This window comes from Aegilops tauschii, chromosome 6 (genome assembly GCF_002575655.3).
Source record: "Aegilops tauschii subsp. strangulata cultivar AL8/78 chromosome 6, Aet v6.0, whole genome shotgun sequence".
Taxonomy (NCBI): Eukaryota; Viridiplantae; Streptophyta; class Magnoliopsida; order Poales; family Poaceae; genus Aegilops; species Aegilops tauschii.
Window position 1 is genome coordinate 236,630,048 of NC_053040.3, and position 72,089 is coordinate 236,702,136.

At 48.2% G+C, this 72,089-nt stretch overlaps 1 protein-coding gene across 1 annotated transcript; it reads left to right on the forward strand.

Moving 5' to 3' along the window:
- The first annotated feature begins 12,652 nt into the window (after positions 1-12,652).
- On the forward strand, positions 12,653-55,714 carry LOC141025987 (uncharacterized). Its single transcript, XM_073501927.1, has 13 exons — positions 12,653-13,003; positions 32,688-32,748; positions 32,842-34,079; positions 34,134-34,197; positions 34,510-34,787; positions 35,014-35,030; positions 35,080-35,318; positions 35,397-35,453; positions 35,649-35,728; positions 35,858-35,932; positions 36,041-36,253; positions 36,440-36,601; positions 55,613-55,714. The coding sequence occupies exons 1-13, from the start codon at positions 12,653-12,655 to the stop codon at positions 55,712-55,714; spliced, it is 2,937 nt and encodes a 978-aa protein (XP_073358028.1).
- Positions 55,715-72,089: the final 16,375 nt, after the last annotated feature.

Consider the following 72,089-nt stretch of genomic DNA (forward strand, 5'->3'; position numbering starts at 1 on the left):
GGCTACTTAGGGACCGTGTTTCGAACTCCGACACCGTGTATAGTCCATCCACCTTACCCTCGACTTCCGCATTGCGTCTCAAAACCCATCATTGCATTTCCGCAATCCCTTTGAGCTTCCGCAAAACCACCACCGCTTACACTACCACCGTTTGACTTTTGTCCTTGAGATTTTGAGTTGTGGTTTTTCCGTTTCCTAAGGTGTTTCGGCTACTTAGGGACGAGTCTCCTTCATCTTGGTATCTACATCAAGAACACCGCCACTCATCATCGCCAAGGACGGTAACCTCGACGACACCATTGTATATTCCCCTTGCAATTGCATTGTTAACCCCTAGCCCATTTTGCGTCACTTGCCTATCAAGACTAGCCATTTGAGTATTGCCGGCAACATTACTTGTGCACATTAGTGATCCACACCATATACATTGCATACATACAATATCATCTTGGTATCATATCATCCCGTGTGCCTCAAGTTTGTTCCCGCATATACACAATTGTTATCTTGATTTGTGCATTTTGCAAAGTGGCCATACATACAAAAAAAGAATAAGCTTTTAAGCAAAAGAGAAAGAGCAAAGAAGTTTGTAAGCAAGTGCCATAGCATCATACCACATTGCATATAAGATTGTCATATCCGATCATCTTGAGAAAAACATCGGGAACCATACATACATAGCATACTTGGGATAGAAGTTTATCCATTTTGCATATCATAGGTTGTGCACAAGTGTCGTATCCGCCTATTGATCAATCGTGCTAGCGTCTCTCTTGAGTTGTGCAACACGAGCGTTTTCCGTGGACTCCACATTTTGTGCTCATTCCTTGGTCGCACGACCCCATTTATCTATCTGTGTGTGTGTGTTTCCGTGTGCCATTCTTCGCTATTGGTCTACTTGTTTCACTTGCGAATTTGTGAATCTTTTTCAACATTATTGACTCTTGCTAACATTTTGCATCAAATTTTTTGTGCCACTATCCTCACCGAGCTCCACTATAAGCCTTACTTGTGTAGGTGTGAGAAACCGACAAGAATTGGTACCAATTGTGCTATTTCCTTGTTACACATTGAGTGATCATTGATCCATCTTCAACATCGGTCAAGGTACATTTAGTATCGTTCTTCTCTTTCTCCCACTAATATTTGCTCGAGTCTTGTGATGGATAGGCAAGGTATTTCACCTTCGGTCTACAACAACAACGACAAGTTCGATGCCACGAACAACAACTTCGACGCCAAGATGCAAGCTCAAATGGAGGAGATCCAATCCCTCATCAAGTCCTACAAGCGATCTTCCTCATCTTCGAGAAGACGCTCAAGAGCACATGCCTCCGAGCTACCATCTCCGGCAAGGTCACATCGGCATCGACACCATCACCACCAAGAACGTGAAGGTCAAGAGCTCTACAACAACAACCGCTCAACGACTTCACCATCTCCCTTGGCATCTTCGCCAAGCGACTTCAAGGCATCTTCGCCTATGGACATACATCATCTGCGCCAACAAGCACCCCAAGACTATGCTCAAGAGAAGCTCCCCAAACTCAAGTCCGTGACTTCCACGAGCTACTACGACCTCGTCACCGACCATAAGATTTCTTTCTATGGAACTCAAGAAATCGAGGAGTATCTCGAGTGGGAGCGCCTAATGGACGACTACCTCAATCTACATCAAGTTCCTCCCGAAGATCAAGTGAAGTGCGCCACAAGAAACTTCCACGACTACGCGTCGACATGGTGGCTTCACACACCTTCGGAGAGCCATGACATGAGTTGGCCCAAGACGAAGAGAGCTATGCGGCGAGAGTTTGTGCCTCCAACCTACACGGAACAACTTCTACGTCAATTGGAGAACACCAACCAAGGATCCAAGTCCATCGACGCGTACTTCAAGGAGATGACGATTGCCTTGCGACGAGCCAGCGTGGACGACCCCATGTTAATGAAGTTCCACTTCACGATGGGATTGAACAATGCCATCTCCAAGACTATCTTCCTCGAGAACTACAAGTCCCTCGAGGACAACTACATTGGTGCTCTCAAGGCGGAACAAGAACTCATGAAGGCCAAGGCTTCTCCACCCCAAGCACACTTCTCGAAGACCAAGCTCAAAGACGACGAGCATGAGGCTAGTACCACCAAGATGTCCAAGCCCGACGAGCTCCAAGACGATGCTCCCAAGTTCGACTTCACCGCCATCCCTCTTTGTGGCATTGATGATGCCGAGTCCTCCACGACTCTTTTTCAAGATGGTGCGGAGACGAGTACGACTACGGAGACCTTCAAGGACCAAGCTTTTGAGGCAAGCGACATGGTGATGAGCAAGGATGATGCTTCCATCTTAGGAGGCGAGAGTGATGATGTGCCATCTTCGGCATTCATCCACGGCGACGGCGATGAGATGGTTGAGTATTTCACTTCGACCACGGCGACGTATGATGACTTGAGTGACTTGTGCCACCATATTGAGAGTGAGAGTGACTTCACCACTAGCCCCATATCCGATGTGTTGCCCCAATTCCCATGTGAGGAGAGCCACAACCCCCACCACTTGAGTGAGATGAGTGACTCCACCATACGTGCGATTGAGTGCGCCTACTTTGAGGGAGTGAGTGAACCACCACATAGAGAGAGTGAGGCCACTTCGATTTCTAACGACATAACCTCTACCTCTATTGTGTCTTCTCATTTGGTGCTAGGTCTCATTTATGATGACGCGCCGATTCACGACGAGTTCGTCCTTCCTATGGACATGACGATGGCCATGGTGGAATATGATGCACCCCCCACATGGTTCCATCAAGATGAAGATGACCACCATTTGGTCTTTCCCACCTCACCTACACCACTTGAGTGGAATGAACAAGGTAACATAGGTGACGGTGATGCTCTAGTCCCACTAGTGGACATTCTTGACATTGATTGCTTGCATGATGTTGATCCACCTATTACCTTGCTTAATGCTAGTGAGATTTCCCCATGGGATGATTTACCCATTTATGATGAGTATGATGATTGCCATGTGGAGTCTATTAGTTGTGATGCCATGTTACATAGGATTTCTTGTGACAATTCTTTAGGTCACATCATGTTTGACAATCCGCTTGACTTGTCATATGCTATGCATGAGATCAATCATATGTCATATTTGCAATCTCTTCGTAGTGACTATGCATATGCCATTCAAATTAACCCAATTTGCACATATGGCATAGATGACAAGCCCATGGTTATTGGCATTTGTTTTTCTTGTGATGATATTGACATGCTCCCTTTGCATCATTTATCTCATATGCCATGCCATGACCACCTAGCTTCGGATATGCATTGTTGTGGATGTTGTCCATTTTCTCCATATGATTACAATATTGCTCATGAGGAGACCCCCATAGTTTCCTCATACATTTTAGGAGATTTTGATCCATCCTATCCATTGCATGATCCCAATAATTATGTGCACAATATGCTCCCCATGAATCATAATGATATTGCTGTGCCATATACTAGTATGCTCAATTTGCATCCCCATCGTGTCATACATAACAACTATTCTTTCATGATGGATGACATGTTCTTATACCATGCATCAAATTTCTTTGAGCGATGCTTATCTTGTGCTAACACTCACTTGCACATACACATCATGATGGATGATGTTTTACCACGCGCACAATTTCTTTGGTTTGTGTCTCTTTTGTGTAGGTACCCATGAATATTTGTCAACCTCGCAATCCCACGAGTTGACAAAACGAGCTCTAGAGAGCAATGATGACTTGGGACCCCATGGATTGCCTTTCCCACCGCTCACTTCGCGCAAACACTTCGCGCATTTCTTTTACATGGCCCTCACATGGTTATGGGTTGTTGTCCATTATATATCATTTGCCCATCTTGCCATGTTCACTTTGCATGATATGCCCATTACTATGCCTTTGCCATGCATTTGTGACCCATGCTTTGCATTACACATGATGATTGATTCTAGTACTTGTATGTGTATTTGCAAGCGTGGTGGAGATATTGTTTGTTATTGCCATGATTGCTTTGTGGCCCATGCCTATGATGATACTATGATCTTGATTTGTGTTCGTGCTTGCGATATGTCACGTACATTGCCTATGCCTATTCTTTGCTCACATGACATGATTGCCATCATTTCCTCTATTGTGTTGCATCTTCGCTCCACTAGTTTGCACGACTTGATTATTATTGCTTGCCTTGTTGCATCACCAATGATTTATACTTGCTCACTTCATGCGGTTGATGACAACTATCTACATGCTTTGCACATGATTGTTATTGCTTCTTGTCATATCTCTCCATATGTTGCCTCTATCATGATAGATGATTTGACATGTATTGAGTGCAACAATGCTATTAGTCTTGCTTATGAGTTTGCCCCCATAGCATTCTCACACATATTTGGAGATTTCGACATATTTCTTGTGAAGCCTGCTTGTCTTACCTCTTTGCACCATATACCTAGTGCCATGAATATTGCCATTGTTGCATCATATTATTCGTGCACTTGTGCTTCTAATGGTTATGTGTAAGAGAAGAGAACCATCATGATGGATGATGTGTTTATCTACCATGCGCATACGTTCTTTGTTTTGTTGTGTGCATGTGTAGGATACTTGGACTTTGTGTCGACTTCCGCTTCACGTGAGTTGACCATTCGAGCTCTTGAGAGCGAGCCTCATACATTCGACCACGACTCGTTTCTACGCCACCTTTCCTACCAGTTCGGCATTGTGAAGAATGCACAAGGACACGCCATCAAGGTGATATCTTTCTTGAGCATGGATATTGCAGATCATACTACTTGTGTTGCTTGCACCATGATACTTATTGTTCATCTTGGACCACTTGATTGCACACTTGATAGAGATCTTGCTTCGACTTGTCATTTTCACCGTCCCATGCATCATGATATATATGCCTTGTGTGTTGCATCCAATTCTTGGATTACTTGCTCCTCTCATATGTTTGGTTGCAACAATGGTATCCCTTCACATATGCCATGTCCCATTGGTTGTCACATGATTGACTTGATTGCCTCACACATGATGAACACTTGCTCTTTCTATTGTGTTGAGTGCCACACTATGTTCACTACACCCTATGCACATTATGCTTGGATTGTCTTGCACTTAACCCATGTGTTTAGACATCTCATCTTCTTAGGTGTCGTGAATGATTCCTATGCCTACCATAGACCTTTCATTCAACGCTTTGCCCATGCTTGCTATGAAACTGAGGTAGATGCTTATTCTCTTAACACACATATTTGCATCTCTACCTCCAATTTACATGCTTGTCCCCATGATATCTTTGCTTGTGCTCGATTGATATACTTACATGCCATGTCTCAATCCTTTGTCACACCATATTCTTTGCATGATGACGACACTTGTTTGGTGAATCACCTCTTGATTGCTTGGTTTTGCACTAACGTTAACCACATTTGTTTTTCCAAGTGTTTGTTGTCCTTACTCCTTTTGAAGGAATGACAAGACGGTGCGACATTGGAGAGTGCCCATTTCGAGCTTCAAGATGACAAGTACTTGGTGAACGTCCACTTCTACATGGCGAAGCCATCTCTTTCCCATGGTGATTTGGTTTTCGATCCGAGGTCGGATCTTTCCCAAGGGAGGCGAGATGATGCGGAGCATCCTATGGACATCACCATGTCAAGAGTCCATTCGGCGAGTGACACGTGCGACATCTACTTCACATACACAAAGGTGAATCATCTCCTTTACACGTGCTCACTTGACACCTTCGAGGATGGTATACTACTTGACACTCCACTCGTGTGCATGCATAGGTATTGTCGGAACACTACGGACGACGAGGAGGAGTGCAAGCGCCAAGGAACAACTACACCATCCGCGAGAGAAGCATGGAAGCGACGATGGAAGAAGAAGACGGAGCCAGCTCCCAGGACCCGGACATCCGGCCAGGACCCCGGACATCCGGCCCCTGGAACCTCACCCACAGTAGCCGCCCAGCCGCCAAGTACCATCAGCGGCCGGACATCCGGCGCCAGCCCCGGACATCCGGCGCCTCGCCAAAGCCCGGACATCCGGCCCTTCCCCCGGAAATCCGGCATCGACGACAGAACGCACCCGAAGTTTGGCCACTTCAGCCCAGACATCCGGCGACTCGCGAAGCCCCGGACATCCGGCCCCCAGCCCGGACATCCGGCCCCCAGCCCGGACATCCGGCGCCTGCCTGCGTGCAGAGACGGGCCAGAGGCCCATGTATCCCCTCCTCACTTACCCCTTCGTGGCTTAGACTATATATACTCCTCCCCCTCCTCCTAGTGAGGGTTAGCATTGGTTTAGCTCATTTAGAGATAGAGCTTTGCTCATCCATATCGGATCTACTCCACGAGAGAGACCGCGGCCCCTCTACGGAGACGATCCACCTTGGATTCAAGACCTCCTCACGGAGAAGAACCGGTTACCCTTTGTATCGTCCTTTGTTGGACTTGGATCTTGTATCTTACCTTTGTGTTCATCGATCTAGCGCATGTGTGATATATTCTTGTTGGTTGAGTGATTTCTCTCGTGTTCCCCTCGTGTTCCCCTCGTGTTTCCTCCTCGTGTTCATCACGTTCTTCGTAGGGATCCGCTCCTTTCGTGAAAGATCGACCATCTAGGGTTCCACCCTACATCAGAAGACCATCATGACTACTACTCATCCATTTGAATTTCTTCACATGGATCTCTTTGGTCCTAACCATTATTCTGCATTCACCAATGAAGCATCTCTATATGGCTTTGTTATTGTTGATGATTACTCTCGTTACACATGGGTACATATCATCATTTACAAACGTGAAGTGCAGGAAGTCTTCAAACGATTTTCCTCGAGGGCTTCAACCAACTTTGGTGTGAAGATCAAGCACATTAGAAGTGACAACGGAACTGAGTTCAAGAATACTGGTCTTGATGACTATCTTGATGAACTTGGTATTACTCATGAGTTATCTGCTCCTTATACTCCACAGCAGAATGGCGTCGTGGAGCGCAAGAGCAGGACTCTTGTTGAGATGGCTTGCACTATGCTTGATGAATACAAGACACCTTGTCATTTCTGGACTAAGGCAATTGATACTACGTGCCACATCATCAACAGGGTATATCTTCACAAATTCTTCAAGAAGACTGCATTTGAACTCCTCACGGACAAGAAACCCAATGTGAGTTATTTCAAAGTCTTCGGTGCTAAATGTTGGATTAGAGATCCTAATCACAATTCTAAATTTGCACCGAAAGCACATGAAGGTTTTATGCTTGGTTACGGAAAGGACTCGCACACCTACAGAGTCTTCAACACCGTTCACCACAAGGTTGTTGAAACTGTAGATGTGCGGTTCGATGAAACTAATGGCTTGCAAAGAGAGCACCTACCTCCTGTGTTAGATGAACAGTCACATGACGAAACCATCAAGTTCAAGGCTACTGAAGATGTTATTCCCACCGAAGAATCTGCTGAAGAAATCATTCCACATCATGAAGAACATCATGCTGGTGCACCTGAAGAAAATGGTTCTGAAGAAAATGCTGATCCAATTCCTCGTCGCCAACCAGCTCATCCTCGTGTTGCAAATGAAGTGCAGATTGAGAAAATCATCAGCGACATCAACACACCAGGTCCTCTCAGACGCTCAAAAGCTTCACATTTGTCTAACTTTTGTGGGCACTTTGCTTTCGTCTCTATCACAGAGCCCACTAAGGTAGATGAAGCATTTCTGGAGCCTGAGTGGATTCAAGCTATGCAAGAGGAATTACATCAGTTCGAGCTCAACAACGTCTGGGAACTTGTCAAGCGACCAGATCCTCGGAAGCACAATATCATCGGCACAAAGTGGATCTACCGCAACAAGCAAGATGAAAATGGCCTTGTGGTGAGGAATAAGGCACGGCTTGTAGCTCAAGGCTACACACAGGTTGAAGGAATTGATTTCGATGAAACTTTTGCACCTGTTGCTAGACTTGAGGCTATTCGCATATTACTTGCTTATGCTACCATCATAATATCATCTTATATCAAATGGATGTGAAAAGTGCATTCCTCAATGGTAAGCTTGAGGAAGAAGTATATGTTGCTCAACCCCCAGGTTTTGAAGATCCAAAGCATCCTGACAAAGTCTTCAGACTCAATAAGGCCCTCTATGGCCTCAAGCAGGCCCCTCGGGCATGGTATGATACTTTGAAGGAATTCCTCATGAAGAAAGGCTTCAAACCCGGTTCACTTGACCCAACTCTTTTCACCAAAACTTATGATGATCAACTATTTGTGTGTCAAATATATGTTGATGATATCATCTTTTGCTATACTGACCAACGTTACAGTGATGAATTTGCCTATATGATGAGTGAAGAATATCAAATGTCTATGATGGGAGAATTGAAATTCTTTTTAGGTCTTTAGATTCGTCAACAGCGCAATGGCATATTCATATCTCAGGAGAAATACCTCAAGGATGTATTAAGGAAATTCGGCATGCAAGATTGCAAAGGCGTCAAAATCCCTATGCCCACAAATGGCCATCTATGCACTGATGAAAATGGTATTGACTTCGATCAAAAGGTATACCGCTCCATGATTGGTTCATTATTGTATTTATGTGCATCTAGGCCGGATATTATGCTTAGTGTTTGCATGTGTGCCCGCTTTCAAGCTACACCGAAGGAATCACACCATAAGGCTGTGAAGCATATTCTTCGATATCTAGCTCACACTCCAACACTTGGATTATGGTATCCCAAGGGCTCGGTTTTTGATCTCATTGGATATTCAGACTCTGACTATGCTGGTGATCGTGTGGACCGCAAGTCAACATCAGGCACATGCCATTTCCTCAGACGATCCTTAGTCTGTTGGTCCTGAAAGAAACAGAACTGCATATCACTCTCTACTGCTGAAGCTGAGTACATTGCTGCTGGTTCGTGCTGTGCTCAATTGCTATGGATGAAGCAAACCCTCGAGGACTACGGCATCAATGTGAAGAATGTGCCACTCTATTGTGACAATGAGAGCGCCATCAAGATTGCTCATAACCCAGTTTAGCACTCGAAGACAAAGCACATTCAGATTCGTCATCATTTTCTTCGTGATCATGTGTTGAAGGGCGACATCTCTATCGAGCACGTGAAGACGGAAGAACAGCTAGCCGATATCTTCACAAAGCCCTTGGATGAGAAGAGATTTAGCAAGTTGCGGTGTGAGCTATATATCTTAGAATCTTCGAATGTCCTTTGAAAAGGACACACATCCTAACACTCATGCTAAATTGATGACTTAGATGTGCAACACATGAAGTAACGTTTCTCTTCAATCAATGAAGACTAACAATCTAAGTGTGAAGAAATCAACGAAAAATTTGATTCTCAGAGCCCTACGACAATTGTACGCGGCGTCTGAAATCAGCATTCTTATACGGTGGGTCAAGCCACCAACAAAATTTGAAAATCGTCAATTTGAGTTTTTCTTCATTTTTGAAATTCCTCAATTGTTCAATTTCTTCAACTTTGCAATGTCTTCACTGTTTCCGCGTTTTTCTTCATTGGCTATATATATATGAGTTTAAGTCCTCTACAGCATTCACTTATTGCTAATTCATCAAGTTGCCTTTTTCTGCTAAGTGAATGTGATCGGACCCTTCCCCCTCTATGCTAAACTCAACCCAGTCTGTTCACAAATTCTTCATGTGCGTTCTATTTGAAACCCGTTCAAAATCTTCACTGTGTCCTTGTCAGCTGAAGAAATTGTGAATGAAACATTAAAATTGTCATATTCAAATTTTTGGCTGTTGCCACTCAAACCGTTTCACATTCCACGATATGATTATCCTATTCACCCACGATCTCACACGATCTCCACCTCTCTATACGTGGGCGACACATGTCGCACGAATGAGAAGGGTCAGGGGCACGTTCGTCCATTTTCCTCGGGCGAGCGATTTGTCACCTCGGCTATAAATACCCCTCACCCTCCTCAGACTGTTTTTTACTCCGCTCGACCTCACTCCCTCGCTCGAGCTCTCAAAACCTAGCGCCGCTACTTCCATCGTCGCCGGTGAGGAAGAGCATGGCTGCCTCGACCTCGTCGCCATCGTACTCGCACCGGCCATGGATTTCTTAACTCCACCGCCGCCGTAGCTGTCTTCCTCTGCCAAGTTAGGGCGTGGAAGATCTGAACTGACGAGCTTCAAATCTACTATTCATAGTTCATCGTGTTCTTTGTCAAGGCTAATTAAAAGTCATTTTTACTGCCCTTGTTGATTCCTTTGATTTCTACAAATCTTCAAAAGGTGTTTATTCTTCAATCTTCACACTCTAAACACCTCACACAAACATATGTTCTTGATCTGTTTCCCTAAGCAACATTTTTCTACAAGATTCCTCAATTGTGTGGATTTCCAATCTATACAACTCTGGAACCTAAGTCAAAGAACGCTTAGTGAAATTCCTCCAGACACATCTGGTCAAATTCCTCAAACTTGTTATTTTTGCAAAAACTTCTGAGAACGCATATGACCTCTCCAAATTCTTCGCACATATACTCTGTTCACAGGTACACATGTCCGCTGCCGAATCACTAGGTTCTCATCAACTTAACTCATTTGCAGCGTTCCTCGAAGAAAAGTTACATACCTCATCAGAGAACTCGATTGTTCAGAATCCTCAGCTGAAGAAAATGGCTGATGGCAGGAAACCTCAGAAGGGAGGGAAGAAGTTGGAAGTCAACAATGCTTTTGAGATACCTGAAGACATCTATGCAGGGTACTGCACTCCTCCTCATAAGACAAAGAATGAGCGTAAAGTGCGCATTCAGAGGATAGAGAGGAGATGGGCCAGAGAATGGAGGGAATATCGCTATGTCACTCCCAAGTACATGAAGAAATTCGATGTACACCCTCCATGCCCAAGACCTCCATTTGCACCAGGCCAAGAAGCTGATCCCTCTAGCATCAGAAGAGGTGAGGATTTCCCTAAGGAGTGGGCCAAGCGTCAAGCTAAGCTGGCCAAAATGGCAAAAGAGGCAGTGAAGAAATTCAATGAAGATCCTGTTGCTACCACTGCTGAGGCCTCTGCTAGCAAGCCTAAGAAGGCTATGCCCAAGAAGCATGCACACAAGCCCAGTGCTTCTGCTTCAATGCCCTCACGGCCATGCACCTCGGAAATGCCCTCATGGCCCAGCTCTGCAAAGCCCTCATGGAAAATTCCTCAAGCTGCTCATGCTCCTCCAAAGTCCTCAGCTCCTCCTGCTCCTCCAAAGTCCTCAGCTCCTCCTCCAAAGTCCTCAGCACCTGTGCATCTCGCCTCGTGCCAAAGGACAACTGGCATCTCAATTGCCTCAGGAGCCTCTGCAAGTTCTTCAGTTCCTCTGAATTCCTCAACATGCCCTACCTTGCTGAAGACCAAGGCCGCTGCTGGACGAGGCTCTAGACCAAGTCCTCACAAGAAGCAGGTCGCCTTTCAAGGGCCGTCTAATGAAGACGAAGCTGATGGTGAGAAACTTGCCGAAATCATCAAAGATAGACAGCAGAGGGCCGCTAGAGCCAAAGGAAGTGAAGTTCCTCTCTTACTGGATCCAAAGTTGATCCTTGAGTACATTGATCACTGGCAGAAGGACCCCAACACACGTGCCTGACTTCAAGCTGACTCCTGGACAAAGTCACATGCTGACCGCCTTCATTGGCGAAGAAAAATGGAAGTTTGAGAAGGCCAGGCAGCTAAAGAAAGCTCAATACAGAAATGAGCGCTTTCTGAAGAAAAATGCTGTCAACATGACAACTGATGAACTCATTGCTATACAAATTGAGATCAAAGGACTCAGTGATGAATTCAACGTCTACCACACTGATTGGCTAGGAGCCAAGGTCAGATTTGTCAAGTTTGCTGAAGGATTCACCACCAATGTTGCAGCCCCAACGCAACATGAATCTCCTCAGGCTGAAGCATCTGCTCAGCCGACTGAAGAACATGCCAGCACTGCTGATGAAAATCAGGCTGCTAATGAAACTGCTAGTACCAGGGCTGATGACTTTATTCCAGCCGCTGATGAAACTGTCAGGGCAACCACTAGTGTTGCGCCTGAAGAACAATCCAGGCCAGCTGAGCCATCAACCGTTGAGCCTGAAGAAACTGAACCAACCAGGCCAGCTGAGCCATCAACCGTTGAGGTAAATGTACCAATTTCCTCTGCTCCTCCTGCACCCACACCAAGTCCAGTTCTTCCTTCTGCATTAGACGTGAAGAAAACAAAGGTTGCGGAGCGAGCAGCAGTGATGAAAAGGAAAGCATCAGCTTCATCAGATTCTTCAGCCCCGAAGAAGATGAAGACATTGACAAGCTCTTTTGAGAATCCCATTGATGTTGTTCCTGTCTGTAGTATGCCATCAAAGGAACTCGTTCCTTTTGGTGAAGATTATGAGATCCCAAGCAGATCGGATGAAGTCGTTCCTTCTGCTGCTTCTTCAGAGCAGTTGGACGAAGAAATTGAAGCAAATAATATCCCTTCAACTCCAGTCATCTCATCGCCTATGCCTCAGTTCACAGCTGAAGAGGCAGGCGTTGAAGAATTAAGTGAAGAAGATGAAGATGTGGACATTGGGAGCACCATGCCTGCGATGAATGATGACTTTTGGGAAAGTCAGCACCCCAACTCTCCTTTGTTCACGCCACTGCAACAAATCCCTCAGTCCCCAGTGCACACTAAAGTTCAAATGGGCTCTGAAGAACCTCGCACCACTCCGTCCATTCCTGAAGAAATTCCAGCCACTAGTGCTGATGAAAATGCTTCTGAAGAAATGAAGACCCAAGCTGCAACTGATGCTGAAAGCAAAATTCCTCAGCCTGTGGTTCCTGAGAATGTGATTCCTGAGGCTGTGATGCTATTGACTGATACTCCTCAGCCCGAGCCGAAGAATCCCTTCTCTAAGAAGCAAACCTTCAAGGCTGATAACTTCTTCCACGAGCATGTGTTCTTCACAGATTACAACCCATATGACTCTGCTCGTCTTAGAAGGAAGCGTTTCTGGACTGCCAGCCAAGCAAACTTCTATCTTTGATAAGGACAAAGTCTTCGACCATGAGCATATTCCTCACGTGGACATGGAATCACTGCCTTGCTTCACGCTAGTCCTTAGTGTTCTTCACGATGCTGGACTGCTCAACTTCTGCACAGATATATGTGATTGGAATGAAGAACCAATTCTCCAGTTCTATGCAACACTGCACATCACAGGAAATGCTGCAGATGTGAACTCTTGGTGTTGGATTGGATGACAGAGAACACTCACTTCAAAGCACCGGCCTCTGAATTGCTTCATGCCCTGCCTGTCAGTCCTCCCCTTGAAGGTGCACGTTGTATATATCATGAACCTGAACTTACTGACCACTATATGCAAGTGTTGATGAAGGCGCTGAAGCCCGGTCAAGCCCCAAGGACCAAATTCCTCGTGAAGGAATTGTTGTATGTGCCACGGACTGTCTATCGCATCTTGACCAAGACTTTGAGTCCAATCAAGGGCCATGACTCTAATGAAGAAGTGGTCGTTGGCATCATGAAGAATATGCTTTTCAACATCATGCATGGCGTTCCTATCAACTACCATGATTTCTTCATGAGGACTCTGGCAAATGTTGCATTGTCAACTTTTGAGTTGAAGCCTTAGGCTCCCTGGATTATGAGATTCCTCGGATCAAGGTCTTCAATCAATTACAAGGCTGATACACTCAACCATGGCAGCTACTTGCCCCCCATTGAAGTCCTCAAGCGGCCATTTTCCTCAGCTGATGAAAAGGGCAAGGCCACTGCTGTAATTGATGAAGGCATTCGTCCATTGGATGGTCAGTTCCGCAAAGCTGCATCTTACTCCACCAATGATGAGTCTGCCACTCATGAATCTGCCGCCAATGCCTCAAAGCAAAATCCTCAAGGCATAGCTCCCAGAGTGATGACTGATCGTGAGCTTCTCCTTAGTCTTCACCAGAAGGTCGATCGCAACCACAAATGGGTTAAGTGTCAGTTTGGTTCTATTCTTCACAACATGACTGCTACACACAATGCAGTGAAGAAGAACCACTTCTACCTCCATGAAGTATTCAATCGCACCTGGGTTGTTCTGTCTCATCTTTATGGTGAAGAAGATCTGAAGCAAATGGGTTTCAAGCAGGACTTTGACTGGTCTCAACCACCAGCGAAGAAATTCAAGAAAGTCAAAGTTCCTTCCTAGGTGGCCAGCTCATATTCTGCATCGCGCCACACTGATGAGCATGAAGATTTGGACGACACTGACGAGCATGAAGATTTGGACGACACTGCGGCAGGCCCTACTACAACAACCGACCCCAACAACGCTGGCGCTCCTCCATCAACATGATATTCTTCAGAGGCGTTAGTCCTCATTTTTTGTCCCTTTTGGTCATTCAATGACAAAGGGGGAGAAATTTGAGTTAGTCTTCAAGCGGGTCTATATATGGGCATTTTTTTGCTAAGTTACAACTCTCATTCTTTTGAAGACTTTGTTGGGTCGAGTTGTAAACTTAAACCTGATGGTGGTCTGATACTTTTGCTATGTTCTTCTGCATGCTATTTCCTCATATATGTTAATGCATGCATGCTGAATCACATCAGTCACCATATTTCATCATGCATTTCAAATTCTTCATATCATATGTTAAATGCGTGTATGAATTACAAGTTATAGGGGGAGATCTCCATGATTCTACTCTTCAAATGTGCATTGCTTCAAAAGCAAATTCCTCACTATGCACATCTTCAAGGGGAGTTCTTCTATATCTTGCAATCAAATTCCTCAATTTGTGTATTTACACTTCATATGTTTATCCCCGTTGAAAACTTAACCTATATTGTCATCAATCACCAAAAAGGGGGGATTGTAAGTGCATCTAGTGCCCCTTAGAGATTTTGGTGCATTGAAGACCTATAGGTTAAGGGACTGATGCGTTTGTGACTGTACACAGGTCTATAAGTCTATGAGGAGTTTGATGTTTACAGAGAAAGTCGACCCCTAAAAATTAATGTCTTCGACTGAAGACTTTGTCGGAGTAAATGGCCACGGGTAGCCTAACCGACTGCCCCTGGTTCTTCTGAAAAAATTATCAGGCCTTCGGGCCTCCAAGCACTCCAAGCATTGGGCCGCCTTCCCTGGCCGGCTACCTCTGAAGCCGACTCCCGGAAGGCGACCCAGCCTCAGCAACCCCTCCCCGGGACGACTACGGGGTAGCCGACTCCAAGAAGCCGGCCAAGAAGAACGCCGACTCCAAGAAGCCGGCCGAGACCACAACCACCAAAGCTACACCCACATAACGGTGACAAGACGGGGTGTGGCCACAGTGCGGCCCACTACCCCCGAGGCCCGAGGCAGGCATGGCCACAGGAGGTCGTACGGGATGACCGTCTCCTGTGCGGCTCGGCACTGTAGCCATGCCAGCCTCGACGTCATCCACGACCGACTCCTGTACGGCCCGCAGGCGTCGGGCCCCTTCCGCCAGAGAGAGGCGCGGAGGCGGCCCGGCCTCCCCCAGTCGACCGAGGGTGTAGCCGGCCCCCAGAAGCCGGCTACCCCCTTCCTCGAAGCAGGAGCCCCATTAAGGAGACAAGACGAAGTAAGGCTACAGTGAGAGCCCCCGAGGCGGCCCACTGTAGCCATGCTTACCTCGACAAAGCCCTCGTCATCAGAGGCGAGGCTACAGTAAGCAGCCGCCGACAAGACCCTAGGCGGTGGGGCCGGCCTGTCGACCAAGAAGCCGGCAGCCGGCGGGACCCACCAGTCGGCGGGACCCAACAGCCGGCGGAGAAGCCGGCGAGCGTAGACACTGACGGCTGGGACCAGTGCCCAGCCGGATTACCATTGTACCCCGGGGGGTAGGCCTATATAAACCCCTCGGAGCACCCATGCAAAGGGTTAGCTTCTGAACACAACACACACACACACCATAGAGATAGAGAGAAGTAAGAGCTAGCCTTGTTCTTCTTCTCTCTTGAACCCAACAGCTCTAGGAGCAATTGTAGCTACCTTTCCTTGATCTAGTGATCATGCGGAGACCCCGCAGAGCAGGACTAGGGGTGTTATCTCCTCGGAGAGCCCCGAACCTGGGTAAGATCCGCCGGCGTGCATGTCTTCGCCTCATCCCGTTTCCAGGCACCGGCGATGTCTTATTGGCACCCACAATGATAAGCCATCCGTTGGCATATGTCGCACCAACCACCCGACATTTGGCGCCCACCGTGGGGCCAGGTGCACCGTCGTCCGGAGACCTGTTCTGGACGGGTACCCTCTTCCTCCCCCGCGAGCGCAGCCAGCCTGCTGCGCCCGATGGCGTTTGCCTCGACGCGCTGCAAGGCGTCGACGACGCCTGCGCAGCGAGCTGCCTCGCCGATCTGCTCGGCGAGACTCGCATCTCCGACGAGCCTGCGTCCGACGCAGGCACCGACTACACCGAGAACCGCCTCGTCAGCCTCCTCGACCAGCTTCACATCTCCAGCGAGCCTGCTGCAGACATGGAGTCGGTCGGCTCCACCGACCCGATGCTCATCGACTCCGACACAGCATCGCTTGACGCCTACCCCTCCGACGTGGTGGTCTTCGACGACCCCCTCCCTCGAGCTGACAGCGGCAGCAGCGCTGTCACCGAAGTGTTGGTCATCAGCCACGTCGCCAACTCGGGCGAGAATGCCCACGACGCCCTGCAAGCGGCAATGCACGACCTCTCCGTCCCCATCCCGGCCGACGCCGACGCCGAGACCCTGGAGGCACGCCGCCTTGCCCTCATCGCGGAGGGCCAGAAGATAGCCTCCATGAGACGCCTCACCGAGGCCCACCAGCGCGAAGTCGACCGCGCCGCCTTCGGTACGCCGATGCCTAGCAGCCCGAGCCGAGCCGGCTTCGTCCAGAAGCGCGGCGCGGCCGTCGCCAGCATGCTGGGGGCAGATCGCCCTGTCTACGCCACCCCGCTCAAGAATCTGCGAGCCGCTCAGGCGGCTGCAGAAGAGCTCAATGGGCTGGGAGCCGATGAGCTCCCCTACATGGCGAGACGGATCCAGCAGCTGATCGACGCGGCTGCAGAACGGCATGAAGCCGGCGCCCGTGCTGATAGTCATCCCCCGCGCCGGGAGCACGCCGGGACGTCCCGCTCGCCGACTGCGAGCGGCGCGCGCCAGAAGAAAGACAAGGAGCCGGCTGCCAGCCGCAGCCGGACTCGCATTACCATCGAGTGCGACGCGGAAGGCCGCCCTCGAGCGGTTGAACACCAAGGAAATCTGCCTCCTCCCCCGCTTCGAAGAGAAAGACGCCTCACTCCGCCGCCTATCACACACCCGACTCTTGGCGAGCGACTCGGCCGCCGAGAAGGAGTCGGCGAGAACGACGCCCGCCACAGGATCGACCGCCTTGCTCGATCCTTGGCGTTAGAAGAAGAAGACGATGTCGGCCTGCCATGCTTTGGCCCCCGCATCCGCGACGAGCCTTTCCCCAAAGGGTTCTCGCTCCCCAGAGACACGCCCAAGTACAACGGCTCGGTGAAGCCGGAAGATTGGCTCATCGACTACTCCACGGCCGTCAGCATAGCCAACGGCAATCGGCGCGTCGCCGTGAAGTACGTCCCCCTCATGCTGCAAGGCACGGCGCGCACATGGCTCAACAGCCTCGAGCCCTACAGCATCAACAGTTGGCTGGACTTCACCGAAGTCTTCGTCCGCAACTTCACCAGCACCTACAAACGGCCTCCCAAGCCTCGCCAACTCTCCCTCTGCGTCCAAGGGCCCAACGAGTCGACCCGCGACTACCTCACGCGATGGGCCGAGCTCCGCAACTCCTGCGAGGGGGTGCACGAGGTCCAGGCCATCGAGTACTTCACCGCCGGGTGCCGAGAGGGCACCCTCCTCAAGCACCGACTCCTCTGCGACGAGCCGGCTACCCTCGATGAGTTGCTGGTCATCGCGGACAAGTACGCCACAGCTGACTCCTCAATGAAAACGGAGCTCCGAGTGGACGCCTCGGGGAAAGTGATTGCTCCGGCTCCTAAGACGCCGGCTGGCGACCCTAATCGGCGCCCCTACCAGAACGACCACAAGCGCAAGGCCCCCCTGCCGACTTCCTCCAGTCGGCAGGTGGCCACAGTTGAAGACGAGCAGCCCGAAGAACGGCCCGCTCCCAAGAAGAAGGGTGGAAGGCCGGCTTGGCAGCCGTCTTTCTCCTACGAACAAGCTCTCGACGCCCCCTGCAAGTTCCACAACGGCGCGAAGCCGTCCAACCACACAACCCGGAAATGCCACTGGCTCACCCGCATCACCAAGGGCGAGGGGATGTTGCCGCCTCCGCCTCCCGGCCCGCCGCCTCCAGCCCCCCAGCAGCCGGCGGCTCGGCCGGCAGTCGGCGCCATCCAAGACGAATTTCCCGAAGAGCACGCCGCCTACGTCGTCTTCACCAGTCAAGCCGAGGACAAGCGCAGCCGACGCCGACAGCATCAAGAAGTGAATGCAGTCGCCACTAGCACTCCCGAGTTCATGCACTGGTCAGAAAAACCAATCAGCTGGAGCCAGGCCGACCACCCAGAGGTAATGCCTTCGCCTGGCTCCTATGCAATGGTCTTGGATGTCACCCTCGCGACGGAGAGGCGAGCTGCCAGATTTTCCCGCGTCCTGATAGACGGCGGAAGCAGTATCAACATACTGTACCGCGATACCATGGAGAAGCTGAACGTCAAAGCGAAGCAGCTCATGCCGAGCCGCACCGTCTTCCATGGTATCGTCCCTGGCCTGTCTTGCTCCCCAATCGGCAAGATCAAAATGGATGTTCTCTTCGGAGACAAAGATCATTTTCGCCGAGAAGCAATATGGTTCGAGGTAGTGGATTTGGAGAGCCCCTATCATACACTGCTCGGCCGACCTGCCCTGGCCAAGTTCATGGCTGTGCCCCACTACGCCTACCTGAAGATGAAGATGCCGAGCTCGAAGGGGATCATCACGGTAGCCGGCGACTACAAGAAGTCCATCGAGTGCGCCATGGCCAGTAGCCGGCTGGCCGAGTCCCTCGTGGTGGCAGAAGAGAATAAGATGTTGGAACGGGTTGTGGCCATGGCCGGCAAGCAGCCGGCCTTGTCCCCCAACCCCAAGGATTGTGATGCGCAGGGCTCCTTCCAGCCTGCCAAAGAGACGAAGAAGATACCCCTGGACCCGGAGAACCCGGAGAGGTTTGCTGTCATTGGGGCGAACTTGGACAGTAAATAGGAAGGCGAGCTCATCGACTTCCTCCATGAGAATCGAGACATCTTTGCATGGTCCCCAAAGGACATGCCGGGTGTCCCGAAGGATTTCGCCAAGCACAAATTACATGTCCGAGCTGATGCGAAGCCGGTCAAGCAGCCCCTCCGCCGACTGTCAGAAGAGAAGCAAAGAATTGTGGGAGAAGAGATAGCCCGGCTCCTTGCCGCTGGCTTTATCATGGAAGTGTTCTTTCCAGAGTGGCTTGCCAACCCAGTTCTGGTTCTGAAGAAGAATAACAAGTGGCGTATGTGTATAGACTACACCAGTCTGAACAAGGCCTGCCCAAAGGATCCGTTTGCTCTGCCACGGATTGACCAAGTGATAGACTCCACAGCCGGATGCGAGCTGTTAAGTTTTTTGGATGCGTACTCAGGGTACCATCAGATCAAGTTGGACCCAGCTGACCGCCTGAAGACTGCCTTCATCACACCCTTTGGAGCTTTCTGCTACCTGACTATGACATTCGGCTTGAGAAATGCCGGTGCCACTTTTCAGCGTTGCATGCAGAAATGCCTCTTGAAACAACTCGGCAGGAATGCCCACGTCTATGTAGACGACATTGTGGTGAAGACAGAGAAGCGCGGTACCTTGCTGGAAGACCTGAAAGAAACATTCGCCAACTTGCGCCGATTCCAAATCAAGCTCAACCCCGAGAAGTGCGTGTTCGGAGTGCCAGCCGGCCAGCTGCTGGGCTTCCTGGTCTCCGAACGCGGCATCGAATGCAACCCTGTCAAGATCAAGGCCATCGAGAGGATGGAGATTCCCACCAAACTGCGAGATGTGCAGAAATTCACTGGCTGCTTAGCCTCCCTGAATCGTTTTATCAGCCGACTAGGAGAGAAGGCTCTCCCCCTGTACCGACTCATGAAGAAGTCCACTCACTTCGAGTGGAACGACCAAGCCGACCAAGCCTTCCATGAGTTGAAGAAAATGCTGACCACTCCGCCTGTCCTGGCGGCGCCGACTGAGAAGGAGCCCATGCTCCTCTACATCGCCGCGACTAGCCGAGTCGCCAGCACTGTTGTTGTGGTCCAGCGCCCGGAGGAAGGCCGAGCCCAGCTAGTCCAGAGGCCGGTGTACTATCTCAGCGAAGTGCTATCCAGTTCAAAGCAAAACTACCCGCACTACCAGAAGATGTGCTATGAGGTGTACTTCGCTGCCAAGAAACTGAAGCCCTACTTCCAAGAGCACCCCATCACGGTCGTATGCACTGCCCCGCTCGCCGAGATCATAGGCAGCCGGGATGCATCCGGCCGGGTGGCAAAATGGGCCATTGCATTGGCGCCCTACACAATCTTCTACCAACCCCGCACCGCCATCAAGTCACAAGCATTGGCCGACTTCCTCGTCGACTGGGCCGAGACCCAGTACCTACCGCCGGCTCCCGACTCTACCCATTGGCGGATGCACTTTGACGGGTCCAAGATGCGCACCGGCTTGGGAGCCGGCATCGTCCTCACCTCTCCCAAAGGCGACAAGCTCAAGTACACGCTGCAGATCCACTTCGCCGCCTCCAACAACGTGGCCGAGTACGAGGCGCTCGTACACGGGCTCCGGCTAGCCAAAGAGCTTGGCATACACCGGATCCTGTGCTACGGCGACTCAGACTTGGTGGTCCAGCAATCGTCTGGCGACTGGGACGCCAAGGACGCGAACATGGCGAGTTATCGATTCCTCGTCCAGCAGATCAGCGGATATTTCGAGGGATGCGAGTTCCTCCACGTGCCAAGGGCCGACAACGACCAAGCAGATGCCCTAGCACGGATCGGCTCCACCCGACAAGCCATACCGACTGGCGTCTCCCTCCAGCGCCTCCTCAAGCCGTCCATCAAGCCGTCTCCAGAGTCGGATTCCATCTTCGTACCACCTACGCCAGATACAGCCGGATCTGACTGGAGAAACCCCGCAGGCGGCACGGGGACTTCGACAACTGGCCCGGGGACTGCCGTAGTCGCACCCGGCCCGGGGACTTCAGAACCCGGCCCGGGGACTGCAGCAGTCGGCCCGGGGACTACAAGGACACAAGAAGCAGTGGCCGACTCACCCAACCCACCCACCCGAGTCATGGTGACTACATTAACAGAAGAAGAAGTCACAGCTCCCTCATGGGCCCAGCCCATCCTCAAGTTCCTAGTCAGCAGAGAGCTGCCGGCTGATGAGATCTCAGCAAGACTAGTGCAATGACGAGCCGCAGCATATACAATAATCAACAGAGAGCTTGTGAAGCGCAGCGTCACTGGAGTCTTCCAGCGTTGTGTCGAGCCAGAAAAAGGAGTGGCAATCCTCAAAGACATCCACCAAGGCGAATGCGGCCACCACGCAGCCTCAAGATCACTTGTGGCCAAGGCTTTCCGCCATGGTTTCTTCTGGCCGACTGCCTTGGAGAATGCTAAAGAAATAGTCAAGAGCTGCAGAGGATGCCAAGTTTTTAGTTCCAAGCAACACCTGCCGGCTTCTGCACTCAAGACCATTCCCCTCGCCTGGCCTTTTGCCGTCTGGGGACTAGACATGGTGGGCCCTTTCAAGACAGCCCGCGGCGGCTTGACGCATCTACTTGTCGCTGTGGACAGGTTCACAAAGTGGATCGAAGCAAAGCCGATCAAAAAGCTGAATGGGCCGACTGCCGTGAGATTCACCACCGACATCACTACTCGGTACGGCGTGCCGCACAGCATCATCACCGACAACGGCACGAACTTCGCCAAAGGAGCACTGGCACATTTCTGCGCGACGCAGGGCATCCGACTGGACTTAGCGTCCGTTGCCCACCCGCAGTCAAACGGCCAGGTCGAGCGAGCAAATGGACTCATCCTCTCCGGCATCAAACCCCGACTGGTTGTACCACTGGAGCGATCCGCCGGCTGCTGGCTCGAAGAGCTGCTGGCTGTCCTCTGGAGCCTGCGCACTACACCCAACAAGTCAACCGGCTTCACTTCATTTTTCCTCGTGTACGGTGCCGAGGCTGTCATCCCAACAGACATCGAGTTCGACTCGCCTCGGATCACCATGTACACGGAGGAGGAGGCCAAAGAAGCAAGAGAAGACGGCGTGGACCTACTGGAAGAAGGCCGGCTGCTAGCACTCAGCCGGTCCGCCATCTACCAGCAAGGGCTGCGCCGCTACTACAACCGCAAGGTCAAGCCAAGATCCTTCCAAGAGGGCGACCTTGTGCTCCGGCTGATCCAGCGAACAGCCGGCCAGCACAAGCTCTCGGCCCCTTGGGAAGGCCCCTTCATCGTCAGCAAGGCACTCGGCAACGACTCCTACTACTTGATCGACGCGCAAAAACCAAGAGCACGCAAGAGAGACGACTCCGGCAAGGAGTCGGAGCGACCATGGAACGCAAACCTCCTGAGACGATTTTACAGTTGAAAGCAGTATGTATCATGCTACCCCTTTTTTTGTATTAAGTACAAACCAACAGGCCCCCCGAGCAGTACTCGGGGACTGCCCTTGTTTATCTATGAATGACAAGTGTCATATCCATGAATGTATTATTACATTTTGAATTCTTGTCTGGCACCGGGTTCGACTAGTCGGCCCGGGGACTGGCCGCCTTGAACTATATTGAAAGTTCTACCTGAAGTCAGAAAAGTAGTGTGCCGGCTCCCGAGTCCCCTCTTGTTGAAAGTCGCAGCTCGAAGAACCGACTGTCCGACTAGCAAGAGGCAAGGCAGAAAGGACGCCCACACGAAAAATGGCTAAGGAACAACGAACCTATATAGCAAAGAGACGGCCTCCAAACATGCCTGCCGACTGCCAGAACAGCCGGCTGGCCGGCTTCCTAAACACTTAGCTTTAATCCGGCAAAGCTAAAGTACTCCTCCCCCCCCCCCAATTGGCCAAGCACTCCTCCAGCTACAGATTGCAGAGCAACTGTTGGACTGGGGAGGCGGCAACCAAGGGAGGGCGGCAAAGGAAACAGCAGAAGGACAAAAAGCAAAAGTACAAGGAAAGGCCAAATGCATAAGTTATATATACACACAAAGCCCCCAACAGGCTGGCAACAGACATAAGTTCGAATACACCCAGTGGGTGGAATTGTGCAGACTTAACCAAACATTGTTCCTAAAGTAACAAGACAGGAAAACAAAAGATGGCAGACTAAGGGCGCGGCGCGGAGGCCGAGCTGGTCGGTGGAGACGGCCCCGCCGGCTGAAGAGTGGCCGCCTAGCGGGTCTCGGCTTGACCACCACCAGCGGCAGGCGACGCACTCACTCACGACGTAGTGCTGGAGGCACGGTCAGGCTGAGGCTGGCCGTCTGTCCTACCAGCCGGCTCGGCGTCTTCACCCTCCTCCTCCTCCTCTTCGCCCTCGTCGCTGGAGTCGATCTCCTCCGCTGAGTCCTCACCGTCCGCCGGGTTCAGCCCGAACCACTCCTCCCGCTGGGCGACACCGTTGTCATCTACCTCGGGGGCGAAGATGCTGGTGTCGGTGTAATCGGCGATCGCCGAAGCCCGCCGGATGATAGCCGGCCGCGCCGGCTCCAGCTCTGTGTCGGCTTGCTGCCGCCAGGTAGCCAGCTGATCCAGGCTCAGGCCGGGATACCAGGCCTTGACGAACTCCAGCGCCCGCCTGGCGCCGGAGTGAGCCGCCGAGGCCTTCCAAGCCTCGAAGCGGCCGACTGCCACCTCCAGCCAGTCGGCAGTCCGACTGGGGGTGCGAGGAACCACTTGGCCGGGCCAGAGGGCGGCCAAGACTTGCGCCCCGGCACGCTGAAGCCGACGAAGCAGTCGGTGAGCCGGCTGGATGCGGGCCTGGATCGCCAGGAGCTCCTCCTCCAGCGAGCGGCCGGCGGTTGGCGAGATCTCAAAGCCAGCCTGCCTTCGCGCTTGGCGACGGGCCTCGATGGTCTGGTTGGCGACAGTAGAATAGCCAGGGAAATATTCTGCGCCAGAAAGAAGAAGAAAAGGAGAAAAGAGCACCAAATCAGAAAAAGAGCCAAAGTGGCAGATGGCAAGAAAGGACGAAGAGGTAGGCGGCTTACCGTCAACCAGATCTTCGATCTGGCCATAGCCAAAGACCAGAGTCTGCCTGGCTTCAGCCCAGCCAGCCACCTCCGTCTCGTACTCGGCCTGGAGGGCGGCTTCGCGGTCCTGCACCACCTTCAGGGCCGCCTTGTGGCCTTCCTCCTGGTCGGCCAGCTTCTTGACCAGGCGGTCGCGCTCCTGCACCAAGGCGGCGAGCTCGGCATCCTTGGCACGAAGGGCAGTCTGAGACTCTCCCAGCTGTGCCCTCAGACTGGCGTTGGCCGTTACAGGGACGGCAGAAAAAGCAAGAACAGTAAGAAGAAGTCGTCAAGGAAGATCTGACCCGACTGCTCAGCAGTCGGCCCGAATCTCGGGGACTACACCCAGTGGGTGCGCTGACGCGCCCCCACATGAGATAAAGAACAAAGCATGTACCTCGGCTCTCAGTAATGTCGGCGGTCTTCTGAGTCAGCTCCCGAGCCTGGGAGTTGAAGGCGGCCGCTCGAAGGTTGTGGTAGTCCTGCAAGATAGACAGAAGACCGAAGTAAGAACAAAAATAGCAAAGGCAAATCCACCAAGAAGTTCCAAGCCGCCTGCTCAGCAGCCGACTCGGAACTCGGGGACTACACCCAATGGGTGCGCTGACGCGCCCCCACGGAAGAAATCAAGATCAAGAAGAAATCAAGATCAAGAAGAAGCAAGATGGGAATACTAACCCGGATGGCCGCCCGTGTCGCGAGGAACTCGTCGGTGAACTGCCTCAGCGCCGCAGCTTGGCCCTGGAGCCGGGTCCGGACGTCCTGTGCAGCCACGTTCACCACGGCCGTCCCTCCGCCTGGCGTCCACCCCGAGGTAGCGCTGGCCGCCTCCGCATCCCGGGCCGACGAGCTGGAGCCCACGGCCGGCTGCGGCTCCGACGCGGCCTTCTGTGGCTCCGACGCGGCCTTCCCCGCGCGCCGGCTCGACGGAATCAGGACCGCCATCTCAGCCCTCGCGGCCGGCTCGCCCCCCGCCGACTGTGCAGGCGGCGGATCAGGCCGGCCGCCTTGAGCCGCCCCTGTTGGCGGGGTCGGCACCGGCGCCCTCTCCATGATGATGACGTCGTCGCTTCCCCCCAGCCCTAGCTGGTCGCCGCTGGCTCCCTCTGGCGAGCGCTCCGTGTCCCTAGGCGCCATGACGCGCAGCGGGGTGACCATCAAAACCTCCCCCGCCTCGGCCGCGGCCGCAGCCTCTGCTTGGGCCCTGGCTGCGGCATCGGCGAGTGCCTTCGCCGCCTCCTCCTCCCGTGCCGCCTGGGCGGCGGCCGCCTCCCGCGCCTCTCGGTCCGCCCGCGCCTCCCGCGCGTTCCTTTCTGTCGCCTCCTGAAGGTCGGCACGGGGGTCCACGCGGCGGGTGGTGCTCCCAGAGCCCCTCGGCGACTCAACGACGGAGGCGGCAGCCGCCCGCTCAAGCGACAACGGAGCTCTGATCGTTGAAGAAAAAGACAAGGGTTCAGGAACCACCAGAAAAAAGAAAGAAAAAAGAGTATACGCAAGAAAGTGAACTTACGCCGACACGGTCTGCGGTTGCTTCACCGTCTTGCGGAAGCGAGCCGCCTTTGCGGCCGCCTCCTCCCGCCTGGTGGCTGCCGCCCCGCCTCTGGGCTTCTTCGTTCGGCTGCCGAACAAACCCTGGGCGGCGCGACGCTTTTGACCTCCACCCCGAGCAAGCAGCGCGGCGGTGGAACCCGCGCCGCGTCCAGATGCCGGCTGGCGGCGCGGGACGACTTCGGCCTCATCGTCGTCCGGCCAGTCGTCAAAGGTAACTCCGAGCCCGGAGCCGCCTGCTTCGCCGCCGGCTTGGCCACCACCCGGCTCGACGTCGTCGTCCATACCGGCCGCCCCCAGGTCGGGGTCCTCCAGATCGTGTTCGGTCCGGTCGGGGACGAATCGGCGCTCCGAGTCTGACCCGCCGGCCGGCCGAAGCAGAGGGCTTTGTCGAAAAGCAAACCGACTAAGTTAGAATCGGCTAAGAGGAACTCGGCAACAAAGCGAAGAGAGAGAGAGAGAGACAAGGAGAACATACCGTGGCGGCGGATTGGCTCGGCTATATGGTTCCTTGCCGAACTGCCACTCTTCGGTGAGTTTGCAGTTCGCAAGGTAGTTCACCATATAGGCAACCTCCTCGCGCGGCATCTCCTTGGTACACATTCGGCTCGGATCGAGCTGGCCGCTCATCTGACAGATCAGATGAGGCCGGCTCTGGAGCGGAAGAACCCGGCGCGTGACGAACGCGGCCAGAAGGTCGGGCCTCGTCAAGCCCTCTGCCTGGGTCAGCTCCCGCACTCGGGCGACGGCGGCGGACCCGGCCGGCGTCAGAGTCACGGCCCGGAAGGACCACTGGGGCCGCCTGCCCTCCGGTGGGCCGGCTACGTAAGCCGGCAGGTTGATGTAGTCGCCCCGCGGGGCGATGTTCCGCACATAGAAGTACGATTTTTGCCACTTCTTCACCGATTGGATCAGCGTGATGACGGAGAAGGGGTTGTCGGCGACCGATCTCCGCGACGCGATGAAGGCGCCAGTCTGAGCCGGCACGCCCCGCATGCGCGTGCCCAGCTTCGACTGGAAGAACTCCCCCCAGAGCTCAAGGGTGGGGAGGACGCCGAGGTAGCCCTCGCACAGGGTCACGAAGGCGGACAACAGCACCACCGCGTTTGGGGTGAGATGGTGCGGCTGGAGCTGATAGAAGTCGAGCCAGGAGCGGAAGAAGGCGCTCGCTGGCAGGCCGATGCCACGCAAGAAGTGCGAGCGGAAGACCACCCGCTCGCCCTCCCGCGGCTCCGGCGTAATTTCCCTCGCCGGCGCAAGGCGGACCTCCACCTTGTCCGCGGTCGGCAGCCGCCGAGTATTGCGGAGGAACTCGACGTGGTCTTCGTGCACGCTGGAGCCGTCCCAATCCCCGCCGTACTGCTCCGTGGCGGGAGGCATGGCAAAAACTAGCGCGGCGGCGGAGGAACGTGCGGTGGAAGAGCGCGGCGGCGAGGCGCTGTTGCAAGAAACGGCGAGCAAAGAAGATGGTGGAAGTAGGAGGAGCGTGCGAGGGCCTGCCGCCCTCCACCTCCCCCTACTTATAGCTTCGCGAGGCGAGGCCGAAGAGGCCGGACGTGGGGGGGAGACGTGGGATTAACTGCACCCATTCCCCCCACGCCCCACGATTATTGCGCCCTAAAGGCGAGCCGAAACTGCCGCAAGGAGACGTGCGGGCGGTTTCGGGATACAGAGAATCCGCGCCTGGGCCCGGGCGCGGACGTGGCGGGCCCCCGCCCTGCGGCGACGTCCCGTCGCGCGCGTGGGCTGGCAGGCTTTCTGGCCGAGGGAGGCCACGTGGTTCGCAGACGGCAAGTGGCCAGCCCGCGGCCCGGAGCACACGCTAGCGAGCTCCCGCCCTCCGACTCCGGAGTTTTCGACCAAGGCGGCACGCCTAACTAAAGCCGGCTCCCAGCTGCCGACTTGTCAAGATAGGAAGCTGATCGAGCTTCTCAACCCCTACTCCACCTCGAAGCCCAATCAGCTTTGGGGACTACTGTCGGAGTAAATGGCCACGGGTAGCCTAACCGACTGCCCCTGGTTCTTCTGAAAAAATTATCAGGCCTTCGGGCCTCCAAGCACTCCAAGCATTGGGCCGCCTTCCCTAGCCGGCTACCTCTGAAGCCGACTCCCGGAAGGCGACCCAGCCTCAGCAACCCCTCCCCGGGACGACTACGGGGTAGCCGACTCCAAGAAGCCAGCCAAGAAGAACGCCGACTCCAAGAAGCCGGCCGAGACCACAACCACCAAAGCTACACCCACATAATGGTGACAAGACGGGGTGTGGCCACAGTGCGGCCCACTACCCCCGAGGCCCGAGGCAGGCATGGCCACAGGAGGTCGTACGGGATGACCGTCTCCTGTGCGGCTCGGCACTGTAGCCATGCCAGCCTCGACGTCATCCATGACCGACTCCTATACGGCCCGCAGGCGCCGGGCCCCTTCCGCCAGAGAGAGGCGCGGAGGCGGCCCGGCCTCCCCCAGTCGACCGAGGGTGTAGCCGGCCCCTAGAAGCCGGCTACCCCCTTCCTCGAAGCAGGAGCCCCATTAAGGAGACAAGACGAGGTAAGGCTACAGTGAGAGCCCCCGAGGCGGCCCACTGTAGCCACGCTTACCTCGACAAAGCCCTCGTCATCAGAGGCGAGGCTACAGTAAGCAGCCGCCGACAAGACCCTAGGCGGTGGGGCCGGCCTGTCGACCAAGAAGCCGGCAGCCGGCGGGACCCACCAGTCGGCGGGACCCAACAGCCGGCGGAGAAGCCGGCGAGCGTAGACACTGACGGCTGGGACCAGTGCCCAGCCGGATTACCATTGTACCCCCGGGGGGTAGGCCTATATAAACCCCCCGGAGCACCCATGCAAAGGGTTAGCTTCTGAGCACACACACCATAGAGATAGAGAGAAGCAAGAGCTAGCCTTGTTCTTCTTCTCCCTTGAACCCAACAGCTCTAGGAGCGATTGTAGCTACCTTTCCTTGATCTAGTGATCATGCGGAGACCCCGCAGAGCAGGACTTGGGGTGTTATCTCCTCGGAGAGCCCCGAACCTGGGTAAGATCCGCCGGCGTGCATGTCTTCGCCTCATCCCGTTTCCAGGCACCGGCAATGTCTTATTGGCACCCACAATGATAAGCCATCCGTTGGCATATGTCGCACCAACCACCCGACAGACTTTCTGAAGACTTTGAAAGTGAAGAAATTGGTGTGACCATGAAGACTTGATATTCATACGTGGAACATGAAGCGTGAAGACTTTTGTTTTTGTAGTTTCATTTTCTCTTTCTTGAGTCATAGGAAACACCGTACTGCTAAAGGGGGTCGAGGATAAACTAAGGAAAAGTTTCCAAGTGATGCTCATCAAAAAATCCTACACCTACCAATCCCTTCGAGTGAAGCCATTGGAAATCTCATACAGTTCTGTCAATTTCTTCAGTGACAGAGACGAAGTTCTTCTGGTCTATGAGGAATTTGTCCTGACTGAGGAGTTAGGAATTCGCCAGTGCAGATTGCCTACAAATGAGGAACATGATAGCCGTGAGGAATTTGATAGTCAAATTTCCGACAGTTGTTGTGCTATGCGCGAGCTGTCCCAAAATATCATATCCACCTAAGGGTCATATCAATGAAGGGCATTTATGTCTTATCATGTCGGGCTGCTCCCTATGCTATAAATAGACGCCCCCTAGAACCACTAGCTGGTTGGCTGCTCCGAGAGAAACTGACACTTGTCATTGAGAGCATCCCATCCTCCGAGGACTTTGAGCGAAAATCATCAAGTGAGGAAAACCCAAACCAAACACCTACAAACCCAAAGTGATTGAGCATCACTGAAGAGATTGATCCTGTGTGGATCCGACGCTTGTTACCTTTGAAGACTGTGCATCTTCCAGACGGTTAGGCGTCATGGTCTAGAGCATCCAAGAGGAAATTGTGGATCGCCGAGTGACCGAGTTTGTGAAGGTTTGGAAGTCACCTGAAGACTTACCACGAGTGATTGGGCGAGGTCTGTGTGACCTTAGCTCAAGGAGAATACGGTGAGGACTGTGTGTCCTCAGGTTTAAATACGTAGCCGCTCCAACCAGACGTACAACTGTCACAGCAGTTGGAACTGGTCTACCAAATCATTTTCTTCTCTGAGCTAACTGGTTCTATTTCCTCAACCCTTCCATCTCCTCATTACTGTGTTGTGTGCTTGTTCATATCTGCTTCAAGACTTTGACTGAAGACTTTCTCAATTTCCTCAGTTCAATTTCTTCAGTCTGTTTGTCTTCATCCTGTTTTATCCTGTGCTTACGCTTTATGTACTCTGTGTCTGTTTTCATTTCATCATGATGTCCATGTTTATGTTATGTCATGTGTGCATCTGAGTACTTATTCCGCTGCAAGTAGTTCTTCGCTTAGGAATTTTCTCACCCTGAAATTCCCCAATGAAGAATTCATAAAAATCGCCTATTCACCCCCCCTCTAGTCGACTTAACGCACTTTCAATATCATACAAGACGCTCCAAGCAGAACACATATCATGTGACGAATAAAAATATAGTTTCGAGTAAAATACCGATGGTTGTTAGAAGATATCGGGGATGCCACTCGGCATCCCCAAGCATAGTTGGTTGCTCTTTTGGATAATAGCTTGGGATGCCGGGGCATCCCCAAGCTTAGGCTCTTCTATCCTTCCTTCATCCATCGTAAGATAACCCAAAACTTGAAAACTTCAATCACACAAAACTAAACAAAACCTCCGTGAGATTCGTTAGTGTAAGGAAGCAAACCACTACTATAAGTACTGTATCAAACCAATTCATATTTTGTTTTTGTATTATATCTACTGTATTCCAACTTTTCTATGGCAAAAACTCATCAAAGAAAACCATAGAGCCATCAAAATAAGCACACAACACAAAGAAAACAGAATCTGTCAAAACAGAACAGTCTGTAGCAATCTGACTTAGACGAAAACTTCTGGAACTCCAAAAATTCTGAAACAATAGGACGACCTGAGAAATTTGTATATTAATTTTCTGCAAAACGAATCAGGGAAAAATCACTTTCTTATAAACAATGAGAATTATTTTCGAGAGCATAAAGTTTCTGTGTTTTTCAGCAAGATCAAACAACTATCACCCAAGAAGATCCTATCGGTTCTACTTGGCACAAACACTAATTAAAACACAAAAACACAATCATAACAGTAGCATAATTGTGTAAACACTCAAGAACAAAAAGCAAAAAGCAAAAATAAATTGTATCCATTGGGTTGCCTCCCAACAAGCGCTATAGTTTTACGCCCTTAGCTAGGCATAATGAAAGGATGTAAGTTTTGTCATCTTTCTTCTTAACTTTCTTAGAAGTATTTCTATCATGGGGTTTTGTGAACACAACATAAAACATATTATCCATGGAAACCTTAGGGTTCCTAAGTTGGTGTTCATCATAAAGTTTTTGATTCCCCGCAACAATCCAAGAATAATGTTGATTAACATTATTGAAAACCTGTTGGATTATATCTAAAACGGGGACTTCCTTCTTAAGATTCTCTTCAAAGATTTTATTATCCCCAAGCAAATGTCTCAAAGCATAGTCATTATTGTAAAGAATTTCATCTATCACAGGTTTTTCACGATTCATACTATAAAAGTCAAAGATTTCTCTAGCTTCCCGTATTATGTAGTGAAACTCATTCATAAGAACGAGAGTGGCCAACTTTTTAGCCCTAGGATTCCTTATATCGGGAAGCTCAAAAAAAATCTTTGCAAAGTAGGATGGGTATGAATAAATTTACTTTCAAGTTTTAGAACTAGTGCTGAAATAGCATCCGCACAAGATCTAGTAGGTTTAAGTATAGGAGCATCATCAAGACTCAAATTTCCCACACAATTGAAGAATTCTTGGATATGTCCTTTTCCCGTAACGTTCCCTTGCCCAAGATAAAAGTTTGTAACGACCAAACCTCGAAGGATTTGAGTCTCTGTGCTTACCGTCCTAGTCCCTGGATCGAACTCGCTAGCACACACAGTATAGATGAATACCAGAATACCAAGTGCATCATTTATTACAACGTATGATCCAGAGTATATAAAATAAAACAATCTGCATAGCACTTGGCTAGCTTTATTCAATCAAACAGCGGAAAGTAGCAGAAAATAACGATGAGTCCCATCATAGCCCACTGGCAATGCTGAGTGCAGACTCGCGACCCTAACGGTACCTTACTCTTCGTCTAAATATCCTACAACATGAGACGTTGCAGCCATATAGGTCAATACTTTGAATGTATTGGCAAGTTACATAGGAGTAATAATATAGCAGACCTACATGTATATGCATAGTATAACAAAAGGAAGGCTTGAGGGTTTATTTTTGCAGAAAGCTGATTTTTTCCTCATAACTACCTAATAGTCAAATTTTTATTTAGTTCTTTTATTACTACAATTATATACACAAGGTTGAGTTGGCAAAATCAACTCCAACCTACCCTTTATTAAGTTGCCCACAAATATTATTAAGTGTCACATCTGTCAAGATCATCCAACAACTGTAATGGCATAGTCGCTCAAAGTTGCCCATAACCGGGGACACGGCTAATCATGATTAGTTTTAATACTCTACAGAGTTTGTACGCTTTTACCCACTGGACCCAATTCGAAGATTGAGACGAAGTCTTTCAGAAGAGGTTCCCTTAACCACCGTGCAGTCAATAGGAACCTGGAGACGGTTGGATGCACTGATGCAGAGAGGGTGAGGTTTGCCTCACATTTGTTGGAGGGTCCTGCTGCAGCTTGGTGGGACAACTACTTGGTCACTTATCCCATTGCTACTATCACATGGCCTCAGTTTCAGGATGCTTTCCGTGCTGCACATGTGTCTGCTGGTGCTATGAGTCTGAAAAAGGAGTTCCGCAGTTTGCGCTAGGGAGGTCGCACGGTTAATGCTTATGTGGAGGAATTTAATAATCTTGCACGTTATGCTCCTAATGATGTTAACACTGATGCAGCTAGGCAGGAGAAATTCTTGGAGGGCCTTAATGATGAGTTGAGCCTTCAGTTGACAGTGGCCACTTTTAGGATTTGCCAGGATTTGATTGATAAGGCTATTGTGCTGGAAGGAAAGCAACAGGCCATAGAGAATCGCAAGAGGAAGTACAACAACAATAACAGGTATAATTCAGGATCACAACAGAAGCCACGCACTTCATATCATGGTAATGGAGGTAATGATCATAATCATCATGGAGGGAATGGCCACAACCATAATGGCCACCATCATCATAATGGACACAAGAGTAACAATGGCAATGGCAGAGGTAATGGTAATGGCAATGGATGGAACAATAACCAGAACCACCAGGTTACACGTGCGCCAAGGGATTTGAGTCAAGTGCAGTGCTTCAGGTGTAAGGCTATGGGGCACTATGCCACAGATTGCCCAGGGGCGAAGAACTCAGGATCCAGCAAGCCAAACCCCTTCCAAAAGGGTCATGTAAATCATGTTAATGTGGAGGAGGTTTACAATGAACCTGATGCAGTGATTGGTAAGTTCTTGATTAATTCAGTACCTGCAGTTGTTCTTTTTGATACTGGTGCATCGCATTCATTTATTTCGAGGGTATTTGTTGATAAACATGGATTGCCAACCAAAACACTTAGCATGCCTATTAGAGTGAGTTCCCTAGGAGATGAGATGATAGCAGGTGTTGGTTGTCATCAGTTGACTTTGTCTATTGGGAAGCATGAGTTTCCTACATATTTGATTATATTAAAGTCACAAGGTCTTGATATTATTTTGGGTATGGATTGGTTGCAGTTATATAAAGGTCGTATTGATTGTGCCAGTCGATCTATTACTCTCAGTGCACCAGGAGGGAAGAGGATCAAATATGTGTGTAAGTATAAGCGTAATCAGGTGCAGGTGAACTCTCTTAAGGGGGGTAGCCTGGAAGAGGTGCCAGTTGTGAGAGATTATCCAGATGTGTTTCCAGAGGAGTTGCCAGGTATGCCACCAGATAGAGATATTGAGTTTCTTATTGATTTAATACCAGGCACTGGACCTATTGCAAAGAGACCGTATAGAATGCCTCCTCAAGAGTTGGAGGAATTGAAGAAGCAGATAAGAGAATTGCAGGCACAAGGATTTATTCGCCCAAGTTCATCACCTCGGGGAGCTCCAGTTCTGTCTGTGGAGAAGAAGGATGGGACCTTGAGGATGTGTGTTGATTATCGTTCTCTGAATGAGGTAACCATTAAGAATAAGTATCCTTTTCCTATGATAAATGATCTATTTGACCAGTTGGAGGGAGCTACTATGTTATCTAAGATTGATCTCAGTTCTGGTTATCATCAATTGAAGATTCGTGAGCAAGATATTCCAAAGACTGCTTTTACTACGAGGTATGGGTTGTATGAATATACTGTTATGTCATTTGGATTGACTAACGCTCCTGCATACTTCATGAATATGATGAACAAGGTGTTTATGGAGTTCTTGGATAAATTTGTGGTTGTTTTCATTGATGATATATTGGTGTTCTCCAAGAATAAGCAAGAGCATGAGGTGCATCTGCGTTTGGTATTGGAGAAATTGAGGGAACATCAGTTGTACGCCAAGTTTAGCAAATGTGAGTTTTGGCTGGATGAGGTAGCATTCCTTGGACATGTTGTGTCAGGTAATGGAGTTGCAGTTGATCCATCTAAGGTTGCTGCAGTTACAGAGTGGGAGACACCCACGACAGTTGGAGAGATTCGCAGCTTTTTGGGCCTTGCAGGTTATTACAGGAGGTTTATTGAGAACTTTTCTAAGATTGCAAAGCCTATGACTGAATTGTTGAAGAAGGAGAAGAAGTTTGTTTGGACTCATGAATGTGAAGCCAGCTTTCAGGAATTGAAGCGGCGGTTGGTTACAGCACCAGTCTTAACTCTGCCGGATATACATAAGGACTTCCAGGTATATTGTGATGCTTCTCGTCAAGGACTTGGGAGTGTTTTGATGCAGGAAGGTAAAGTTGTTTCATATGCTTCACGTCAACTTAAGAATCATGAGCTTAACTATCCTACACATGATTTGGAGTTAGCCTTAGTTGTGCATGCATTGAAAAATTGAGCCATATCTTATTGGTAATCATTGTGATATATTTACTGATCATAAGATCTTGAAGTATATTTTTACTCAGAAGGATTTGAACCTCAGGTAGAGGAGATGGTTGGAGCTTATTAAGGATTATGATTTGAATGTGCAGTACTCCTGGTAAGGCTAATGTTGTTGCTGCTGCGTTGAGTCGTAGGAGCCATGCTAATGCAATTAATATTGATGATATGCCACCAGAGTTATGTGAGCAGTTCAGGAATCTTAGGTTGGAGATGGTTCCTAAGGGATATTTAGCAACACTTGAGGTAAAGCCTACTTTGCTTGACAGGATCAGAGAAGCTCAAAAGGGTGATAAGGAGATTGCTAAGATAAAAGAGAATATGGCTAAAGGTAAGGCAGAAGGTTTCTATGAGGATGAACATGGAGCCATGTGATTTGAGAAGCGTATTTGTGTACCTCAAGATGCAGATATCAGGAAGTTGATTCCTCAGGAGGCACATGATTCGCCTTATTCTATTCACCCAGGTAATACTAAGATGTATTTGGATTTGAGGGAAAGATTTTGGTGGCCTAGCCTGAAGAGAGAAATTGCTGGGTATATTGCAACATGTGATGTGTGCCAGAGAGTTAAAGCAGAATATCAGCGACCAGCAGGTTTGTTACAGCCATTGCCTATACCTGATTGGAAGTGGGATGAGATTGGTATAGACTTCATTACAGGTTTACCCAGGACTCGGTCAGGTTATGATTCTATTTGGGTAGTTGTTGATCGTTTGACTAAAGTTGCTCACTTCATCCTGGTAAAGACTACTTATACCAGTGCTCAGCTAGCAAAGATTTATATGTCTAAGATTGTTTGTCTGCATGGAGTTCCAAGGAAGGTAGTGTCTGATCGAGGTACTCAGTTCACATCTAAATTCTGGCGTTAGTTGCATGAATCCTTGGGCACCAGGCTGGAGTTCAGTACAGCTTTCCATCCACAGACAGATGGGCAGACAGAGAGGGTAAATCAGATTTTGGAGGATATGTTGAGAGCTTGTGCTTTGGACTATGGGTCCAGTTGGGATGATAATTTATCTTATGTAGAGTTCTCATATAATAACAGTTATCAGGCTAGTCTGAAGATGGCACTGTTTGAGGTATTGTATGGTAGAAAGTGCAGGACACCATTGATGTGGGATGAGGTTGGAGAGCGTCAGTTCTATGGACCAGACTTGATCAGAGATGCTGAGGAGAAGGTCAAATTGATTCGTGACAGGCTGAAGATAGCACAGTCCAGGCAGAAGAGTTATGCTGATGCAAAACGTAAGGAGGTGACATATGAGGTAGGAGACCGTGCATACCTTCGAGTTTCACCACTTCGCGGAATTAAGAGGTTTGGAACCAAAGGTAAGTTAGCACCATGTTTTGTGGGGCCTTACAAGATCTTGGAGCGTAGAGGAGAGGTAGCTTATCAGCTGGAGTTGCCAAAATCTTTGTCTGGAGTTCATAATGTGTTTCATGTATCTCAGTTGAAGAGGTGCCATGCAGAGATGATGGATGTTCCATTGAGGGACACAGTGCCACTTGAGGCAATTCAGTTGGAGAGTGATTTTACATATGAGGAGAAGCCTATTAAGATTCTGGAGACAGCAGAGAGAGTTACTCGCACCAAGACAATCAAGTTATGCAAGGTTCAGTGGGATCATCATACAGAGGAGGAAGCTACCTGGGAACGAGAGGAAGATCTCAGGCAGGATCACCCACACCTATTTGCTAGCCAGCCCGAATCTCGAGGGCGAGATTCATCTTAAGGGGGTAGGTTTGTAACATCCCAATTTTCCTAAATTTGGATGTTAATAGATCATACATATGCATATCATAATTTTCCATGCATTATTTGCTCTTCTGCAGTATTCTTTTCATTATGCAACTCAAGGCAATTTATTGGAGCGGAGATAACATGACTTCTCCCCTGTTTTAAAAATGTTCATAATGTCCAGAATATTATTTCCAGTTCGTTTGATACGTTCTGGTAATATTTTCAATCTCCAAAATATTTTAATTGTGTGTTATTTTACTGTTTGTGTGGCCTTTTGCATCAAAATGAATTTCCAAAATTGCATTAGTATTGGAACTAGTGTTCCTATAGTTTATAGCTATAGGGATATTTTTACTGTGTGTCTAGGTATTTTTATTTAGATTTTTATATTGTGTATGTTCTTTTATTTATTTTGTTTTCTGCTGCTATGTTTAAAAAAACAGCGCAGTGCTGCAGCCAGCCGGCCCAGTCAGGCAACCGCGGCCCAATGCGCAACAGCCACCGCCCGCAGCCCAGCACCCCACTCCGCCGAAGCGGTACGCAGCACCGCACCCATCGCTTCGCCGCTCAGCCACTGACCAGCGGGCCCCGCACCGCACCTACTTCTCCTTCCCCGAGCCGGACCGCATGCTGCACGCACGCCGATGCCGAACCCGAGTCGAGCTCGCGCCCTGGACCACCTCGAGCGCGCCGAGTTGCCGTGCTCAAGCAGAAGACCCAGGGCAACCCCACATCCCCTCCTCGATCTTCCCCGCTGCCGCACGCCTCGGTTAGGGCAAAGCGCATCTCGCGAGGAGCTCCGCCGTCCGCCACCGTCCGCCGGGCGATTTCGCCGCCGTAAGTGCACTTGGAGCCGCTCCGCCTGCTTCCTTCGTTTTCCCCGCTCGGTTGCCCGCGTTTTGACTCGCTTCTGTGGACCAGAGCACACCGGAGCGACCACCCGCCGCCGAGCCGACGCACCGGAGCAGCCGCCGTTCACATCCTCGCCGCCGTCAGTCGAGGACGCCCCGCCGCCGTTGAACACCACCATGTCATGACCGGTTTTTCAATAAAAGATTTATTGAGAGACCAATCCCTTTTACGGACCAGTAAAGAAGAATTCCTTCTCACTGGTAGACAATATCTTGGTCACAGAAGAAAAAAAATACCAGGAGTACTGAATATAATACAAGGTTGAGCGGAGACTGCTCAACAATTTATTACATGCACGCCGATAAAACATAACGGCGGATAGGGTGGCATAACTACTAACTCACGATAACAACGGTGGTGGATATATCACAACGAAGCGGGTGATAAGACTCCTGAAAACTAACAACTCTTCGAGCGTCGGAGTGAGGCTCGAGGAGACTTATTGCGGGTGGCGGAAGCGTATATAATACAAGTGACCAATATCTAGGATCGCACGGCACTGACTGGGATTCCTCTAGGCGTCGGACGCACTATCAAACTCTTCATCCATGAGATCGCCTTCGTCAACATCTGGCCAAATCAACAAGCCAGGTGAGTACTATGAAAGTACTCGCAAGACAGTTCGAACATAATATATAACAAATGTAAACATGATGCATGCGAACAGATTAACAAGTGCACTCAGACGAAGGGACAATAATGCATGGGGAAATAACAGAGAAGTCGGGCGGAAGTCCTCCCGAAATCCCAAATTTAAAATACTGGGTGCCAAACGAGGGTCTGAATGACTCCTCGAGAGGAAACTGCAAGAATAATAATACCGGTGCCAAACGAGGGTCTGAATGACTCCTCGAGAGGAAACTGCAAGAATGATAATGCCGCAGTCGGGCGTCGGGGTGACACCACATAAAGGGCTTATATTGAAAGTAAGAGACAAACATGCCACAGTCGGACGTCTGAGCGACATCACATAAAGGGCTTATATTGAAAGTAAGAGACAAACATGCCACAGTCGGACGTCTGAGCGACATCACATAAAGGGCTTATATTGATAACTTTGTAGCTCATGAATTTTAAAACATATCAAGAGAATAATCAGACATGAGATAAACAACAGGGTTAGTCCCTCCACAGGAATAACGTTCAGCTAAGTTCACTACTCGTGCTCGCTTACCGGAAAGAAGAATATACCACGAGGCTACGACATAGACATGGATACGCTGATCACGTTACTTGACCATGGATACGATGACTCGGAAGAATTTGACTCTGCAGAGTTTGTACTTTAACCACAGCCAACGGATTTCCGTAGTCACGGGGACTAGTTCGGTTTACGGTGTTTTGGAAGAAACACATCTAACCAGTACACACCCATTCAACAATCCGAAGCCAGGAATCACCCTCGGCAACGTTCAAGAAAAACCTTGAGACGGGGAGGCTACAACCTCGCGTAGCATGGGATCAAATTTCTATACGCGCGCTCTAAGGGGTGCCCCCCTCTCGGTCCTAACCGGAAACACCCATGCCCCCTGACCGGATGACTGGCTTTAATCCAGGGCCATGGAACCATCATCCCGGCCCCTCTGTTTGGTGTGTACACGGAAAGAGGTTACCAACTTACTAAACCGCATTCTGGCAGAAAACCAGTGGTAGCACGGAAGGGGAAAGAACGATAACGTGACTCCGTCCATGTTAACGTCGGAATGTGTCGGATGACGCAAGGCTGGTATGCTACAACAGTACCACCTTGCTGCCCTTCATGTCACCACATGATTAGGCCATCTCTCACCAGAGATCATCGCAACTTTGGAACACACGGGTAGTTGCCTCACAAGCAACGAGGTACTCACCGATACTCATGTGCCACGCACAATCTTTCACGCAAACATGCAAAACACCTATCATATCAAAGGTTCGGACATGCTTGCCTGGTTCGGAGAAGTCGGAGTCTAGCTCGGCGAAGTTCGCAGCCCCGTCACCTCTTCCGGAACCTATGGTATAGCGAAAAAGCGTACTAACGTGAAAACCAACGCGTGCATAAAAGTTGTTCCAAAAAATTTCCAAATAAATCCCATAAAAAACTAGACAAAATTATAAGACTGTCAGAAAAAGAATCACTCAAAAATCACTTTTTATTAAAAAGTTATAAGGGTTTCTGTCCAGGGACTCATCTGTAATGAAACAGAAAAGTTCCAGGGGCTTAACTGAGAAAACAGAAAACGCTTTGGAAAGAAACACGCCAGCTCAAAGGGAAAACGTATTTTCCCGAAGGCGCCAACAGAAAACGCTTCGGGGGAGAGAAAGAAGAGAGGCTGACATGGGGGTCCCACATGTCAGGTTTAAAAAGTTCGCCGGCGCCCGAAGACTGCGGTGGTCGCCGGCTTCGAACCACGGCGAGACAGGGAGATCAGAGTGTACCAAGAGCTTCAGCGTGTCCTTCCGCGTCGGTGGGTGGTGGACTCGACCAACGGAGAGCACCACGTCGACGGCGACACTTTCTCCGGCGGACGGCGGCTCGGGTGATGGTGGAGAACTCCGGTGGGTGCTGCAAACTCCGAATTGACGCGCGGGTCAGGAGAGTGGATGCACTAGAGGGCTATTGGCAAGAGATGGGAGGCAGAGGTGCACGCACAGGAGCGAATCGAGCTGGATCCCATGGCGGGTCGCGGCGGCCGGAGTTGAGGAAGGAGACTCCCTCGGGGCTCTTCCGGTGGCTAGGCAGGGTCTTGGTGGAGTGCAGAGGTGGTGTGGGTACTAGCTGGAGCTCGGGGCCTCTATTTATAGGAGGATCGAGGGGGTGGCCGTGAACGGAGAATCTCCGGCGAGCAATTACGGCGAGGCGGTGGATTGGCAGGAGGTTTAGGTGGCCAGGCAGCATCAGTGAGGTGTACTGGTGCCGTTCCCTTGCTAATCCCGGTCGGTCTTGGCGTAATGGCGCCGGTCCACGGTGGGGTGGCCGCACGGGCACGACGGCGGCAGAGAGCGCGCTCCGCGCCCAGCGGTTCACGACGAGGGTGGCAGCGCGCACTGGGGAGTGGGTGGCCACGCGGCGGCCTCCGGTGGCTTGGGCGGCGCTGGGTGGCGCCGTTTGCGCTGCGCCTCTCTCTGGCGGCCGCAAAGCCGCCGCTGGCGTCGGTCACGGGGCGGCGCACCTCCTCCAGCACGTCGCCGACGCCCGCAAGCATCCAGGCGCTCGTGCGGTGCAGGAACAAGGGGGAGGGGACGGGGAGCAAGGCGCCAACGCGGCACTGTCGAGATCGAGAACATGTTCTGAAGAAAACGACAGTAGATCACTGAACTGTATTTCTGAATCTCTGAACTTGACATTGACAATGCTCTGCAGGTGGTCGACAGAATGATTTGGCATGAAGAAAATTTTTCCTGGAGCTAGGACTTGGTGAGGTGACCTCTCAATGCACCCAGGGGCTGCCTGATTTTTCTCAGAATTTTTTGGAGAAAGATTTGAATGAATTTCATCAAATTTGGCAAATCTGGTCCAAACTTGCAGCAAGTATAGTTTGAAAAATTTGAACTGAAGACCAGTGGATCTTCATGGATCTTGGTTGAGGGTTCAAAGGACTAGGAAGGGAAGTTGGTTTGGGGGCAAAAATCAAAACAAAAATGGTAGCTCCTTTGTAAATCTCCAAGGGCTAGAATAGAAGACAGAAATTGTTTTGATAAGATTTAAATGGAAAATAATCATATGGGAAGGTTCAACTTGCTGGATTTGATGTAAATCATGATCCAAAGATGAGGGAAGGTTTATGGGAGTGGATTTGTACATAGGTCATGGCAAGGGAGATTTGTTGAAGGTGGGAAAAGATTATTCCAAAAGCTATAGGGCTTTTCAAGAGGAATTTCCAAAAGGCATTTTTCCCAAGTGGAAAGCATTTTTGGTTTGAGTCCAAACAAAAGAAAGAACCTCCAAGACCAACATCAAGTCTTGGGTGAATCCAAACAAAACTCTTGCCATAAAAATATTTTGAAAGGGAGGGTTCTAGTGAAGGAAAAATTTAAATCACCTCCCTCAAGTCAAATAAATTTTTGAAAAATCCAAATGAAATTTTGGGTGTCACAACACCTACCCCCTTAGGAAAAATCTCGTCCTCGAGATTTCAGCTGATCCTCGAATAGATATGGATACTCTGCCTGGAGAAAATCTTCTCTTTCCCATGTAGCTTCATCCTCGGTGTGATTGCCCCATTGGACTTTGAAAATTTTAGTTGTTTTCTGTCGGGTCCTCCGTTCAGACTCCTCCAATATCTTTACTGGCCTCTCTCTGTAGGTGAGATCTGGTTGCACATCAATGCTTTCATGTGACACATGCTTTTCCGGGTTACTCATACATTTTCTCAATTGCGAGACATGGAATACGTCATGGACGTCTGACAGCTGCTTGGGTAGGTCTAGTTGGTAGGCTACTGTGCCTCTTCGTGCAGTTACACAGAATGGTCCAATAAATCTCGGGGCTAGCTTCCCCTTAATTTTGAACCGTTGCAGGCCCCTCATAGGAGACACTCGTAGGTATACGGAATCACCGGGTTCAAAGCTGACCTCACGATGTTTTTGATCATAGTAGCTCTTTTGTCGGCTCTGTGCTGTCTTGAGTCTGTCCCTGATCTGTTTAACTTTCTCCTCGGCCTCCTTGAGCATGTCTGGGCCGAAGATACGACTGTCACCTGTTTCTGACCAATTTAGTGGGGTACGACACCTCCGTCCGTACAATGCTTCGAAGGGTGCCATTTGCAAGCTGGCTTGGTAACTGTTGTTGTAAGCAAACTCGGCATATGGCAAACTCTCTTCCCAACTAGATCCATAGGTGAGCACACAGGCTCTCAGCATATCCTCTAAGATTTGGTTTACGCGTTCTGTTTGTCCATCAGTCTGAGGGTGGTACGCTGTACTGAATGCTAGTTGCGTGCCCAGAGCTTGTTGTAAGTGATCCCAAAATTTAGAGACAAATTGGGTGCCTCGGTCGGATATTATAGTCTTTGGGACTCCATGCAGACAAACTATACGGGAGAGATAAAGCTTGGCCAGCCTTTGTGTGGAGTAGGTAGTCTTCACGGGAATGAAATGAGCAACCTTGGTTAGTCGGTCTGTGATGACCCATATGGCGTCATTTCCGCGTTGTGATCGAGGTAGTCCGACAATGAAGTCCATTCCTATTTCATCCCACTTCCACTCCGGTATCTTGTTTGGCTGGAGTAGCCCTGCTGGCTTTTGATGCTCGGCCTTGATGCGCTGACATGAATCGCAACAAGCAATAAATGTGGCTATATCCCTTTTCATACCATGCCACCAAAATCTTTCCTGAATGTCCTTGTACATTTTGGTTCCTCCAGGGTGGATCGAGTATGGAGCGGTGTGGCTCTCGGTTAGGATTTGTTGCTTGAGTTCCCCAATGTTCGGGACGCAAAGTCTGTCCCCGTACCATAATATTCCTTCACTGTCTGTGATGAACTTTGAAGCCTTGCCAAGGCTCATTTTTCTCTTTATTCCTTCGATGCTGGGGTGCCCTTGCTGTGCCTTCTTAATTTGCTCCATTAGGGTGGGTTGTATTTCCAGATTCGATACGGTGCCTTCATTGACCAACACCATGTTGAGTCTTGCGAACTCCTGTTGAAACTCAGGCCTCAAGTTTTGCGGACTGTCATTGTCCGGGCTGGGGTTTCGACTAAGGGCATCAGCCACTACATTTGCTTTTCCTGGATGGTAGTGAATGCCGACATCATAGTCCTTGGCCAATTCCAACCAGCGTCGTTGGCGTAAATTTAGCTCTGGTTGTGTGAAAATATATTTAAGGCTCTTATGGTCCGTATATATTTCACAGCGATTTCCCAACAGAAAGTGCCTCCACTCCTTGAGTGCATGTATGACTGCTGCTAGCTCCAAGTCATGTGTTGGGTAATTTTCCTCATGTTTTCGCAGCTTCCTGGAGGCATACGCGACAACTTTGCCATCCTGCATTAGTACACATCCGAGGCCCTTTCGAGATGCGTCACAATACACTTCAAAACTCTTGTGTATGTCTGGCACAGTTAAGACCGGCACGGTGGTTAGTTTCTCCTTGAGCTCTTGGAAGCTTTTCTCGCATGCTTTCGTCCATACAAACTTCTTGTCCTTCTTGAGCAATTGTGTCATTGGTTTTGCCACCGTGGAGAATCCTTCAATAAATCTTCTGTAATACCCGGCCATTCCCAGGAAACTCCGCACATCAGTAACGTTGGCGGGTGGCTTCCAGTCAAGTATGGCTTTGACTTTTTCTGGGTCTACGGCCACGCCTTCTTGGTTCAATATGTGGCCTAGGAAACCAACTTGCCTTAGCCAAAACTCACACTTGCTAAATTTGGCGTACAACTGATGTTTCCTCAATTCTCCCAAAACAATTCTGAGATGCTCAGCATGCTCTTCTGGTGTCCTTGAATATACCAGAATATCGTCAATGAACACCACAACAAATTTGTCCATAAATTTCATAAACACTTTGTTCATGAGGTGGACGAAATATGCGGGGGCGTTCGTTAGTCCAAAAGGCATCACTGTGAACTCATATAACCCATATCTGGAAGTGAATGCTGTCTTAGGGATATCTTCTGTCCGTACTTTCAGTTGGTGATATCCCGATCTCAAATCAATTTTTGAGAACACCTTGGCTTGTGCGAGCTGGTCGAACAAATCATTTATCCGTGGCATCGGATACTTGTTTTTGATGGTGACCATATTGAGGGCTCGATAGTCTATACACAGTCTCAGTGTCCCATCCTTTTTCTTGGCGAATAAAACTGGCGATCCCCATGGTGAGGAGCTGGCTCGAATAAAGCCTTTGTCCAATAATTCCTTTATCTGCTTCTTCAACTCTACCAATTCTGAGGGTGCCATTCTATAAGGTTTCTTATAGATGGGAGCGGTGCCAGGTGCTAGTTCAATGCTGAACTCTATCTCTCGGTCTGGTGGCATGCCTGGTAGTTCTTCAGGAAATACGTCAGGAAACTCGCATACCACTGGAACTTTTCTCAGTTCTGACATGTCCACTTTGTTCAGCTTTGGTTGCCGTGACCGTGGTCTTTCTTGAGCTGTGACCTTTATTGTCTTGCCGTGATGGTGAGTGAGAATCACGGTCCGATTGAAACAGTCAATGAATCCTTTGTTGGTGGTCAACCAGTCCATCCCTAAAATGACATCCAGTCCTTTATTTTCCAACACGATGAGATTTGCTTGGAACTGTAGTCCTTCGAATTCAATGATCACTCCTTGGCAGTAACTCTGAGCAATTTGCTTATTTCCGGGGGACTTGATGATCATAGATTTTTCCAAGGGGAGTATCGGAAATCCATGTTGTAAAACAAAACTCTTCGAAACGAACGAATGGGAAGCTCCAAAATCAAACAAAACCGTGGCAGGTACTGTGTTGACAGGGAACGTACCGAGCACGATGTCTAGGGCATTCTGCGCTTCTTCCCTGATCACATGGTTCAGGTGACCCTTCCTGTGGTTGTTGTTGGGATTGAAATTGTTGCGCTTGGGGGCTGGATTGTTTCCACCATTGTTCGGCTTGGGGGCCGAGTTCCTTGGTTTTGGGCACTGTTTAGCATAGTGCCCTTCTTCTCCACAAGCATAGCATGTGACCCCTGGACGGTACGTGAACTCCTTGTCCCTGGCATGAAACTGTCTGACGGGCCTTAGATCAGTAGTCGTGGATTTCCTTGCTTCTGTCCTCGGGACCTCAGTTCTGCTTCGGTTGTTTCGAGCAAGAGTCGTCTTGTCCCTCTTTCGCTTACGGATATCCTCCAGGCTGCGGCGCTCATTCTCCAAGGTAATGGCCTTGTCAACCAGAGTTTTAAAATCCGGGAAAGTGTGTACAACCAGTTGGCATTTTAGTGCCGGTGCCAGGCCGTCCAGGAATTTTTCCATCTTCTTGTTCTCTGTCATGTGCTCGTCGTAGGCATAACGAGACAGCTGGGTAAACTGACCGTTGTATTATGTCACTGACATGCCTCTTTGCTTGAGGTCGACAAATTCTCTCTTCTTGATTTTTATGATGCTCCCGGGGATGTGTGCCCCACGAAAGCCTTCCTTGAACTCTTCCCAGGTGATGTTGTGTTCACTGGGATGCATGTGTAGGAAGTTTTCCCACCATGCTGCAGCTGCTCTAGTAAGGTAGTGTGGTGCATAAAGCACCTTCTCATGGTCTGAGCACTGAGTGATAATCAGCTTTCTCTCGATGTCACGAAGCCAATCATCGGCTTCCAGCGGCCTATCGGTGTGAGCAAACGTTGAAGGGCGAGTCTTCTGTAATTCAGACAACTTGGAATGTGGTTGATAGGGTTCACGGTGGTTTCCCATATTGATGACGTGATTCATCATCTCTTGGTGATGTTGCTGGCTTTGTTCGAAGAGACGGCATACTTGAGACAAGGCTGCTTCGCTGTCCTGCTGACTGGACTGTCCCTGAGTGAAGTTGTTGCTAGTCTGTGTCCCATAAACTTCTTCTGGCTGATTGGGCATGGAACGAGTCCACGGACGAGACATTTTTCCAGTCTGGGGTATTATTTTGCAAAACTCATGAGAAGAACTGTGTGGCACAAGGAAAATCTTGCAAAGGCAAAAACTTAAAAGACCTCAAGATTTTTCAAGAAAGCATAAACGATTTTGCATGGAGGCGAACTGTTTAACCCAAATCTTACACGCGAAAAGCAAACACACGATACAACACTCAGGATGTGCGTACACAATCCTGACATGTTATTTAGACTAGCATACTCCTCCGGAAAGCAGCGAACATACTAATACAAACTAGCGTACAGGTAAAACACATCATACAAGCAGACATAACGCGCGGCTACTTGGGGCTCTCAGTCGGAGATGGTGACGATGTCCTTTCCCTTGCCGAGGGCAAGACTCAGCGGTGCAGGAGATTCAACCTCCACCTCCTCTCTAGCAGGCTCCTAGCGCGTAACACTGCGCTGTGGTGATGGCGCGGGAGCGACAGGCGGTAGTGCGGGTGTGGCAGGCGATGCAGCTCTGACTGGAGTAGGAGCGATGACTCGGTCGAACTCCTCAGTGGTAGGCAGACGGCGAGCAGTGGCCAAAATGGCCGGTGCATAAGATGTTGAGGATGAGACGAATGTTAGAGGCGGTGCCGTGTGGAGAAGCTCCTTCCTGCAGGCAGGACCGCCCCGGACTAAGTCCATGCGGGCAGCCACAAGATCATCCACGAGGTTGTCGAAAGATTCCCCCAGAGCCTTGAGGTACTCCATGACCATCTCGATGGCTTCATCTCGCTCTCCCGATGGCAGGCGAATGCATAGTGGCAAGTGTATGGCACATGGCATGGGAGGTAGCGGTAGCGACGAGTCTTCATCATAGGAAGAATGTCCCGAAGGCGAGCTATCGCCTCACGGGCAGCCATCTGCATGGCATGCCTCTCCGTAGGCATGGCCCTTCCCACAAAACGGAAGTGGCGAGATGCAGAACGTCCTCCCTTGAATTGCACCACAGCCTGGTGCATAGACACGTCGTCGCTGAGCTTGTGCTAATAAAGCGTGAACTCCGGACGAGTCGCTGGCCCGATCGCGAGCTTGGTGATGGAGACGAGGAGTTTGACAAACCCCTCGGGCACGTTCGTGAACACTCGAGTCTCGCAGTTGCTGCCAGCCATCTACAAAAGTAGGCAAAAATTCTGAGTAGTCATGTCATAAATTTATGATGACCAACAGAAAATAGCTACAATTGCAAAATGCTGAAAAGGCACAAAAGACGCTAATAACCGATTAGCGATCGCACCTAGTGGCTTCCTACAGTCAGCCTGGCTCTGATACCAAGCTTGTCACGACCGGTTTTTCAATAAAATATTTATTGAGAGACCAATCCCTTTTACGGACCAGTAAAGAAGAATTCCTTCTCACTGGTAGACAATATCTTGGTCACAGAAGAAAAAAATACCAGGAGTACTGAATATAATACAAGGTTGAGCGGAGACTGCTCAACAATTTATTAAATGCATGCCGATAAAACATAACGGCGGATAGGGTGGCATAACTACTAACTCACGATAACAACGGTGGTGGATATATCACAACGAAGCGGGTGATAAGACTCCTGAAAACTAACAACTCTTCGAGCGTCGGAGTGAGGCTCGAGGAGACTTATTGCGGGTGGCGGAAGCGTATATAATACAAGTGACCAATATCCAGGATCGCACGGGACTGACTGGGATTCCTCTAGGCGTCGGACGCACTATCAAACTCTTCATCCATGAGATCGCCTTCGTCAACATCTGGCCAAATCAACAAGCCAGGTGAGTACTATGAAAGTACTCGCAAGATAGTTCGGACATAAGATATAACAAATGTAAACATGATGCATGCGAACAGATTAACAAGTGCACTCAGACGAAGGGACAATAATGCATGGGGAAATAACAGAGAAGTCGGGCGGAAGTCCTCTCGAAATCCCAAATTTAAAATACTGGGTGCCAAACGAGGGTCTGAATGACTCCTCGAGAGGAAACTGCAAGAATAATAATACCGGTGCCAAACGAGGGTCTGAATGACTCCTCGAGAGGAAACTGCAAGAATAATAATACCGGTGCCAAACGAGGGTCTGAATGACTCCTCGAGAGGAAACTGCAAGAATGATAATGCCGCAGTCGGGCGTCGGGGCGACACCACATAAAGGGCTTATATTGAAAGTAAGAGACAAACATGCCACAGTCGGACGTCTGAGCGACATCACATAAAGGGCTTATATTGAAAGTAAGAGACAAATATGCCACAGTCGGACGTCTGAGCGACATCACATAAAGGGCTTATATTGAAAGTAAGAGACAAACATGCCACAGTCGGACGTCTGAGCGACATCACATAAAGGGCTTATATTGATAACTTTGTAGCTCATGAATTTTAAAACATATCAAGAGAATAATCAGACATGAGATAAACAGCAGGGTTAGTCCCTCCACAGGAATAACGTTCAGCTAAGTTCACTACTCGTGCTCGCTTACCGGAAAGAAGAATATACCACGAGGCTACGACATAGACATGGATAGGCTGATCACGTTACTTGACCATGGATACGATGACTCGAAGAATTTGACTCTGCAGAGTTTGTACTTTAACCATAGCCAACGGATTTCCGTAGTCACGGGGACTAGTTCGGTTTACGGTGTTTTGGAAGAAACACATCTAACCAGTACACACCCATTCAACAATCCGAAGCCAGGGATCACCCTCGGCAATGTTCAAGAAAAACCTTGAGACGGGGAGGCTACAACCTCGCGTAGCATGGGATCAAATTTCTATACGCGCGCACTAAGGGGTGCCCCCCTCTTGGTCCCAACCGGAAACACCCATGCCCCCTGACCGGATGACTGGCTTTAATCCAGGGCCATGGAACCATCATCCCGGCCCCTCTGTTTGGTGTGTACACGGAAAGAGGTTACCAACTTACTAAACCGCATTCTGGCAGAAAACCAGTGGTAGCACGGAAGGGGAAAGAACGATAACGTGACTCCGTCCACGTTAACGTCGGAATGTGTTGGATGACGCAAGGCTGGTATGCTACAACAGTACCACCTTGCTGCCCTTCATGTCACCACATGATTAGGCCATCTCTCACCAGAGATCATCGCAACTTTGGAACACACGGGTAGTTGCCTCACAAGCAACGAGGTACTCACCGATACTCATGTGCCACGCACAATCTTTCATGCAAACATGCAAAACACCTATCATATAAAAGGTTCGGACATGCTTGCCTGGTTTGGAGAAGTCGGAGTCTAGCTCGGCGAAGTTCGCAGCCCCGTCACCTCTTCCGGAACCTATGGTATAGCGAAAAAGCGTACTAACGTGAAAACCAACGCGTGCATAAAAGTTGTTCCAAAAAATTTCCAAATAAATCCCATAAAAAATAGACAAAATTATAAGACTGTCAGAAAAAGAATCACTCAAAAATCACTTTTTATTAAAAAGTTATAACGGTTTCTGTCCAGGGACTCATCTGTAATGAAACAGAAAAGTTCCAGGGGCTTAACTGAGAAAACAGAAAACGCTTCGGAAAGAAACGCGCCAGCTCAAAGGGAAAATGTATTTGCCCGAAGGCGCCAACAGAAAACGCTTCGGGGGAGAGAAAGAAGAGAGGCTGACATGGGGGTCCCACATGTCAGGTTTAAAAAGTTCGCCGGCGCCCGAAGACTGCGGTGGTCGCCAGCGTCGAACCACGGCGAGACAGGGAGATCGGAGTGTACCAAGAGCTTCAGCGTGTCCTTCCGCGTCGGTGGGTGGTGGACTCGACCGACGGAGAGCACCACGTCGACGGCGACACTTTCTCCGGCGGACGGCGGCTCGGGTGATGGTGGAGAACTCCGGTGGGTGCTGCAAACTCCGAATTGAAGCGCGGGTCAGGAGAGTGGATGCACTAGAGGGCTACTGGCAAGAGATGGGAGGCAGAGGTGCACGCATGGGAGCGAATCGAGCTGGATCCCGTGGCGGGTCGCGGCGGCCGGAGTTGAGGAAGGAGACTCCCTCGGGGCTCTTCCGGTGGCTAGGCAGGGTCTTGGTGGAGTGCAGAGGTGGTGTGGGTACTAGCTAGAGCTTGGGGCCTCTATTTATAGGCGGATCGAGGGGGTGGCCGTGAACGGAGAATCTCCGGCGAGCAATTACGGCGAGGCGGTGGATTGGCAGGAGGTTTAGGTGGCCAGGCAGCATCAGTGAGGTGTACTGGTGCCGTTCCCTTGCTAATCCCGGTCGGTCTTGGCGTAATGGCGCCGGTCCATGGTGGGGTGGCCGCACGGGCACGACGGCGGCAGAGAGCGCGCTCCGCGCCCAGCGGTTCACGACGAGGGTGGCAGCGCGCACTGGGGAGTGGGTGGCCACGCGGCGGCCTCCGGTGGCTTGGGCGGCACTGGGTGGCGCCGTTTGTGCTGCGCCTCTCTCTGGCGGCCGCAAAGCCGCCGCTGGCGTCGGTCATGGGGCGGCGCACCTCCTCCAGCACGTCGCCGACGCCCGCACGCATCCAGGCGCTCGTGCGGTGCAGGAACAAGGGGGAGGGGACGGGGAGCAAGGCGCCAACGCGGCACTGTCGAGATCGACAACATGTTCTGAAGAAAACGACAGTAGATCACTGAACTGTATTTCTGAATCTGTGAACTTGACATTGACAATGCTCTGCAGGTGTTCGACAGAATGATGTGGCATGAAGAAAATTTTTCCTGGAGCTGGGACTTGGTGAGGTGACCTCTCAATGGACCCAGGGGCTGCCTGATTTTTCTCAGAATTTTTTGGAGAAAGATTTGAATGAATTTCATCAAATTTGGCAAATCTGGTCCAAACTTGCAGCAAGTATAATTTGAAAATTTTGAACTGAAGACCAGTGGATCTTCATGGATCTTGGTTGAGGGTTCAAAGGACTAGGAAGGGAAGTTGGTTTGGGGGCAAAAATCAAAACAAAAATGGTAGCTCCTTTGTAAATCTCCAAGGGCTAGAATAGAAGACAGAAATTGTTTTGATAAGATTTAAATGGAAAATAATCATATGGGAAGGTTCAACTTGCTGGATTTGATGTAAATCATGATCCAAAGATGAGGGAAGGTTTATGGGAGTGGATTTGTACATAGGTCATGGCAAGGGAGATTTGTTGAAGGTGGGAAAAGATTATTCCAAAAGCTATAGGGCTTTTCAAGAGGAATTTCCAAAAGGCATTTTTCCCAAGTGGAAAGCATTTTTGGTTTGAGTCCAAACAAAAGAAAGAACCTCCAAGACCAACATCAAGTCTTGGGTGAATCCAAACAAAACTCTTGCCATAAAAATATTTTGAAAGGGAGGGTTCTATTGAAGGAAAAATTTAAATCACTTCCCTCAAGTCAAATAAATTTTTTGAAAAATCCAAATGAAATTTTGGGTGTCACACACCACCACCTCCGCTAGTCACCGCCGCATCCACCCATCCCCTTACCCTCGCCGGAGACCCGCCGGAGACGCGCCGCCGCCGACGCCCGAGACCGCCGCCGCCGTCCTCTGTTCTCTAGTGAGCACGCGCGCACAGAGTAGGCTTCGGCCAATCGGTTGCTACCACGTGGCAACCGCTAGAGCGTCGCTACAGTAATTTCCAGCCAGGAGCTTTCTGTCGGTTTTTGTCTTTTTGAGTTTTGCAACTAAAACTTCCATTAGCTATAACTCCTAATCTGTATATCCAAATTAGGTAATTCTTTTTCCTATGATCTCACAGAAATCAACACATTATCACAGTACCAACTTTGCACATGTTTGCACCATTCAAATTTGAATTCGTTTGAATTTGAATTAAACCTTCCGGAGGCCGTAACTTTCAAACTGTTTATCGGAATCGAGTGATTCTTTTTGTGTTGTGACCATAGTGCAATTTAGGTGCTGTTAAGCTTCTTTTGTTGAGTTTTAAAAATGGTTTTCTTGCTGTTGGTTTTGTTTTGGTTCTATTCGTGTTCCGGTGATTGATTTGTTGAGTTGTGTGAAACGTGTAGATTGTCCGGAGTGCGACGCGAGCTATTGTCAGGAGTGTGACTTTCTGAACCAGAACCAAGGCAAGTTACATGTTGATCATCCTTTACCTATTGTTTTCTATGCATGTAGTTATATCACACTATGAATATATGCATGTATAGGAGTATTATATATGTTGGCTATGCTGTTGAGCTATCTTACCGTCTTTTGCAAATCGTGGTAGTTGTAGTTTGCTATGCTTTGTAGACGGGGGTGGTTCGTGTATTCATTAAGCTTATGTGAGGATTATATATATAACTAAATTGAGTAGTAACTCAGGATTTAACTCACCTCTGGGCGGAAGTGGTATTGCTTGGTGTTGAGGGAAGGCATCATGGGGTCTTGCACCTTTTCTAAGGCCATGCGCTCATGAGAGTGCACCCTAAGTGGAATGCCGCCCAGGTTCAAAAAGATCAGACAGACTTAGTGACTAGTAGCTTCCATGTGCGGCCACTGGCTATATGGGCTCTGGCTTAGTTAATCAGTTGTTGGAACCCTTGCCCAGACAGTGTCGACAGATGTAGCATATGTAGGTGGGATGTGGCCGTCAGGTGGTTAAGGGAACCTCTTCTGAAAGACTTCGTCTCAATCTTTGAATTGGGTCCAGTGGGTAAAGCGTACAAAACTCTGCAGAGTATTAAAACTAATCATGATTAGCCGTGTCCCCGGTTATGGGCAACTTTGAGCGACTATGCCATTACAGTTGTTGGATGATCTTGACAGATGTGACACTTAATAATATTTGTGGGCAACTTAATAAAGGGTAGGTTGGAGTTGATTTTGCCAACTCAACCTTGTGTATATAATTGTAGTAATAAAAGAACTAAATAAAAATTTGACTATTAGGTAGTTATGAGGACAAAACCAGCTTTCTGCAAAAATAAACCCTCAAGCCTTCCTTTTGTTATACTATGCATATACATGTAGGTCTGCTATATTATTACTCCTGTGTAACTTGCCAATACATTCAAAGTATTGACCTATATGGCTGCAACGTCTCATGTTGCAGGATATTCAGACGAAGAGTAAGGTACCGTTAGGGTCGCGAGTCTGCACTCAGCATCGCCAGTGGGCTATGATGGGACTCATCGTTATTTTCTGCTACTTTCCGTTGTTTGATTGAATAAAGCTAGCCAAGTGCTATGCAGATTGTTTTATTTTATATACTCTGGATCATACGTTGTAATAAATGATGCACTTGCTATTCTGGTATTCATCTATACTGTGTGTGCTAGCGAGTTCGATCCAGGGACTAGCACGGTAAGCACAGAGACTCAAATCCTTCGAGGTTTGGTCGTTACAAAGTTTTAGCATCCAGATTGCCCGTATGTCCTATCTTAGGAGTTAGGCCATCATCTGTTGGTGCCATACCGAAATTACACATGATTGCAAGAAAGGATAGATCTAACAAGAAACCAGCGAACGGAAAAGAGAGGCGAATAAAACGGCAAATTTTTGTGAAGTGGGGGAGAGGAGAACGAGAGGCAAATGGCAAATAATGTAAATTGCGAGGAGATGAGATTCGTGATTAGGAACCTGGTATATGTTGAAGATCCTCCCCGGCAACGGCGCCAGAAATTCCTTTTGATGTCGCTTGAAGCTACGTCGGTATTTTCCCAAAGAGGAAGGGATGATGCAGCACAATGGCGGTAGGTATTTCCCTCAGATATGAAACCAAGGTTATCGAACCAGTAGGAGAACCAAGCAACACAACGTAAACAGCCCCTGCACACAGATAACAAATCGTCGCAACCTGACGTGTTAAAGGGGTTGTCAATCCCTTTCGGGGTACGGCGCCTCAAGTGGCAAACGGACGTGAGATAAATTTGTAGTAAATAGATAGATCGAACGCTAAATAAAATAAATAAACAAAAATTGCAGCAAGGTATTTTTGTATTTTTGGTTTAATAGATCTGAAAATAAATGCAAGGAAAAAGTAGATCACAAAGGCAAATATATGAGAAAGAAGACCCGGGGGCCATAGGTTTCACTAGTGGCTTCTCTCGAGAAAAATATCAAACGGTGGGTAAACAAATTATTGTTGGGAAATTGATAGAACTTCAAATAATTATGACGATATCCAGGCAATGATCATTATATAGGCATCACGTCCAAGATTAGTAGACCGACTCCTGCCTACATCTACTACTATTACTCCACACATCGACCGCTATCCAGCATGCGTCTAGTGTATTAAGTTCATGGAGAAACGGAGTAATGCAATAAGAACGATGACATGATGTAGACAAGATCTATCTATGTAGAGATAGACCCCATCGTTTTATCCTTAATAGCAACGATACATACGTGTCGTTTCCCTTTCTGTCACTGGGATCAAGCACCGTAAGATCGAACCCACTACAAAGCACCTCTTCCCATTGCAAGATAAATAGATCAAGTTGGCCAAAAAACATATATCGGAGAAGAAATACGAGGCTATAAGTAATCATGCATATAAGAGATCAAAGAAACTCAAATGACTTTCATGGATATAAAAAATATAACTGGTCATAAACTCGAAGTTCATTAGATCCCAACAAACACACCGCAAAAAGAATTACATCATATGGATCTCCAAGAGACCATTGTATTGAGAATCCAGCAAGAGAGAGAAAGCCATCTAGCTACTAACTACGGACCCGAAGGTCTACAAAGAACTACTCACGCATCATCGGAGAGGCACCAATGGAGGTGGTGAACCCCATCTGAGATGGTGTCTAGATTGGATCTGGTGGTTCTGGACTTTGCGGCAGCTGGATAAATATTTCGTCGATGCCTTTAGGGTTTCTGGAATATTGGGGTATTTATAGAGCAAAGAGGCGGTCCGGGGGGCACCCGAGGTGGGCACAACCCACCAGGGCGCGCCTGGGCCTCCTGGCATGCCCTGGTGGGTTGTGCCCCCCTCGGGGCACCCCCCAGGTGCAGCCACGGCCCATTGTGTTCCTTCTGGCCCATAAAAATTCTCCGTAAAGTTTCGGGGCATTTGGACTCCGTCTTATATTGATTTGCTGCCATGTAAAAAATATGGGAAAAACAGCAACTGGCACTTGACACTATGTCAATAGGTCAGTACCAAAAATGATATAAAATGGCTATAAACGATTGTAAAACACCCAAGATTGGTAATATAACAGCATGGAACAATAAAAAATTATAGATATGTTGGAGACGTATCAGCCCACCATACACTTCCGCCACCCCAACTTAATCCAATTTTGTTTGTGTTGTGAGTTGTGTCTCCTAAGGTGTTTTGGCTACTTAGGGACCATGCTTCCGACTCCGACACCATCTATAGCCCATCATACCCTTCCGCCACCATAACCCATTATCACCGGGTTTCCACCAATACTTCCACAACAACCACCACTGCATTCCCGCTACCACCATTTCACATCTGACATTTAAGATTTTGAGTTCGCTGGTTTTCCATTTCCTAAGGTGTTTCTGCTAATTAGGAACGCTTCGACATCGAGAACACCGCCACTCATCATCGCCACGAGGTCGTCATCGACATTGACCACTTCACCATTGACACCACCGTAAGCAAGGGACGGTAACCTCAACGACATCATTGTATATTCCCCTTGCCATTGCATTGTTAACCCCTAGCCCATTTTGCGTCACTTGCCTATCGAGACTAGCCATTTGAGTATTCCTGTGCCATGCTACTTGTGCACATTAGTGATCCATACCTTCCATTGCATATATACCATATCATCTAGGTATCATCGTATCATCCCTTGTGTCACAAGTTTGTTCCCGCATATACACAATTGTTATCTTGGTTTGTGCATTTCGCATAGTGACCATCCAAAAAAAGAATAAGCTTTTAAGCAAAAGAGAAAGAGCAAAGAAGCTTGTAAGCAAGTTCCATAGCATCATACCACATTGCATAAGATTGTCATATCCGATCATCTTGGATCATCTTGAGAGAAACACCAGGAACCATACATAATAGCATACTTGGGATAGAAGTTGTTATATCTTTGCATCTTATAGGTTGTGCACAAGTGTCGTGTCCACCTATTGAGCAATCGTGCTAGCATCTCTCTTGAGTTGTGCAACACGAGCATTTTCCATGGATTCGACATTTTGTGCTCATTCCTTGGTTGCACGACCTCATTTATCTATCCGTGTGTGCGTTTTCGTGTGCCACATATTGCTATTGGTCTACTTGTTTCACTTGCGAATTTGTGAATCTCTTTCAACATTATTGACTCTTGCTAACATTTTGCATCAATTTTTTGTGCCACTATCCTCACCGAGCCACTCCATAAGCTTTACTTGATAGGTGTGAGTGAACAAGTCCGGTACCAATTCCACTATTCTTTCATTTCACATTGAGTGAAACATGATACATCCTCAACTTTGGGAAAAGGTAACTTGGTATTGTTTATCTCATTTCCTACTCACCTCTACTCGAGTCTTGTGATGGATAGGCAAAGCACACCACCTTCGGTCTACAACAACAACGACAAGTTTGATGCCACGAACAACTTGAACGCCAAGATGGATGATCAAATGGAGGAGATCAAAGCCCTCATCAAGTCCTACAAGCGATCTTCCTCATCTTCGAGAAGACGCTCAAGAGCACATGCTTCCGAGCTACCATCTCCGGCAAGATCACATCGGCATCGACACCACCACCAACAAGAACGTGAAGGTCATGAGCTCAACACCAACAACTGCTCAATGACTTCACCACCTCCCTTGGCATCTTCGCCAAGCGACTTCAAGGAATCTTCGCCTATGGACATACATCATCTTCGCCAACAAGCACCCCAAGACTATGCTCAAGAGAAGCTCCCCAAACTCAAGTCCGTGACTTCCACGAGCTACTACGACCTCGTCACCGACCATAAGATTTCTTTCTATGGAACTCAAGAAATCGAGGAGTATCTCGAGTGGGAGCGCCTAATGGACGACTACCTCAATCTACATCAAGTTCCTCCCGAAGATCAAGTGAAGTGCGCCACAAGAAACTTCCACGACTACGCGTCGACATGGTGGCTTCACACACCTTCGGAGAGCCATGACATGAGTTGGCCCAAGACGAAGAGAGCTATGCGGCGAGAGTTTGTGCCTCCAACCTACACGGAACAACTTCTACGCCAATTGGAGAACACCATCCAAGGATCCAAGTCCATCGATGCGTACTTCAAGGAGATGAAGAATGCCTTGCAACGAGCCGACGTGGACGACCCCATTTCGATGAAGTTCCACTTCATGATGGGATTGCACAACGACATATCCAAGACTATCTTCCTCGAGAACTACAAGTCCCTCGACAACTACTACATTGGTGCTCTCAAGGTGGAACAAGAACTCATGAAGGCCAAGGCTTCTCCACCCCAAGCTCACTTCGCGATGACCGAGCTCCATGAGAACGAGCATGAGGATAGTACCACCAAGATGTCCAAGCCCGGCGAGCTCCAAGACAATGCTCCCAAGTTCGACTTCACCTTCATCCCTCTTTGTGGCATTGATGATGTCGAGTTTACTTCGACACTTTTTCAAGATGGTGCAGCGACGACTACGACTACGGAGCCATTCGAGGACCAAGCTTTGGAGGCAAACGACATGGTGACGAGAAAGGATGATGCTTCCATCTTTGGAGACGAGAGTGATGATGTGCCATCTTCGGCCTTCATCAACGTGGACAATGATGAGATGGTTGAGCATGGGATTTTCCCTTCGACCACGGCGACGTATGATGACTTGAGTGACTTGTGCCACCATATTGAGAGTGAGAGTGACTTCACCACTAGCCCCATATATGATGTGTTGCCCCAATTCCCATGTGAGGAGAGCCACAACCCCCACCACTTCAGTGAGATTAGTGACTCCACCATATGTGACATTGAGTGCACCTATTTTGAGGGAGTGAGTGAACCACCACGTAGAGAGAGTGTGGTAGTTACTATGCTTTCTAACAACTTAACCTCTACCTCTATTGTGTCTTCTCATTTGGTGCTAGGTCCCATATATGATGACGCGCCGATACTCGACGACTTCGTCCTTCTTTTGGACAAGACGATGGACATGGTGGAATATGATGCATCCGCCACACGGTTCCATCAAGTTAACAATGATAACCACCATTTGGTCTTTCCCGCCTCACCTACACCACCTGAGTGGAATGAGAATGCTAATATAGGTGACGGTGATGCCCTAGTCCCACTAGGGGACATTCTTGACATTGATTGCTTGCATGATGTTGATCAACCTATTTCCATGCTTCATGCTAGTGCGACTTCCCCATGTGATGATTTACCCATCTATGATGAGTTTGATGATTGCCATGTGGAGTCTATTAGTTGTGATGCCATGTTGCATATGATTTCTTGTGATAATTCTTTAGGTCACATCATGTTTGACAATCCGCTTGACTTGTCATATGCTATGCATGAGATCAACCATATGTCACATTTGCAATCTCTTTGTAGTGACTATGCATATGCCATTAAAATGAACCCAATTTGCACATATGGCATAGATGACAAGCCCATGGTTATTGGCATTTGTTTTTCTTGTGATGATATTGATATGCTCCCTTTGCATCATTTATCTCATATGCCATGCCATGACCACCTAGCTTCCGATATGCATTGTTTTCGATGTTGTCCATTTTCTCCATATGATGTTTCCAATATTGCTCATGAGGAGACCCCCATAGTTTCGTCATACATTTTAGGAGATTTTGATTCATCCTATCCATTGCATGATCCTCATAATTATGTGCACAATATGCTTCCCATGAATGAATATAATATTGTTGTGCCATATACTTGCACGCTCAATTTGCATCCCCATCGTGTTATACACAATAACTATTCTTTCATGATGGATGACATGTTCTTATACCATGCATCAAATTTCTTTGAGCGATGCTTATCTTGTGCTAACTCTTACATGCACATACACATCATGATGGATGAGGTGTACATTTACCACGCACACAATTTCTTTGGTTTGTGTCTTTTTTGTGTAGGTACCCATGAATACTTGTCAACCTCGCAATCCCATGAGTTGACAAAACGAGCTCTAGAGAGCAACAATGGATTGGGATCCAATGGATTGTCTTTCCCACTGCTCTCTTCGCGCAAAGACTTCACACATTTATTCTACATGTGATAGAGGCAAAGGTGTCCCGTCTTTCGATGAGATGATGAATATCGCTTTGATGGAAGTCGACTTTGACGATCCGACTACGAACGTGCGAGGACGTCGCGCCTTAGCAATCGCTAAACCAACTCCGAGAGGTTATCGACCACGCCGGAGCACGATCAACCTGACCACGAGGGTCTGTTTCCTGCGAGCAAACGAAGAACAGGCAAGAAACTGAGATTGCAATCTGGATATTGCGAATATAAGATGAAAGCTTTATTGATCAAGGTGGGGTTCTGTGACGCCTTTGTCTGGTCGCTGAACACAAACGAAGTACGCGAAGTTGCAGCTATGGCGAACTTTTAATCTAAACAAAACCCAAAGTCTAAACGACGCCCTAAGGGCTGTATATATGGAGGAAGAGGGGGGGAATTTCGTGGCCCTTGAGGAAGGGGTCCGAAACCAACCCTATCTCTTGTTTCCCCACACATACGGACTCTAAAAACAGCCTATACTTATGTATTTCGAAATTACATGGGCCTGGCCCAATAATAAGGTGACGCAGCACCTAGAATAGCCTCTGGACGAAAGTTATGAAGTAGCATCTTGTATATTTCGTCCAAGGCTTCATGCACGCATTATGGTGGCTTCAACGTCCTGAAATCATCACTTGTAACTCCGTTCTTGTTCCCCATGCGCATGCCATCATCTCCATGCTTGTTCTTGCTCCAATGTTCATCCTTCTCAAAGCTAGGCCCTTCATTTGTAAGCAAAACAAATGTATCCAATTTAGGCAGCATCATATTCTCATGAACATTAGAATCATTAGCAAGAAACGAAAGTACCTGGTAATTTAATTGGCGTGCGCGAGCTCTAGTAATTGGTCCAGTATGTATAGCAGCAGGGACTGTGGGTGTAATAATTGTATTGATGTCCTCATCATCCTCCCCTTCTTGAAATGAAGTCGTCCTCGACGGAAGCTCATCTTCCTCACCCAAATAAGGCTTCAAATCTGCAATATTAAAAGTGGGACTAACCCCAAAATCTGCAGGCAGCTCAAGTTTATATGCATTATCATTTATTTTCTCTAACACCTTAAAAGGACCATCAGCACGTGGCATTAGCTTTGATTTGCGCAAATCAGGAAATCTATCCTTACGCAAATGTAACCAAACAAGATCTCCAGGTGCAAACACAACATGTTTTCTACCCTTATCTCCAGCAAGTTTATATTTAGCATTCATACGCTCAATGTTTTCCTTAGTTAACTCATGCATTTTTAAGATCAATTCAGCACGTTGTTTAGCATCAAAATTAACCTTCTCCGAAGATGGAAGAGGCAACAAATCAATAGGTGCACGAGGTAGGAAACCATACACAATTTCAAAAGGGCACATCTTAGTAGTAGAATGCAATGAACGATTATAAGCAAACTCAATATGAGGCAAGCAGTCTTCCCACATTTTCTTATTATTCTTCAAAACAGCCCTAAGCATAGTAGACAATGTTCTATTGACTACTTCAGTTTGTCCATCAGTTTGGGGGTGACAAGTAGTACTAAAAAGCAGTTTAGTCCCCAACTTAGCCCATAAACATCTCCAAAAGTGGCTAAGAAATTTAGTATCACGATCTGAAACAATAGTATTTGGCACACCATGCAAGCGAATAATTTCACGAAAGAACAAATCAGCAACATTAACAGCATCATCGCTTTTATGACATGGTATAAAGTGCGCCATTTTCGAGAATCTATCCACGACAACAAATATGCTATCCCTCCCCTTCTTTGTTCGAGGTAAACCTAAAACAAAGTCCATAGATATATCCTCCCAAGGAACACTAGGTACAGGCAAAGGCATATATAAACCATGAGGATTGAGTCGTGACTTAGCTTTTTGACATGTAGTGCAGCGAGCAACAAAACGCTCAACATCCCGTCTCATCTTTGGCCAAAAGAAATGTGTAGCAAGTACGTCCTACGTCTTCTTCACGCCAAAGTGTCCCATTAATCCTCCTCCATGCGCCTCCTGCAACAACAAAAGACGAAGAGAGCTAGCTGGAATGCATAGCTTGTTAGCACGGAACACAAATCCATCATTAACGACAAACTTGTTCCAGGTTCTTCCTTCTTTACAATTCTGCAATACATCTTTAAAATCAGCATCATGCACATATTGATCTTTGATGGTCTCCAAACCAAATATTTTGAAGTCAAGTTGTGAAAGCATAGTATAGCGACGAGACAATGCATCAGCAATAACATTTTCTTTACCCTTCTTGTGTTTAATGACATAAGGGAAAGTTTCAATGAATTCAACCCATTTAGCATGTCTACGATTCAGTTTAGCTTGACTTTTAATATGTTTCAAAGATTCATGATCAGAATGTATAACAAATTCTTTGGGCCATAAATAATGTTGCCATGTTTCTAAAGTCCGAACAAGAGCATATAGTTCTTTATCATAAGTAGAATAATTCAGACTAGGCCCACTCAATTTTTCAGAAAAGTATGCAACAGGTTTGCCATCTTGTAATAACACACCTCCTAATCCAATGCCACTAGCATCACATTCAAGCTCAAAAGTCTTATTAAAATCAGGAAGTTGGAGTAAAGGAGCATGTGTCAACTTATCTTTCAATACCGTGAAGGCTTCTTCCTGTGCGGTACCCCAAACAAAAGGCACATCCTTCTTTGTAAGCTCGTTGAGAGGTGCAGCAATGGTGCTAAAATCTCTCACAAAACGCCTATAGAAACCAGCGAGTCCAAGAAAACTCCGCACTTGTGTGACCGTTTTGGGCTGCGGCCAACTCTCAATAGCTTCAATCTTGGCTTTATCAACTTCAATTCCCTGTGGAGTAACAACATAGCCAAGAAAAGATACTCGGTCGGTGCAAAAGGTGCACTTCCCAAGGTTACCAAACAAACGTGCATCACGTAGAGCAATAAAAACAGCACGTAAATGTTCCAAATGTTCTTCCAAAGATTTGCTATAAATCAGTATATCATCAAAATAGACCACCACAAATCGTCCAATGAAAGCACGTAAAACTTCGTTCATTAGTCTCATGAAAGTACTAGGTGCATTAGTTAACCCAAAAGGCATGACTAACCACTCATATAAACCAAACTTAGTTTTAAATGCAGTTTTCCATTCATCTCCCAATTTCATACGAATTTGATGGTATCCACTACGCAAATCAACTTTGGAGAATATTGTAGAGCCACTCAATTCATCAAGCATATCATCGAGCCTAGGAATAGGATGACGATAACGAATAGTAATATTATTAATGCCTCTACAATCAACACACATACGCGACGTACCATCCTTTTTAGGCACGAGTATAATAGGAACAGCACAAGGACTAAGAGATTCGCGTATATAACCTTTGTCGAGCAGCTCCTGTACTTGACGCATAATCTCCTTCGTCTCCTCTGGATTGGTACGGTATGGTGCACGGTTGGGTAGCGATGCACCGGGAATTAAGTCAATTTGATGCTCAATCCCTCGAATAGGTGGTAATCCCGGTGGCACGTCTTGTGGGAAGACGTCAGCGAACTCCTGCAAAATGTGAGTGACAGCAGGGGGCAAAGAGGAAGGCACGTCCTCGAATGAAAATAATGCCTCTTTGCACACAAAAGCATAGCAAACAGATTTGCTGAAATCTAGTTCATCAATATCAGATTTTGTGGCAAGTAAACATGCACTTTTCAATTTAATTTCAGAAACAACACTAGATGGTTTATTATTAGGTTTCATTTGTTGCTCAAATTCCTTTGCCACAATCTGATTTTCACTCTTATTTTTCTCCTGTTTTGCTTTATTAGCTCTATTAATGTCATCTTTCAAAATGGAATCAGGAGTCATAGGAAGCAAAGTAATATTTTTATCCTTATGAACAAGAGTATACTGATTGTTTCTACCATGGTGTACAGAATTTTTATCAAATTGCCATGGTCTACCTAGTAATAAGGAACATGCTTGCATGGGTACCACATCACAATCAACATAATCAGCATATGTAGAGATACTAAAATGCACACGAACAGTACGTGTTACCTTAACCTTGCCGCTGTTGTTGAACCATTGGATGTAGTAAGGATGTGGATGTGGTCTTGTGGTGAGAGATAGCTTCTCCACCATCTCCATGCTAGCCAAGTTGTTACAGCTCCCTCCATCTATGATGACGCGAACAGAACGTTCCTTCACAACTCCCTTTGTATGGAACAAATTATGCCTCTGATTTTGCTCTGCTTGTGTGACCTGCACACTCAAAACACGTTGAACAACTAAACATTCATACCTGTCAGCGTCTTCAGGAGCCATGTATTGCGTCTCATTTTCAGAATCATCTCCACCATGTTCTTCACGTGTAATAAGAGCCAAAGTCTCCTCATCATAGTCACTAGCGGACTCATACCCACCATCCTCAGTAGCAATCATGACACGCTGAGATTTGCATTCTCTCGCAAAATGTCCTCTTCCCTTACAACGACGACAAATAATATCACTTGTGTGCCCTGTCGATGCCATGGAAGAAGAAGAGCTCTGCACAGGCCCGGCAGGTGTGCTCTTGGCAGAGAGTGGTGGTTGTGCCTGCTTTCTTGTATCACGGCTGGAGGTGGCACCTGATGGAGGTGATGGTGAAGTGGAAGTAGAAGATGCACGCGGTGTCCATGATGAAGGTCGACCTGCAGAAAAGTTAGTTCGCGCCAATGGCTGTCGATCCTGCACTTCACGTTCAGCTTTACAAGCAAGATGGAATAAACGAGTGATATTATTATAATCCTTATACTCTAGAATGGTCTGAATCTCTTTATTTAATCCACCCATAAAACGTGCAAGCATAGCTTCATTCTCCTCAACAATACCACATCTAATCATGCCAGTTTGTAATTCCTGATAATATTCTTCTACAGAATTTTTTCCTTGTCTTAAACGCTGCAATTTTTGAAGTAATTCACGTTGATAATATGGTGGAACCCAACGAGTACGCATAGCAGTTTTCAAAGCAGCCCAAGTAGCTGGAACAGGATATAATCTACAATGTTCAGACCACCAAACACATGCAAAGCTAGTGAAAGCACAAACAGCAGCAGGAACACGTCTCTCCTCAGGATATTGTAAACATGTAAATCGTTGTTCAGTTTCTAACTCCCAAGTAAGATATATATCAGGAACATATCTACCCTCAAATGGTGGAATATTCAATTTCAGTTTAGGGAGATGGTCATGATCTCGTACCTGAGGTGGTGGTGCCGGCCTACCGTTGCGAATATATACCTGAGGTCGACCTGCTGGTGGTGGTGCTGGTGGCTGCACGTAGTTCTGATTTTGATCAACCTCATCCTCATAATCGCCCGCATAATCGTCATCCTCCTCAGCCGCCGCAGGAGCAGGAGCCAAAGAAGCATCAACAGTAGGGACAGCAGCACCCGAATTTTGACCAATCTCAATTGGAACGCGCTGTGCCCGTCCCACTTGATTTGGAAGGCGGCGTTGGAGATGTGGTTGTTGTTGTTGTAGAGGTGCGACATGTGCAGCCGGTGGTAGTTGGGGAAGACGCTTTAGTAATTCAGTAAACTTGTTATCCAGCTTTGTCTCAAACGACTTCTCCACGGCATCTATCTTCTCCATAGCCTCTTCAAATCTGTTTAGCACATCTCCCACCTGGCCACTCATCATTTGCTGAAATTTATCATGCAACTCCTTGTTCGTCATGTTCGCCCAATCAGTCTCATCGGCTTGTGAACCTGCCATGGTTAGCAGCAATAGAAACACAAAAGAATATGATCCTGCAGACTACTAGAAGTGGTGGGATGGTGGTGTGTCACAAAACCTTCAAGCGAATCTCAAATTCTTACCAGTTCTTACCCAGCAGCAGGTGGTGATCGGCAACCGTTGTAGTCAAAAACTCTCAAAGCTTGGATATAGCGATTACCAGGGAGAGTCAAACGCACGATGTAGACTTATGTGGAGCTGGGAAGGCTTATAATATGGTAGCAAAATGGTAAGCAATAATCAATTCAGAGATGCAAAGTTGAATAAACGCTCAACGACGGTACTGTGCTGGTCCTAGGCTAGACCGTGCTAGAGACGCGAGCCTAGAACACTAACAAAATCACGGCGCTGCACGTAAACAAGGGAAAAGCACACTCAGGAATTTTTTTTTCGCTCTTTTTTTTTTTTTTTTGCGCTCTTTTTTTTTTGCGCTCCTCCTTTTTTTTTTTTTTTTTGCGAAAAAATCACTATAATGGCGAGTGTCTCAAAACTCTTCCCAGGTCAAACTGACAGGATGGGCACAAAATTTTTTGACTATTTTTTTTTTTCGGAAATCAGGGCAGCGACGACGAAAAAGTGCGACAAAAAATCACTATGATGGCGAGTGTCTCAAAACACTACCCGGGGCCTAAAAATAGGATAGGGAAAAAAATATTTTTGGTTGCCGAAATTTTGGCCTAAAAACTGCCCGGGGGTCTCCAGACTTTTTTTTTTTCCGAGACCTACTCAGGCAAGGAAACACGAAACGGAAAATATATGGATCTCTAAAACAAACCGACTATGAAAAGAACTCGGATTGGTGGTGGATATATGGCGGTGGTATATGGCAGCGGTGGTGGTATATGGATACGGATTCAAAGCGGTGGCGGATAAGCAATGGTGGTAGATGGCAAGGCGATGATGATGGTGCGGCGGCGGCGTGACAACTTATGACCAGAACTCGAAACTCTAAAAGACTAGACTCTAAGACCAGCAACTTGACACGACGATGCAACCGCAAATTCAACAAAGCAAAAACCCTAAAAAGATTATGCAAAGGCTCAGATTGGTTCGGATATGATGAACTAACCCTAATTTTTTTTTGTGGCTTTTTCGTGGACTGTAGGTATGAAGAACAGACTCGATCTAAACTACGAAAAACTGTAAAATCTCACCGAGCAACCTGGAAATCTGATACCACTTGATAGAGGCAAAGGTGTCCCGTCTTTCGATGAGATGATGAATATCGCTTTGATGGAAGTCGACTTTGACGATCCGACTACGAACGTGCGAGGACGTCGCGCCTTAGCAATCGCTAAACCAACTCCGAGAGGTTATCGACCACGCCGGAGCACGATCAACCTGACCACGAGGGTCTGTTTCCTGCGAGCAAACGAAGAACAGGCAAGAAACTGAGATTGCAATCTGGATATTGCGAATATAAGATGAAAGCTTTATTGATCAAGGTGGGGTTCTGTGACGCCTTTGTCTGGTCGCTGAACACAAACGAAGTACGCGAAGTTGCAGCTATGGCGAACTTTTAATCTAAACAAAACCCAAAGTCTAAACGACGCCCTAAGGGCTGTATATATGGAGGAAGAGGGGGGGAATTTCGTGGCCCTTGAGGAAGGGGTCCGAAACCAACCCTATCTCTTGTTTCCCCACACATACGGACTCTAAAAACAGCCTATACTTATGTATTTCGAAATTACATGGGCCTGGCCCAATAATAAGGTGACGCAGCACCTAGAATAGCCTCTGGACGAAAGTTATGAAGTAGCATCTTGTATATTTCGTCCAAGGCTTCATGCACGCATTATGGTGGCTTCAACGTCCTGAAATCATCACTTGTAACTCCGTTCTTGTTCCCCATGCGCATGCCATCATCTCCATGCTTGTTCTTGCTCCAATGTTCATCCTTCTCAAAGCTAGGCCCTTCATTTGTAAGCAAAACAAATGTATCCAATTTAGGCAGCATCATATTCTCATGAACATTAGAATCATTAGCAAGAAACGAAAGTACCTGGTAATTTAATTGGCGTGCACGAGCTCTAGTAATTGGTCCAGTATGTATAGCAGCAGGGACTGTGGGTGTAATAATTGTATTGATGTCCTCATCAACATGGCCCTCACATGGTTATGGGTTATTATCCATTACATATTATATGCCCATCTTGCCATGTTCACTTTGCATGATATGCTCATTCCTATGCCTTTGACATGCATTTGTGACCCATGCTTTGCATTACATATGATGATTGATTCTAGTACTTGTATGTGTATTTGCAAGCTTGGTGGAGATATCACTTGTTATTGCCATGTTTGCTTTGTGCCCCATGCCTATGATGATACTATGATCTTGCTTTGTGTTCGTGCTTGCGATATGTCATGCGCATTGCCTATGCCTATTATTTGCTCACATGACATGATTGTGATGATTTCCTCTAGTATGTTGCATCTTCGCACTACTAGCTTGCCCAACTTGATTGACATGCTTGCTTATGTTGCATTACCCATGATTCATACTTGCTCATTTCATGCGGTTTATGACAACCATCTACATGCTTTGCACATGATTGTTATTGCCTCTTGTCATATATCTCCATATGTTGCCTCTCTCATGCTAGATGGTTTGCCATCTATTAAGTGCAACAATGATTTTAGTCCTTCTAATGAGATTGCGCCCATAGCATTCTCACATATATGTGGAGATTTTGACATTTGTGAAGCATGCTTGTCTTACCTCTTTGCACCATATACCTAATGTCATGAATATATCCATTGTTGCATCATATTATTCATGCACTTGTGCTCCTAACGATTATGTGCAAGAGACGAGAACCATCATGATGGATGATGTGTTTATCTACCATGTACATACTTTCTTTGTTTTGTGCATGTGTAGGATACTTGGACTTTGTGTCGACTTCCACGTCACGTGAGTTGACTAATCGAGCTCTTGAGAGCGAACCACCTTCTGCCACAACGATTCTACATCGCACTTGTTTGTGCTTCGGCATTGTGAAGGACGCACAAGGACATGCTTTCAAGGTGATATCCTTCTCTTTTGAGAACCCCCAAACCATGAGCATGGATATTGCGGATCATACTACTTGTGTTGCTTGCACCATGAGACTTATTGGCCATCTTGGACCACTTGATTGCGCACTTGTTAGAGATCTTGCTTTGACTTGCCATTTTCACATTTCCATGCATCTTGCTTTGACTTGTTCCTATCACATGTTTAGTTGCAAAAATGTCATCACTTCACATATGCCATGTCCCATTGATTGCTACATGATTGACTTGATTGCCTCACACATGATGAAAAATTGCTCTTTCTATTGTGTTGAGTGCTACACGATTTTCACTACACCCTATGCACGTTATGCTTGGATTGTCTTGCACTTGAGCCATGTGTTTAGACACTTCATTTTACTTGGTGTGGTGAATGCTTCCTATGCCTACCATAGACCCTTTGTTGAGCGCTTTATGCATGCTTGCTATGACCTTGAGGTAGATGATTGTTCAATTGTCAAACATATTTGCATCTCTACCTCCCATTTGCATACTTGTTTCCATGATGTCCTTGATTGTTCTCAATTCATATACTTACATGCCATGTCACAATCCTTTGTCACACCATATGTTATGCTTGATGACGACACTTGTTGGGTGAATCACCGGTTCAATGCTTGGTTTTGCACTAACACTAACCAGATTAGTTTTTCCAAGTGTTTGTTGTCTTTGCTCCTTTTGAAGGAATCACGAGACGGTGCGGCATTGGAAAGTGCCCATTTTTAGGGTTAGCAAATATGATAGCTCATTTGTATGTGAGCTTTGCTCCTACCTCCTCCTATTGACAGAGAGAGAGACAGACTACCACTCCCATGGAGTTCAGGACCTCCATGTGAGCATGTGAGAAGATCCTACGGGATTCAAGACCTCTCACAGGAAGACCCCTCAAGACCTCCTCTTGGAGATGAACTTTACCTTGTATCTTTCCCTTTGTTGCTCATGTACCTTGTGGATCTTGTGTGTTTGATTGTCTAGTGGATGTGTGATTGGACTTGTTCTTGAGTGTTCCTCTCGTATCCCCTCATATTTCCCCTCGTGTTCTTCGTGTTCTTCGTGGGATCCCCTCCATTTTCTCCTACATCGCACACCCTCTCTCCCTCCCCATGCGTCCATCTTCTCCATGCGTCCCTCTCGACCTTTGTTCCTTGTTGGCCAAACCTCTATTGGACATGTGCTATAGGGGTGTCTCTCTCTGTTGCAAACAATCATGCACTAGCTATCTTCGTGTATCTCCTCACCTCGCTTTTCTATCTCGAAGATGCATGCGTGATATGTTTGCATAAGAAACGAACACACACACACACACTCTCTCTCTTTAATTTATCGTTTGTTGTCCCTTTCTCTTTCACACACATACTCTTTTTGCACACTCACTCATTCTCCTTCACACGCACTTGATCTCTCTCGACTTAGGCACTCTCTTCAGTCCATAGCATGTAGATTTATTGAAAAGTCAAACATCACAAAGCTTGACCATGTACATGGAGAAAAAAATTACATCTAGAACGGCAAAAATATACCATTAGATTCATCATGAGATGAGTTTCGTATGATGTATCTTTGGTATTGTAGATATAAATAATATTTGCGTAAACCTGGTCAATGTTTCCAAAGTTCGACTTCTAAAAAATTTATATGCACTGCATTATCGAGCGGATGGAATATCTCATTCCCCCTCTCAGCTATCTGGCGCACCACTCAGCCATATCGGGGCTCCTCTATCTCTCTCAAACTTTATATCTCCCTGGTTCACACATACACATGTCTCACCCGTGCTACATTGACCCATCTAACACTCTCCGCCCTTGTTCTCTCTCTATGTGACACGCACCCCCCTAAGTACCATAATCCCTCACTCCATCATAGGCTCACGCACTCCCCCCTAAGTATGACTATCTCTCACAAGCCATCAGGAACACACATATTGTCTCCTTCCATCCAGACGTCTATCTCGATATCTCTCGGGGTATCTTCTATCGCGCACACACCTTGTCACTCGATCTCCCACCCATGTAGTCCCATCACGATATCCAGGGGATCTCTCTATGACAAACATACATTCTCTCCTCCCCATGTCTGAATTTTCTCCGTACATCTCTCTCGATCTCTCTCCCTTGCTTGTCAGACCCCTCTTGGCCACGTGCTAGGGGTCTTTCTCTCTCGATTGCAAACAACCACACACTATCTCCTCACCTTGCTTCCGCTGTCGAAGATGCATGTGTGATATGTTTGCATAAGACACACACGCCTTTTCTCTACTTTTATCGTGTGTTGTCCATGTCTCTTTCACACACGCGCACACACTTTTCCAGTCACTCTTTCTATTTCACACACACACACACTCTCTCTCTCTCTCTAGTTAGGTACTCTCTCACGTCCATAAGCATATGGATGTTTTGAAAAGTCAAACGTCAGAAAAATTTGACCAGGTATATGTGGAGAAAAAAATTACATCTGGAACGATCATTAGATTCGTCACAACATGTACTTACTTCATACTATCATTTATCTTTGGTATTGTAGATATAAGTAATTTCTTTATAAACTTGGTTAAAGTTTCAAAAGTTTGACTTTAAAAAAATGTAGGCACTACATTATCGAATGGAGGGAGTAGCTCTTTCTCTCTCTCTCTGCTATCTCTCATGGGCCTCCCCTCTCACTCGAACTCTCTATACCGAGGGATTATACAGTCACTATGTCAGCGTATAGCTTCGTATAATGTTTAGTTGACCGGACAACCAATCCACATGATGCCTTGTCACCTCGTGTTCTCTATCTTTGTGTACTGGCCCATGTGGCAGTGGGTGAAAATAAGTAAACTAGGGGCCCATCTGACACGTGGTGAAGTAAACAAAGTTGAAACCACTCGGGGTAGCACCCCGCACGCTAGTAAATTGAGGGCACGCTTCTTCCGCGTGAAGGACGCACTCCCGCACACTTCACCACTGCGTGGCGGCATGCACAGAAGGACGCACTCGCGCACACCCAGCACACAACACACACCAGCACATGTGTACACCGGTGTCACCGCCGGCTAAGATGGACGGTGAGGCAGCCAACAAGCGGCGGCAGCTCGAGCCAAAACCACTTCCGGCGAGCCTGGACTTCATCAGCAGCCTCCCCAACAACATGCTCCTCATCATCATCGGCCTCCTCCCCACCAAATCTGCCGTGCGGACCACCCTGCTCTCCCGGCGGTGGCGCCCCCTCTGGCGTCGCGTCCCCCTCAACCTCACCGTCGGCAGCTGCCTCTGCGACGGGAATTGCAAATGCATGGCCGCGGTCTCCAAGATCCTTTCATTGCACCCTGGGCCATCCAGACGCCTTGACATCCGCATGTTCAGTACCAACTACAAGGTCCAAGCCAAGTTCGATGAGTTGTTCTTATCCCCCGCCCTAGATCAGCTCGAGGAGCTCAACTTTGGAGCTGGACGATGTCGCTCTCTGCCGCCGTCCGCGCTCCGCCTCACGCCAACGCTGCATCACGCCAGCTTCAGCTCCTGCTATCTTCCCTAGATTAATGCCGCACGTGCCCTTCTTCTCCCTCAACTCAAGAAACTCGACCTCTTAAATGCTAGCATCTCGAAGAAGGCAATGCAGCACCTACTCCACAGCTGTACTGCGCTCGAGTATCTTCGTCTTCAGCAGATCCACGGGTTCATTAGCCTCCACATCGCCTCGACGAATCTTCGATGGATTTATGTGTCTTGCTGGCCCCGCAACAAGACATAAATTGGGAAGGGATCATTCAAGTTGTTCCATGTTATGGTCATTGAGAACGCGCCTTTCCTTGAGAGATTGCTTGTATCTGATCTAGAAGGTCCAACAAAAATCAGGGCCATTGACGCGCCGAAATTGTCAGCGTTGGTGTACTCGTCTGCCAAATTCTCTGAACTCTTCATTGGATCCGTAATTGTTCAGGTATAACACTCATCTTCTTCTCTATCTTCTTGAAATTCACATTTTAAATTTCTTCTTGATGTAC

Coding starts and splice junctions, on each gene's coding strand:
- LOC141025987 (XM_073501927.1), top strand. CDS start 12,653: ATGAATGATGACTTTTGGGAAAGTCAGCACCCCAACTCTCCTTTGTTC. Junction 13,004..32,687: donor ATAACTTCTTCCACGAGCAT/GTGTTCTTCACA, acceptor CCTCAGTTTCAG/GATGCTTTCCGTGCTGCACA. Junction 35,729..35,857: donor AAGTTGCTCACTTCATCCTG/GTAAAGACTACT, acceptor TTCTGGCGTTAG/TTGCATGAATCCTTGGGCAC.